The following is a 72089-nucleotide window of genomic DNA, read 5'->3' on the forward strand; positions in this document are numbered from 1 at the left end:
CTTTATCTGAGTATGAAGACAGCAAAATATTGCTGTTTGTCCCAGTTTAGTCTGTTTTTCAAAGATTTCAATAGGATGCACATGGGTGTTTAGTTGTGACATATTCAAGCCACAAGGTTTTGGTTCCTCTAAACTATGAGGCCACAAGCATGTGTTGCCACATTTTCACTGAGACTGAGGCCAAATAAAACTAAGATAAAACAATAAATGTAACTTGGAGAGAAATAGTCTGATCCTCGTCTTTCACTGTGGAAGTTCAGAATACCACATCCTGACAAATACTTTCCTTGGTGTAAGACAACATCTACTATCTCTCCATAAGTTACTTGTAAAACAATACTTTGCTTTTATTTGGAAGATAAATTCCGAATATCAAACTCTTTGTCCCAAACAAATTAATTCCCATCCTAACAAATCTACCATATAGGCAGTCTTTGACTTATGACCTCAATTGAGTCCAAAATTTCTGTTACTGAGACGTGAATTTTGCCCCATTTTACAACATTTCCTGCCACAATTAAGTGAATCACTAGTTAAGCTAGTAACAGTCATTAAGTGAAACTGACTTCCCCATTGACTTTGCTTGTCAGAAGGCGATCATGTGACCTCAGAACACTGCAACTGTCATAATGTAAGTCAATTGCCAAGCATCTGAATGTTGATCACGTGACTATGGGGATGCTCCAATGGTTTGAAAAATCAATAGAAGTTTCTTCATTACTTGATGCTAGTCTAAAATAGGGCTGTTCTGACTTTCATCACTATTCCCTTGTTTTGTTATTTCTCAGGACTCTTCACTGGCTCCCAGTTTAACTTACTGATCCTTAACTTTATTGCCTCTGGTCATAACAACTCCAGTACCTGTCCTTATTGTTTTCTACATCCCTACTAATTTTTCATATTCTTCTGGACAGGGTCTTCTGTTTCCTATGCCAGGATTGGGGTCTCTAGTTCTGGGCTTTTAGGGAGTTAGTCCTGTGATTTGGAATCAGTTTCCTCCTTCATTTCTGTGAAGGTCTGATTACCTTTAAAACAGTGGTTCCCAACCTAAGCATTTCTAAAATCCTTATGCCCCCCCGCCCCGTGACATATAGTTCTTACTATTCAAAAAGTGAACGGCTCCTCACGCGGAGGAAGCCTAAAAGGCCATTAACTTGGTTTAAACAAGGTTCCAAAGAACATGGCATCCATGAAAGAGAAAAATAAAAGCATGAAAGACAGTAGAAGTACTGAGGAACTTAAAAAATAATAGTATGAAGGGATATGAAAAAAACAGCAAATAATGTTTCAAAACATATAATAGAGAACTGAAATGCACACATATAAAATAATTTTAATGAAAGCTTTTTCTGTAATACTCTGATCACATTAATTACTATACATATTAAAACTTTTTTCTTGCTTGCACTACTCATTTTATGCATAGGATTTGTGACTAAAAGAAATGTGAGAAAAACTTACAAAATGATGCAAATTATTAAAAGAAACAACTATTAAAAGAAGATGGCGCGGAAAGAGGGAAATTTAAAAAACATTCTTAGCTTAATTTATGAATAAGATTGTCATGAATGAAAGGGGGGTTGTAACCTATGACCCACTCGGTTTGAACCTGCAGGTCAGTGGGAAATGCTTTGGTAGTTCAGTAGGTGGAGTTAATCACACAGGCCTGGTAAGGCCTACACATCGTGGTCCAGCCCCAGATTGCTCTGAGAGGAAAAGTCTTGTAAAACACGGCCTGGGAAAGCACAGACTAAAAATAACTGTAAATCTAACAATTTCTTTTTTAAACTTGGGTCCTGGTTCTGTATCCTCACTGCTGGGCTTCCCTCAGCAGCCATCCACTCTGTCTCCCCACAGAGCATCTATCTCTGCAAACCCCCGGCAGCAAAGCCCACAGGAAAGAGAGAGAGAGAGATTCTGCTACTCCCATGATTCTTTTCAGACCAGGCCCCAGGAAATGCACTTTAACAAAGACAACAATAGGTAAATGAAACGCAGCTGTTTCATCACAAATATATAAGAACAATTAGCGGGCTTTCAAAAATTCCATTAATAGCTCATTATTGAATTGCCCCCACTAAAAATCAAATTGCCCCCCTTTGGGGCATGGGCCCCATATTGGTAACCACTGCTTTAAAAGATGCTTCAAGGTGTTTTTGATTAGTAGCTGAGTGGAGGATTTGATTCTTTTATCCTATTATTGTAACATTAATTTTGTAGTTTTCAGATTGCATTTAATTTATATTAATTATGGTTGTACATGCATTCTACAAAATAAAGTGTTTTTGTAAATAGGCAAATGTAAACCATTTTCACAAAGTTAAAATACAACAGTACCTCAGGGAACAACCACAATACCAAACCATATCAAGAAACTTTCTCACCATCATGGTCTATTCTGAAGTCTCTCTAGAAAAGCCAGGTTTCAATGACTTTCAGAAAAACAAGCATGGAAGTGAATGTAATCTCAGATAGAATGTCAAGCACAGAAAAATCAGGAGTCCAGGCAGTTCAGATGAATAGATTTGTATGCTAAAGCTCTGTATAAGAATCTGAGCTACTAAACAGTTAACACAAATTGGTGGTAGGATAGTAAAGCAAATTGAAGGTGAGTTGAATTTAGATCTCTTTGTGGGCACATTTGACCCCTCTCTTGGGCTCAACCTGATCATATCCCATACTTTCCAAAGCAGGAGGCAGCAATAGAAAGGGTTTTCTCTTCCTTGAAGAGAAAGACATTTTGCACATCACTCTAAATGTTTCATTTCCTTTGGCTTCTCAATAATCCACTGACCATTCTCATGTCTGAGAGAAGTATATGGGGATAGGATTAGGTAGCAAGCATTCCCCATGGTACTCTCCACAACTAATTCCCACACTCTCAATCTATCTAGTAGAGCATTATTACTATTATCCTTCTCATACTTCCTATTCCCTATCTTTTTATGACAATAACTTTATTGCTTGTATCTTATGATTTATATTGTTTTATTTAGCATCCTAGTATGATTTATGTTGATTACTTATTTAATATCTTATGACTATCACTGAGTGTTGTACCTGATGACTTATGAATTTTATGATTATAATCATGATTTATCACTTGTTACTTGTATGTACACTGAGAGCTTATGCACTGGAGACAAATTCCTTGTATGTCTAATCATACTTGGCCAATAAAGAATTCTAATTCTAATTCTCTTTGCTCAGGGACCCTTGTTTGGTAGCCTTCTGTAAACAATTTCCTCTTTTGTTTCCTCAGGTGATTAAAATGTTTCTATCCATAAAATCACAAGTGCTACATTTTCATAATGTGCTACTTTATGAATATATCATATTACATCTTAATGTGATAGCATGGTTTATATATAAGACTAAGATTAGGTTTCCTACAACATAGTGAACTACAAACTACTCAATTCTATTTTATTCAGATCAAAAGCATTGAGCAAATGCTGCCAATGTTTCCTGTATTATGCCAAGCTACAAATTATTTAATTCCACTTGTTAACCATATTTAACCATATAACCCCCCCCCCCAAAGGACTCTGGGGGAAATTGCAAGTACAAAGATGAAATTAAAAAAATAGTAGAAAATTCCAAGTGAATACCCAAAATACAGTAAACACAGTATAGTATCTTGCGAGTTTTGTATTGGGCAGAGGTGCACATACTTTTCCTGTTTTATCTTGCCTACACATAAACTCCATAGCTCTCTGGATATTTTGTCATAGTCTTTGTACCAAGGCTGTTTCAGAGGATGTCACCAAATTTAAATACAAAAATTTGTTAGGGCCTGATAGAAATTCCATGTAGGAACTTTTTGATATAAAATGCAGAATGAGATATTAGAACAGAAGGGTTTTTAAGAGTTTTGTAGTAAAATAATTCAGGACCAACTTTGCTGGATGACACTACAGAAAAGCAGTAATTTGTGTAGCATGACTAAAAGTTCATAGCAACTCTCAATTTAGCCCTAAATGCAAGATACCCTGCAGTAGTGATAGATAACAAACTTCAAAGCATATATATTCTTATAAAAAGGTCCATTATATGCATAAGAACTTTTTCTATAATAGGAATTTAAAATTACAACTCTATTGCGCATCCATGAATAACCCGATTAAACTGAGTTAATTTATTTTTGTAAGGTGATACAGTAAACTGAATTAATTGATAATCTATTTTCTTCTGTTACTTATTTGGTATTAAACCAAAATATTCTGTTAAAAAAGTAATATCTAATATTACATACTAATATTTTCTTTTAAAATATTTTCATCTAATGTAATCATTATCATGGTTGTTAAAAGATGTCATATTCCAGTTCTACATCTTAAATACACTATATACTATTTTTAAAAAATGCTAATTTAACTGTTAAACCTACAACCAATCTTCCCAACAAAACCTATTATCTTTGGGGCAAAACAGTAAGAAGGTAAATATAATAAAATCACTTTAAAAGAAAAATACTAGATAATTCATCAGCCTGGCAACAGGTAGATCAATGCAATTTTTCTGAACAGTAATAAAAAGCTGCCGTTAATAGAAACAGGTTGGTACAACGAAGATTCCAAGGATAAATTAATGCAAAGTATTTTATTTCGCTTATTATTGTGTCGTTCACAAACAAGATTTAGAAAGTGGGGCAACCGAGGTCGCAGCAATAAAAGAGCGAAAATTGGAAGCTCAAAATGAGGTTGCCAGGATCAAATTCGATTGAAAGTAATGGGATTTACTTGTGATTGCGCCAAAAAAGAAAAAAGCCCCCTCGGCACTTTATCCGAGGCAACTACGGAAACGCCGCTAAACGAAGCCTTTTTCCTCGGGCAGCCAAGACGCGATGCCGCCCATGCGCGCGAGCGAAAGCTGAACACGCGGCTCCGGCGCCAAGATGGAGCCACGCCCACTTTTTGGCGCGCGGGAGGCGAGACCGCCCTTTTGCTGTGACAGTTACAGGGATTATATCCCGTTTGGAAAACGGAAGGTCGTTTTGCGCGGTAACTCCGAACTTCCGCTCTCCCGTTTCCGGTGTGGAGTGAGTTTTGTCTTTGACACGGTCAGGCGTGGTCGCGCTCTTCGCCTGGTGTGACCCTCTCGCCAGAGTCTTTTTGGCTGACGAGGTATGGCCCGAAACGCTCTCTCGCTGTGGACTCTGGAGCGGCGGAGGGGGGGGGGGGGTGAGAGCGAGAATTGCATCGCCTTTCCCCTGGGAAGAGAGCTTGGGAAGCCATGTGGTGCCTATTTTCTTTTGCCCAAAGGGGGATCTTATTGCTTTTACTTTCCTCCTACTAGTCCCTCTGTAGTCCGACTCTGCTGTTTGGCAGCCCTTTTCAGGAGCCGTTGTCCACAGAAACGCTTTACGTGTTTCTCTTTTTCCGCCCTTAGTTGTGCATGTCGGCGTAAAAACCAGCCAATTAGCAATATAATTGAGATATCTATATATACCGGTAGGTGAATTTTTCGGGATTTGGTGTGTCTTCCGTTGCTTTTTTTCCATTGGCTCCGCTCCATTGGACGGGCTGGATAAAGTCGATCCAGGACAGGAGATTTAGTTCAAACTGAAAGTACCTCCTCCTAAGCCTTAATTCAATTTGGCTAATAGTGAAAACTAGTACGAGATCCAGTGTTAACAGTTCGAAGGTCCAGTTTGGGAAAAACTGCTCCAAACATTTTGATTTCGTCCATTTTTATAAATGGTGATCTATTAAAATAAGGGGGGAGTAGCCTTTGGATGCTAAGGGCAAGGTGAAACATTTTGGGGTAAGTGAGTAGGTCTACAATGCAAGCTGAGCATTGGGGATGGTAATATCCCACCTGAGGTTAATGAAACTCCTCATTAGTTTTCAACAATCATACAGTAGTTTGAATTCTTAAAAACTGTTCAGGAGGCCTCTGTGACTAATTTCGTTGAAGTAAAATACAAGCCAACTTTTTCTCCTTTTTAGGTGGGGAGGTGGTATGTGCTCTGTTCAATGAAGTATCTTGGGTTTTGCAGAAGGGAGCTGACATAAACAACAGTTTGTGATGTATTAGAGAATGAAGGACATAAGTTTTGCATTTCACAATGTAGAAACAATGTGGTTGGAAACATGTAATAGAAACAGTTAATAGAAAGAAAACTAAATAAAAAGTGGGAGATAAGAAAAAAAATTGCAATAGCAATGGGGTTCATAGCCGTATTTTGGACCTGCTAAATAATTGTTAATTTAGTTATTACAAATGATGGTGATCATAAGTGTTTTTGGTACAATATATGACTAGTGATATTTAATATTAAGATTGCTATTGTTTGTTTACTCCTAAGCCTGCCTTTTGCTATTCAGGGTCTTAACATTTATCTTAAAAACCATCTGTTTTAACAACTAGGGCTCTGCTGATATCTCTTCCTAAAACATATGCAAGGAATTCAAGGAAGTTATAGTTGTAGGTTAAGAGTTTCTGGAAGTTACAGGATTGGTGAAAGCTGCACTAGGTCTTCAAATATTCCTATCCCTACCCAATATCTACCACATTTGCTGGTTTTTCCAGGGTTATTCATTTATCACTTGTATTATTTTTATAAATAACTCGAGGTGGAGAACATATCCAATACATCTTCTACCTCCTATTTTTCCCACCACAACAATCCTGTGAGGTGGGTTAGGCTACTTTCAAGTGATAGACAGTGGCCTGTAGAATATAATTTAAGCAGCTGTGACTTCAATTTGTATTTTTTCTTTGTTAAATTTATTTGTCTCTATCTTGCCACAGGGCTACTCCAGGTGGCTTACAACAATAAAAAGGAAGAATTGAAAAGAGTGTAAACAAAATAGAAGTAAAATAATAGAACAATAACATAAAATGAAAACACAAGAATGCATCAATATGTTAACAAAAAGTCTGGTAGAGAGCAAGGGGAGGGGGAATGTGGAAGTATGCCACATAGCATTCAAATATAAATTACCTAGTGTCATTGTGCTAATTTTGTAGTAAACAAAATAAGCAAAGAGGGAGGAATATAAGCTAATGGGAAAAGATGGGGTTCCACCTATTTTTCTGCTTTTTTATTAACTCTCTTAAGATTGATAAGTTTATGATATTTATGTATCAAATTAATGTCATTTCATCTAAATGATGCTACACTACGATAGGTATGTCTGTTTAAATATACAAATAAATGAATAAGGTGTGCAGTTTATTACATATTGTTTGTCACTTTCATCTGGCAGACTTAGCACCCTCTAGATTCCATTGATTAAAGAATAACACCTATCAAGGCCACAGAAGTACACCTTCCCTGTAGCAATGCTGTCCTGTGGAATGATGGTTTGAAAGGTTCCCACCCTGTTGGTATTTCAAAAGACCATAAAGACCTGACTCTTTTTCCAGGCCTTTGACAAGTACAATTGTTACTCCTTTCTTTTACTTGCTACCATCTAGGTTTGGTTCCTCTGCTCTATTGTTTTCTTTTTCTGTTCTTTTTCTGTTCCTTATTTTTAAATGCTTTTCACAATTTGTAAAGTGCTCAGAGTTGAGAATCAGGGAGCATATAAATTTAATACTTTAATATAATGTGCACAACAATGTGAAATCACAGCTGCCAGTTGTGTAGCTGGTGTTGGCCTTCATGCGCATCAAGTTCTTCCCAAAATGTACCTAGGATATAGTAATGGTGTAATATATATGAAAATGTAAGTAGTGTGGACTTTTGTATTTGGAAATTTTGTCAGTGCATACATTTTATATTATATTTTTTTACTTAGGGATAAATCTATCTTCATTAGGTCAAATGAGTACATTGCAAGACGGATTCTTTAACTGGTTTTCAATTTCACATGTGCAGTGCAAATAGTTACAGTTAACACCTTCAAATTGCATTACATTTGCCCAGCATTTCTTTGGATATTTTAATGTGTATTTTTATTGTTATCCTGTTCATTATGTAATATGGCTACCCACCGCATTTCTGAGGAAATTGTTTAAATGTGTATAGTGTCTGTGCTGACATAAGGTCATGAAACGTGGACATTAAATGCAAAAGTGATACAGAAATTGAAAGTTCCACAAAGAAGCATGGAATGGTAAATGCTTAACATAATGTAGTATTGTATGACAAAGTCTAAGCCAGGGGTCCCCAAACTTGGCAACTTTTAAGATTTGTGGACTTCAACTCCCAAAATTCCTCAGCCAGCTATGGCTAGCATTCTTGTAGCAAACAGCCTGGTCAACTTCAGCATGTTATTGCAGCCCCAGCACGTGGCTCGTCAGGGCTCTGCTCTGTTGTGCTCGCCACCGGTCAACTGAGCTGAGCTGCCACCACCGGGAACACTGGAGCCTTCACTGCCAAGCAGCTGATTGGTGGATCGGCATCCCGAAATACTGCTGATCAGCTGTTCTAGGTGGTGGGGATTGCCAATGCCATCTATCGCTGCCCGTTTGTCGCCCGATTGGGTGATGGTGGATCGGTGGCGAACGGGCGGTGATAGATGCCTGGAACAGCTGATCGGTGGTATTCTGGGAGGCTGATCCAACTGCCAATCAGCTGATCGGCAGTGAAGGCTCCAGCATTCCCAGTGGTGGCAGCACACCAACCCCCTCCCTCCCACTGCAACATTTGCTCTCTAAGATGCACAGACATTTCCACCCAATTTTTTTTAGGGGGAAGTGCGTTTTATAGTGCGAAAAATGTCATTTTTCATATTTGTCAGAGGTACGAGTATGAAAACTTATGCAATTTAGAAAGCAAGCCTCATCTGCCTGATTGCATATGATTGAACTGAGATTCATCTATGTTTTGGAAGAGTTGATGGCAATAGTAGGGGTAAAACTAATCACTGACTCTCAGTTTAAAAAGCCCAACTCAAAAATGGCAAAATAGAAGCAATGATGAGGGAAGATAGTTTTTGCTAATTTCCCATTAATTAAATGGCACATCAAAATAAAACTATTGTAAAAGAAGAGAATGATTAGTGAGATTTCTTTTTTCACTGATTGAAAAAAGAGAAAGTGGACACTACTTTTGTGCTGCACTTCTGTGACATATACCAAAAGATAGGTAAACTGTGGTCATCTAAGTATAGCTGAATGAGAATTTTCAGTAACCATAGTCAGAATGAATAATAATGTCATTTAGCAATATCTGGAAGGATACAAGCTGTCCATGTTAATAATGGTTCTGTAGATATGCCCATCTTTGAACTTTTACAGAAATGTAATTATTTGCTACACTATGAATGATAAGAGAAATTGGTAAGAATATACATTATTTTAAAAATGCAGAGCTGTTTTTATACCTTTATTAGAGGTGTGAGCATCATATAGGAAGTAAACAATACATTTTTGTATTTGTATTTTGATCAATTTGTCCTAGAAAAATTCAGTGCTAAAATCAGTTCCAGGATCAGAACTCGTTCTTCTGTTTTGCAGAACAGGATAGAAAAAGGCAATAAAGACCTTTTAGATCTAAAAATAAGTCAAATTTATCCTATTTCTAATTACTTTGTTTTATTTTAATTGTTTTTAGTGACTATGCCTAATATAAAAAAGTCGACAGGAAAAAGAGGCCCAAGAAAACGGAAACTTGCAGAAGAATTTCCTCCTGGAGAAGTTTTTACTGACCTTTTAAAGAAAAAATGGAAGCTTGGTCCAGTTATAGGCAAAGGTGGTTTTGGCTGTCTGTACCTTGGTAAGAATATTGCCAAGATTGCTAAAATATAGGCATTGGCAGCATATAATTATTTTAGAATGTGTGTTCTTAATACATTTCAGAAGCTCTGTGAACATTACAGAACAAGCATTTTTGTTGCGAAATACTCAACTAATAGAATTGCCCAGAGGAGAACTTCATCATTTTTTGCAGCTTCTCTCTTCCTGTAACAGTAGAAAAGCAGTGACCTTAGGGAAAAAAAGGGACAATAAGACTTTATCTTTTTCCCTTTAAACAATTCGTAGAAAGCTTGCTGTGTTGTTGTGTAGCACTCCTCAAGCCTCTCCAGCACTAGCCAGCTTGCCAATCAATTGACAAGTAGTTGCTGTAGAATGCATGGTTATCATGCTGCGGAAAGGATGTCCACAGGCCAAATAGTGTTCTTGGGATTCTGCCATTCAGCTGATTAGCAGATTGATGAGGGGACTGCAGGGTTGGTAGCAGCATCTGGTGAACTGAATAAAAAGTAGTTGGGTATGTGTGCCTGATTCTATTGCTTATTCTGATTTTCTTGCCTTCATGCTCCCCTTACAAGAAGGCCTTTGTCACAATACTTTTTGTTGGTATTTTATCCAGTGATGCTGCCAGTAGAACGGACTCTTCTGGCAGAATGGGTTCCCCCTCTTCTTCTATCTTCCCTAGCCTGTTCCAGCAGATAAATATAAGAACATGAAATCTTTTTGTAGGGCAAGGTGGCTATGGACTCAATACTAATTAAAATATCTGTTATGGTTGTTACTACCATGTTCCTATTAGGAGTTGGTGTTCATAATCTTGTTCTTTAGGAAAGGCTTTGTTGCTTCAATTCACCCACCAAAATCACTGAATGTTGCACTAATGGGAAAATTTAAATGGACTTATTTACATTTGGCAGCACCAGCTGGCTGCTCTTAAAGCAGAGTAGTATATTTGATTGACTGTAGTTAGATTTGGCAAGTTCATACAGTTTTTAAAAATGGAATGTACCATTCATTGTTTACATGCATAATTGAAATATTACATGCAAAATGTATCAGTTTATATTATTGTATGAGTGTTTGTGATATGGAGGTGGATTTGTGCAAAGAATGCATAAGGCTTCCCAATACAATATTGTTAAATATACTCTTGAATTTGTATTTGGTTTTCATCCAATTACTCTGATAGTTTTGTAAAAATTGCTGCTGAGATATTAAGATAGTTTTAAATCCTGTTGATAGAATCTACTTATATTTTAACAGCTGATGTTAATTCATCTGAATCAGTCACCAGTGATGCACCCTATGTTATAAAAGTGGTAAGTTTAGTTTAATTATTCACTCATTCATTTTTTGAGTGCCCGACGCCAGACTGACTCTGGAAATAATTTCTTTCTTTTGAAATAGTCTACATTTGAAGAATAAAATGGAAAAGACAAACTTTTCCACTTGTAGGTTTGTAAAATTCTTGAAAATCATTAAGCAGCCAGTGTTATATGGATTGTTTAAGTAGATTAAATTAAACTAGAATGTATTTTAAGCTTTGCTAATATATTTTAATTAAAATAAATGCTATTGTCAAATTGCTCAAATCTCTAATTTTATTATATTCCTTGGATTGAGTGTTGAATAGTGGAATGTCTCATGCTTTACACTGGTTTCCTTTGAGGTGTTCAGAAATTGCATAGGAAATAAAATTTATGTAAAGTTGGGACCAACAATCTGAAATCTGACTTGTAGCTTGTATGTATTTCTCTAGGGCAATCACTGTATATTTTATTTTTTAACTAATTGTAATTAAGAGCTATTCTACTTTAGAGATATGTGGTAAAGGAGTAGAATTTATTATTGTACTCTCATTAATTTTGTATTTGGAAAATTAGAGTTCTTAAGGAGGATAAACATATAAGGCATTTGCAGACGTGGTGTGCTGTGGAATCTATGAACTATTAAGGATCATTCTGATCATGAGTTCGTTAATAGTAGGAATTGGGATCACACAGTGATTTCCATATAACTAGTAATAGTGCATGCAGGATGCCTCAAAAAAGTTGAGCCTATTTTCCTCTCATCTGCCTTTGATTACCCCATTTATATTCCCACTAACCAATATGGGTGAGTGGATAGATAGGACTATGATTTCCTGGTCCTTTAGTTTTGACATTCTCAATATGTGGTGATATTGGAGAAGACTATTGATTAAAAAAGCCAAATTATAGCGTGCATTATAATGTTGCTGCAAATAATATTGCTTAATTGTAGCATCAGGTGGATTTGCCTTTTTCTTGCTACTTTTTATCTGCAGTATGGAATTATAGATGCTATTAATCAATTATAATTATGTAAAATAATGTATATGTCATATTTTTTACTGTTAAATATATTGAAAAGTATTAATGCATAGTGATTCATACTGGTGATGTATATGAGCTGCATGAGTAGAGGAGGTGGCTGATATAAATATTTATATGAATCTGTGCTTTGTGATATAATTTAGAATTTAAATGTAAGGTGATAAATTATATTTATGCATGAATAGATAGCTTGAAAAAAATACCTCTTGGAGATGGTGACATTTGACACTAGCTATAGATTTATAGAATAGAGTTAACTATAGTGTGTGTAGACATTGAAGTCTATTCTGCATTATGATAACAGTCACTTAAGTCAGGGTCATCTGGGAAAGGACTATCACAAGTAACACACTGTTCATGACCAAAACTCTTCTAATAGTTCTATAAAACAAAAATAATGTTTTTAATTGCTTTCTATTCTTTCTTCTTATTTTCTTCTCTTTCTTTCTTTTCTTTCATTTGTGTATGTGTTGTTGGTTTGTTTTAATTGTAAAATTAATAAAATTTATTTATAAAAATAAATAAATAAAACTAATGGTTTAGTCTTGTTATAATCATATTTTGATTTAGTTAAAAAATGACACCAATTTCAAAATGAGAAGGTCAGAAAAAATTGCATAAGCCATGTACAACAATTCAGTTCTCTGGTAGATTGCTTGATGCATACATTTGTTTCCATTAATGGCAAGGACATTATTCTTTTTTTAATAAGAAATGTTCTCATTAAAATATCTATAGGTATGGGAAGTACCATAACTAACTGTTATATCTCAAGTCATAATGTATAAGAACCCATGTTCAATCCCTATTTGGGAAGAACTCTTAAGATCCTGGAAAGGTGTTGATAGGCAGAATAGAATGCACAGTACTAGATAGGGTAGTAGCTTGACCTGATATGAGACAACTAGGTTAATATATGTCTTATTTTGGATACTGAAAATGAGAGTGCTTGATGAAGTATATTGACAGGAACAAAGCAGAAAGGCCACCTCATGCTCAATAAAGTTTTTTTTATTGCTGCTTCAAAGTCTTTCCCAAGTTGTCTCTTCCATTCACTGTACCTGCAGAAGTATGCGTACAACCCTGGAATGTTCATAGAACAATTTTGATAAGCATTCTGGAGGATGTAGATGCCTCCATTTTAGATGGGTTGCTTTGCTTGGATCCTTCAAATACTTACCTAGCTGTACTATATATTATTTAGGTTTTTAGATCCCATATTTATGTAAACATTTATATTGTGATATATGGAAATGCTTTACTTTAAAATTATCTCATTCCCAATTACATAACAATTATCAGTGAACTGAATTACAAGGAAGAAAATTAAATAGTTAAAAGAACAGTTTTTATAGGAAAATAGAAGAATGTGTTATATATTAGCAAAAACTTTGCTTGAAAAAAGCAAATAAATCAAATTTAAAACTTTGCATTTATTTATAAAATCATATTTAAAGGAGCCCAGGGACAATGGACCACTTTTCACTGAGTTAAGTTTCTACATGCGAGCTGCTAAACCTGAACTAAGTAAGTAAATCAATCCATTTTTCCAATAAAACAATGTAATCATTAAATATAAGAATACTATGGGAAATATATAGTATTAAGTTATTGTAATTCATATAGGATTCTAAATGGTTATTTTAAGAGTATGAATTATAACCATATAATGATAGAATGAGTATTTATTGGAAATATTTTTTTATAAATGGATCTAACACTTGTCCCTAAAAACTGCTTGAAAAGGGGAAGGAATAATAAACAACTATTTAAAAGATATGCTAAACACGCTAGCATGTTTGCTAGTTTTTTGCTCATGTGGTATACATTTATTATATTTAATTTGCTAAAACTATAGAAGGACTTGAAGACAAAATGTATAAACATTAAAAAAATGTGGTCCATCTACAGCAGGAGTGTCAAACTCAAGGCCCAGGAGCCGGAGCAGGCCTGTGGGGTGCTTAGATCTGGCCCAGGGGGCTGCCCTGGAAACAGCAAAGGACCCGTCTGTGGTGCCTTTGCCAGTGAAAATGGAGCTCGGGAGGGCTGCATGTGGTCCTCGCAAGCTCCATTTTCTCTGGCAGAAAGTTGCAGGAGGCCATCACAACTGAAAATGTGGATCAGGAGTCCGTTTTCGCTGGCAGAGTGCTTAGGCTACCACAGGTGCCCCCGATATGAGTGACGTCAAGCTGACCATGCCCACACTGGCCACACACACACCGGCCCCCCTGCCCCTGAGGTAAAAAAACAACCCTGATGTAGCCCTCAATGAAATTGAGTTTGACACCCTTGATCTACAGTTTAGATTCTAAACTTTTCAGTGCCATTAATTTCAGTGAAAGAGAGGTTCCCTGTTTTTAAAAAAAAACACCACCCTCTTCTGTTTCTATTAAGCTTTAATAGACAGTAATAATAGTTTTCAGCCTTATGTGGTAACAAAGGTATATTGAGTATCTGGTTTGTTTGTTTTTCAGTTAAAAAATGGATTTCTTCTCACAAACTGAAATATTTAGGCGTACCAAAATATTGGGGTTCTGGTTTGCATCAAAAGAATGGCAAAAGGTATAAACCATTTGTTATTTTAGAATATAAAAGATTTTTTTATAATGTAACTTCCCTTAATTTCAATTTCCAAACTCTACAATATTTCTTAAAATGAGTTATAACAATAATGTGAAGTGAGGTTCTTTGTCATTCTATTATCATGATCAACATATTGAGGAATTGGTACCGTTATGTGTATTTTTTTTAGATAACTTGGAAGTTTGCATTGTGGTCAGTATTAAGTGATCCTTAAGTAATTTTATGATATTCTATTAAATTTAATACATGTGCTTAGTAGTTCTCAGGAAGTATAAGATAGGATGTTTAAACTTTCCAAGTTAGCTTTATTCCATCAGAATAAAATTAAATATGTTTAAAGAATTCTGGCCAAATAGTAGGATTTCAATATTGGCTATTCTCTTGCTTTTCATCCCAAGGCCAGAACAGAGTAAACCGGCAATAGTCCATTTTGAGTATTTACCTAAATTACAGCAATATCTGTCCAAAGAGATAATTGAAAATACCTTGCTAGATATGTGAAATTAAAAAAGTAACAAAATTTGACTATCATTAAAATTAAACCATTGAGAATATATCAAACAGGAGATGTACTAATTGAAAGGGATGTTAATGAGATTAATTCTTCTCTTTGGCTTGTAGTTTAGTGACAGGCATTACAGATTTGTTTAAAGAAATTGAAAAGACCTTTCTTTTCTATTGATTTTTTTATAAGTTATTTAATGAGTGAAAACAGAACTGTGTTTTTATTGTTTCCTAAGGGGGGTATTTAAATGAAATCATGCTTCAGGTGCCACAGAATATGGTGCAGAAGTTTGGTTAATTAGAATAGCACAGATTCTTCATCTCGTTCAGGTGTCAGGAGACATACCTGATCTCTTCTCTGTTATACTTCAGAAATTTGCCTTTAGTATCAATTGAACTGTTATCCTGTTCTGATTTCATTTGTTCCTGCATGCTTTCTGGAAATCATAAAAAATATGGAAGGGGGTTGTTTATTAATTTTTAGTAGTTTTTAAACATTTCTTTCTTTTTTCTTTTTTTAATGCCACTGCATTGCCCAGGACTAGCATCTAGAACCTTTGTCATCATAAAAGCTAACCATGCTCTGTCCTGCTTAGTATGTAGATAGGAGACCATTAAGAAATACCAGGTCTGGAAATTAGACTGGGAAGTCAAAAAAGATCTGGAAGAAGTTAATGGCACACAATTGTTAATTGTTGCTAAGAAAATTTCATGTCTAGAGTCTTCATGATTGAATGTTATTTTTTTTGTACGATGTTTGTTTTCAATTTTCTTAAATGTATTTTTTGAAATCAGTTATAGATTTATGGTGATGGACAGATTAGGGAAAGATCTTCAGAAGATATTTGAAGAACAAGGAAAGCAGTTTTCACGCAAAACAGTGTTACAGTTGGGATTGAGAATAGTAAGTTAATGTTTTTCTATGTTAATGTAAGTAGAGACCTCATTGAAATCTATTTTGTTGAAGTTTTTTTTTTCTCTGACATTCTGTGCTTTTTTAGCTTAATGTTTTGGAATATATTCATGAACATGAATATGTACATGGAGACATCAAGGCCTCGAATCTTCTCCTGGGCCACGACATTCCAAATCAGGTAAGTTTCAATCTTTTCCTCCTTCAGTGTTTAACCTATTGTTTTAAAGAAAATGAAACTGCTGTGAACCTCAGCAGAAATCTTACCTTTATGAATGTGTACAGCGTTAATATTTCTGCTTGACATTTATATCTAGTTAATGTTGTACATTTTTTATTCACTTTGCTGGCAGTTGATCAAATTGGCTATTCTGCCCTGAATAATATTCAAGAGAATGCTTGCAATACAAAATGAATTTCAAATAGCTGTTTGGGGGTGGAAGTTTAAAATTATATGCTACACCAGTGAATTATGTTTGCTTGTCTGCTTTGTCAATTTTTTATTTCCTTTGTTCGAAGAATCCATCAAGCATAAATGTTCTGTTACTTGAAAACCTGATTTCTTAACATATTAGTTCAAATCAAATGGTTTACAGAAATATCTCTAGCTGTCTATTTATTATTATCATTTAGTTATAGTAGTCATCATTAGCAAATGAATAATTTCCAGGTTTAGATACTTTTCTTGAGATGACAATTTCATATTTCCATGTAAATTGATAGAAACATTGTGAGGGTTATTTTGTTCCTTGGCAAGAGGTCCAGGAGTAACTAGATGGTTGCATTGCTTTTATTCAAGCAGGGATGACAGTAAAAGATCTGCTCCTAGATTCATCTGGAAAAATAATTCTGTCAGTGCTCCAACAAATCCCCCTAATTCAAAGCAAAAGTCTCTAGCCACATCTCAGAAAAAATAAATTGGTTTATTAGAACTTGCCATGTTGGTGCGTTGCTAGGTGCAGCCGGTACTAAATCACATCATACATTTCCCCCTTGACCCTAGTCTTTTCCCCACCCCCTGGATGTGACTTCTCCAATAGGACACATCAGTCTCCAAGAATCATCCTTCATGCTGTCCAATAACCTGATCCTCCGACAACTTTAGGATGCTGAGTTGATATCTAGGCATTTCAAGAATGCTTTGTTTTCCCCCACTCCCTTTTTCTGGCAGCTAAAAAGACCAAATGAGTATCTTTTTAGTTGACAAGTTCACTTGTTCACATTATTTGAGGTATTATGAGATTGATCACCCCATCACTTTAGATTTGTTTTTGTTGTTTGTAAACCTGAGGTCAAAGTTATTGTCTTACAACCACAGTTTTTATCACCATTGTATGAATTGTTGATAAAGAATACTATTTTGGAAGATGAGAATTATCTTAAAATGAAAATAATTTCAAAAATTCAAGGGGAATTATTGATTGTGTTCTATAGTAGAATTTTTATAATAAAGTAACATATACACATACATATATTACATACACTAAAGACAAATTTTTAGTTGTTTAAATTGGCACTGTGCATTGTAATCAAGACAAATTTGTAGCACAGGAGCTCACTCTTCAAAGACACTTTTCCCATCTTAATGTTTGACGTATCTTCTTAGCTTGATACAGAATTACAGTATATCTGACAATGCAAATATTCTTAGGATTATTGGCTTATTTCTTATATAATACATTTCTGGGAAGGATTCATCTGACTTTTTTTACATTTTTCTAATGAAAGTAAAATGGGAGCTGGCATAGTGCAAAGCAGAGACATTGATACTGAGTCTTACAGTTATTCCCAGTGGGAACAAAATATAGTGTTTTGTTTAAAATGTGTCAATAGGCTCAGAACAGGCACATTAGAATTCTGGGGGAAATGGCTTCCTGGTTAATGGGTATTTTGTAGTTGGCTAATCTTACGTTGATGAAAAGATGACCCCTTCTTACATGGTAACTCTTTTGTGAGAACTCATGATATGCTCATCAAACCAGGAGTTTTAGCAGCCCCAGTCTAAGATTTTTCTGTAAGCACAGACTTTTTATAACCTATATTAATTTCCACTTACCCAGATTTGGAGCCAGGAAATGAATTTACATACTTATTTAATTTAGAAGCCACAAAATTCCAGAATGACTCCAGGAAGCTTATACTTTAAAATCAGAAAACGGTAAAGAAAACCTCCCATGGACTGGATAACCACACCCCATATATCAAAAAGCCATAACCAACAGGGTCCATAAGTACCCTAGCCGGTAGCCAGGGAGAAAGGCCATTTTTAAAAAACTTTTCACAAGATCATCAGAGTGGGAGCTACACAAATCTCAGAGGGCAGGGGCTGCAACAGAGAAGGCCTGGGTCTTAATAGATGCAGTTGTTTGAGGGAGGGAGCACCAATTCTGTCTATTACTGGAGGGTAGAAACCATGAGACTATCTACCTTGGTCCCTTCAATAACCTGATCCAATGCCCTAAAAAGCTTTGTATAGCCCAGCAGATTGAATTGGAAAAGAGAGAGGATAGGACTGGTGCTGACTTGTTTCTATAACAATTTGTGAGATGTAAATGAAATTGAGACTGGTGGTAAAAGCAGCATGAGACTTCAGGTGGGAATTGAAAGCATCCACTGGAAAAGTGAGCCTTGGTTATTAAAAATAATTCTGAATTAGGTTTGTGCTGGTAATATGATATTTAGAATCACCATCTACACCCCTGAGACAATTTGTTCTACATCAGTTCATTCAGGAGCTGGTTAATAAGGCAGGGGTGCAGATAATATTTTGCTTTTTGGTTCCTTTAACATCAATATTAGAATAATGTTACTGGATTGCAGGTAGGCTTATTTTAATTTGCTTGGGTGTCCTGTTAAACTTAATAATATAATGTTTTGCTTTTATTGAAGTATATAGGATAAGTATATAGACTTTTAATATTAGGAAGAATCTTGGTACAAAAAGAGAATACATACTTATATTTTGAATAACATTTCCTGACATTAATAATATAATGAGAACTTGTCAGTATTATATAAATAAAGTACATCTTCTGGTTGGCTGTTTTTAATTCTTGGATTGATTTTGTTGTGCTTGAAACCTGCACAGGTGTACTTGGTAGATTATGGCCTTGCTTTTCGATACTCTCCAGAAGGCAATCACAAGGATTACAAAGAAAACCCCAAACGATGTCATGATGGAACTCTTGAATTTACTAGTATTGATGCACACAAGGGAGCGAGTAAGATGGTTTTTATTTTTATGCATATTCATTTTTCTTACTCAAGCATTCATTTAGCAATAGTTTGAAGTTGCAACAGTGCTGAGCAAGTGCTACTTGCAACTGGGCCTCAAAGTTTGGGCCATTGCAGTGCCCCCACAGTCACTTGTGATAATTGCAGTTTCCCATGGACAGTTGCACTTTTTAATATTCCGATGCACCCTCCATCCCTTGACCTTGTATTCTGACTCTGCCATTCTCTTCATTCCCTGGCCTTCCTGCACTCACCACATTCCAGAAAGTACCAGAGCATGAGTGACCATAAGCAAGGCCTTTCAATTCAGACAACTGCACAATTGGCACATAAGATTTATCTGCGCAAAAGATCCATTGGTCACAGTTGCAACCTGCTCCTAAAGTAGGAAGTATAAATCTAGGAGGATCCCTGTGTCCAATGGAGTACCACCCCATCCAGAGTCAAATATGACACATTGTCAGACTCTGGTTGGCCCAAATACAGCCATTTCCTCTTGCCAGGGTGGAATTAGGGCCAGTTCCTTCCCATCCAGATCTTCATAACATTGAGGGGCCAGGCCAGCTCTGCAATAGCTTCATCTGCCTGTCCCATGGTGGGCATGTGTGACTGTTTTCATCAAGGTATTGATGACACCACACTAAATGCCATTGAATGACTATATCAGCGGTTTCATATAAATGTTAAAAAAAGCAATGAGAGACCTAAGTCACGGCATATTGCAGGGGTTTAGGGCTTGATCTCTCCATCCCACCACATGACTAGAACCAACCATGGAAAAAGATTGAGAACCTCAGTTAAATAATACCTCCCAATCCCCAAAGCCAGACCAAAAGGATACCCTGGGTTTGAAAACTGCTAAGAGATCCAGAAGAACTATAATGGTTGCATCACTTCTCACTCTCAAAAAGACATCCACAAGTGTAGCTCATGATTTTTTAGGAATAAACCCCAGTCTGAACCCAGATTGAAAAGTCCTAGTTAACCCAAGTTTCTCTGTGGCTGACCACAAACCATCCTCTCAACAACGTTCTATAAAAAGGGCAAGTTGAAGACTACAAAGTTGGTCAACATTGTTGAGTACCATGATAGTCTCTTAAGATAGCTTCTGATTCATGATACAGGATGGCCTTTCAAGAATATGTTTGATTCATGAGAGCTGTTTCAGAAGAAAAAATGTTGGCCAAAAACAATTACGCTCTTATATAATTTGAATAACTATTTCAGTCAAAGCCTCAATCATGTCTCATTCCATTAACATTTTCTCTTTTTATATACTGTACTACTTTTCCCTGTGGTCTTAAATTTGTCGTGGCAATCTGAAACTCTCCAACCAATGACTTCTTTTCAGTGTAACTGAGATAATCATCCATAGAGAGTGTTCTGCCTTTATAGGTTGTAACTAATATTGCAATGCAATAAACCTGACATCTTTTCCTAAAGGAGAACTTCTTAATCATCTTTAAAAGACATAGGGGTTTTAAGTTAATTATTCCTTTTGTTCTTTAATGATACTTTTTATAACTATTTTCATCTTCACTATGAATTTAGCACTTTTTTCTTTTTTAGCTCCATCAAGACGCGGTGACTTGGAAATTTTGGGTTATTGTATGATCTGCTGGCTTAGCGGTAGTCTGCCTTGGGAAGATAATCTGAAAAATCCAGATTATGTCAAAGAGTCGAAAATTAGGTAATTTTAACATACTTAACAATACTATTGGATATACTCAAACTGCTTGGTATAGATGTGTTTAGATGAAACTAAATATCATATTTTCATCTTAAAAATCCAGGTGAGACAGACTTGACAGGTTTAATTGAAATTGAATTATTGGGTGGAAGTTGGATGACATTCTTATTTCAGCTATGCAGTTAGATATTGCAGTGCGGTATTGCAACTTGAACACTGATTGATGGATTTATATACCACCTTTCTGAAACTGAAGGTGGTGTACATAGCACTGTCTCTTCCCATTGTCCCCATAATGAACAACTTAGAAAGCTTAGTTGACCTGAGAAGGAGCAATTGACCCGAAATCAGCCAATGAGTCTTTGGTTTGGGTTTGAGGGCAGAGCTGAATCTTACAGGAAGGGACAAAAATGCTTAATGTGAAAGAAGAATAAGGTAAACAAACAAAAGAGTGCATGTTGAATTAGTACAACAGATTTTTTTCATAAATGATACCACTTTTGATGTTGAAATTTAGAGATTTTATTACAGATACACATGCACATTTTGATTTTTGAACTGTTTTATCTGCACTCTAAGATAAAGCCAGAAACATTGAAACTAGAAATCCTGTAAAGTGTTAATGCTGAATGTTGTTATATTATTCTTAAGTGGTGCATGCTTTTTGTTGTCCTCCCTTCACAAAGCTTATTTAACATCAGCTTGCAACAGAATTCTAATATGATAGAATATTTATAACAGAATTATAAATGTTATAATATTTATAACAGAATTATAAATGTTTATTCATTAAATGCTATTTTTACTAGCTCTGCTGAATCCACATGGGTCCTAAATAAACACTATAGTATTCCTTTGACAGCTGAAAACATGAGACGTGAACATGGTCTTTGAAATGGACAGCTTGTCACGACCAACTTGCTACGGGACAATTTAACAATTCAATTTAATTATTTACAATAAATAATTATTTTAGTATTTATCATTCATTCACATTTCATTTTGTCCCTCATTTTGCATCCTTTCTTTAATGATTCTATTCCATTTCTTTTATATTAGTGTATCTCTTGCCCTGCAGTGAGTTGTCTTGTGGCGAGATGGCCGTGGTGAATTGTCATAGAGCCCATGGTCTATGGTCCCATGGTCCTAGCTTACTTATCCTGTTTTGCCATGTTCTACATATAATCTTCATAAAGCCAGATGCTAAAGTCATTTTAGTTTCACAATCATTGTTTTATTTGTAAAAATAAATGTTATAGATTCCTATTTCTCTTAACATTCTCATCAAAAACTTAATACAACAGGATTTCTATGTCAGAAAGTTTTCAGTCCTTACCCATGACAGCATGATTGTAACATATTATTCAATAACGGAATGTAATTTTAAAAAGCTAGAATAGCTTTATTACTCTTTATTATTATTATTGCTATCAGTGTATGTGTGTATTGCATGTACTGCATATATGTATTGCATATTTGACAGGAAAGAAAATCTAACAGATCAAAATTTAACTATTGATCTGTTAAACTCAATTTGACATCTTGTTTTTCCTCCCAGGTATACAGATAACATTTCAGACTTCATGTTGAAATGTTTCACTAAAGAAGACAAGCCGGGTAAGTGAGAGCCTGCTTAAATTATTTCATCAAACAAATGTAATTCTTTCATGTAAGGAAAAAAGATAAAGGAATTCTTTGAAACAAAATATTCCAGTGTCTCTTATTTGGGGAGTGAATAAATTGTCCCCCAAAGTCCTGACATGTAATTTACAGGCAGAATAAAAACACATGTCTAATATTTATGGATGATATAAGAGCAGCCTGGAAACAGACTTTTTCTCTCCTCCCTCATCATATACTTTATTTGAGGTTTCAGAGTAAGTTGAAAGGAAAAGCAACCCATTTTGCCAACAATATCTGTTTCACTAGCATTCTGATGCTATTGTGGTCTATATGTTTGCAGGCTTACTTACTGCACAGAAAAGAGTTATAAATGAAACTATATCTCATGAAATTGAATAAAGATAGTTTGCTAGGAAATATTTTTCTTTTCAGAAAAGATAGTAAAAAAAAATCTGACCAATGTTATTATAATTTCCCTGTTTAAATCTATTTGCTGATCTTAATTATTTTTAAAATCACGCTACTATTAAACATAGTTCTGTTTTAAGATTTACTGTGGTTATTTATTTTATAATTACATTTTCAAATGTCAAAAGATTAAGAAATAAATTATTAAAAGAGGGATCTGTTCATCTGTACTGTACATCCAGATTCTCCAGCATATTTGTGCCTGTAAACAAAGTTCATGTTATGTATACTATGAAATTTGATATTTCTACGAGACTTCAATATTCCTGAATAAAATGAATCTACAAAGATTAAATGACTGCCTCAGGTCTGCTTAGAACCTGACAAATATGGGAGAAGATGCCCTTCTTTATTCGACAAATCTATCCCCTCCAGAGTTATTTTTGAAGATGTGAAATTGTCAGGAAAGCTCTCCTTTTGACTCTTCTGTGATATTTATCTGGATCTAGCTATTACACTGATTATCCCAAGCAGAATTTTATGTATTTTATAGATTCTGTTTCCAAAAACAAAATACTTTCTGTGAGCAGAGAAGAAGAAAATATGTTTCTTAGCATGTTAGAAAATAGTTATGACTGTGTTGTATCTGAATTTTATACCTTATCACTATATTGCTACATGAAAATGTAATTGTTATATTGGGACTTTCCATTGCTTTCTTTAGATGAAATAGCCAGGTATATGGAAAAAGTGATGGCTCTGTCCTACACTGAAAAACCACCCTACCAGGAATTACGAGAAATATTTCTTCAAGGTCTGCAAGACATTGGTCACAAAGATGATGGCATACTGGATTTTGAAGTTTCATTGAATGGCGATGTTCCAGCAAAGCCTAAGGTCTTCTTAATTCAGATCTGTATTTAATGTATCTTGTTTTCAACTGAAATAAGAGTGAATGGTTTTATAAATGGTTAAATCAAGACAGTAAAGGGAAAGAAAAATTGTGCGTAGGAGACTTGACTGGGCCATTGGCTTATTTAAATTTCCTATAGCTACCTGCAATCCAAAGAATTAGTTCAAGTGTGGTTGAGAGTTGCACACACCTTTGAGGTGGTTCTTTGGTTCAAATATTTTAAAATTTGGGGCTACCAAATCAAAAATTGCCTTTGAAATCACACTCAGCATGAGTACTTGGGTGGCAAAAGCACTTGCCACAAAATTCTCTTAAGCAGATGTAGAAACATGCAATTTGTATGCAGTACTTAATTATGTGGGTAACCAGTTGTTCATTACTGAAAAATAGAAATTACAACAAAATCTTGAAATGAGTCATCATCCCCAATTGCATTCAAACTAAGCTTTCAAAGGATTTGATAGGGATCAAGTTATCTATGCATTTTGTATCCAGACATATTATCCATGCATTTGTATTGGATGTCAGGATTAATTGATCACCCTAATTATTAAATATATTATTCAAGGACAATGATAATTATGTAACTTTGGAGTTTGTAAATATGAGGCATTTTTGCAATGAAAATTTCTTTATGTAATATGTCTTTGGTCACATCAGATAGAAAAAAATACTGCTGCACATTTAATGTAGGTCATTCTTTTTAAAAGGAAGGCATTATTAACACTGACCTAAGTTAAATTTCATATATCTGTCTTTATCTCGCATACTGACTCCTAATATGTGGCCAATTTGTCTGAAACCAAGACTTGTTTTTATTCATGAAGAGGGAAATTTATAGTAAATATATTAACACAGATATTAAATGAAATTTATTATTTGGAATGAAAAAAGACTGTAAACTCACTAAGCAGCTTCCCTACTAGTAGTGTTTGTTAATGATACACATGGTAGAGGTCTCTGAAACCTCAAATAAGTTAGGAAATTGGCAAAGTACAGCTATAAAGTGATGGTAATCCCTATTTTTGCTAATGGCTGCTCAGTTATTTTGCATTAATTGCTTAATCCAAGCCATATTCAAGACCAGCATAATAAAAAATGCATTATAGGGTCCCTGTCCCACCATAAGATTTAGAGTGAATGGTTTGCTGGGACTAGGCCGCCAAGGTAGCATTCCTTCTAATATAGCCATTTCTAGATGAAAGAGCTGAATTGTCTCCACTTGAAGATGCCTATCGCAAATGAACAGGTGGTCCTTGATTTATGACCACAATTGTGAGCTGAGTTTCTGTCATAGGTGATCTGCTCATAAAGCATGACATTATGTGACCTCATCGCTTAGCAACAGCAATCCCAACACTCCCCATTGCTGTTAACTGAATTCCACTGATTATGTGAGGACCTACCCCAGTGTTGGCAAACCTTTTTGGCACTGAGTGCCAAAAAGCCCATGTGCCAGAAACCAGAAGAGTAGCTGGTTTCCAGGGCGTGCATGTGCACTGGCCACTTGTTCTTCCGGGTTCTGGCACGCATGTGCAGACCAGCTGGCCAGTGAGCATACACGTGTCAGAAACCACAAAAGTATTAATGAAGCACCCCCACCCCATCCTTCCCCCCCTGCCAAGGGAGCACAACCGCTTCCCAGCCGGCATGTCTGTTACCCCAGTGTTGGACAGACCTTCCTCCTGAAACAGACACATAAGGATAAGGCAGTTCTGCTGCCAGTGAACCCCTGGGCAGCAGAAGTGAGAGGACCAGGACGGCGAATCTGCCACCTCGGCTTCTATGGCTGCAGCCAACAGCGCCGCCTCTTCTTTCTCCTCTTCCACCGCCGGCATAGGAATCGGCCGCACTACCCATGCTTGGAAGAGCATGGCCTGCCAGTTTCTGCCTTTCATTTCAGCAGCGCCGCTGCCCTCCCACTGTTCGCCTGCAACTCCTTTCAATAGATAGTGGTACCTTCTTGATGGCCACTGAAAAACCCACCAGAAAATGTTCATTCTCGTTGTGAAAAGTGTTTGCCGGTCTCCTGCTTCCCCCCCACCCTCCCAAAAAAACCTTACTTTCTACTTAACTACTTAATGATACCTTGTTGTCCCATGGAGCTTGCATGCAAATGGGGTGAGACGGGGGGCTCTCCAAACTGTGTGTGTGTATGGGAGAGAGAGCGATCTTCAGCCAAGCTTCTGGCAGCGGTGCGGGCAGCAGGACCTTCCTGAGCAGCAAGGTGGGGGAGAGGCGTATAAAGCAAGGCAGGGAGGTGTGGAGTTGGCCCCCTGTGCCCCCCACTGGCTTTTCTGAGTGCCCTTCCAGCCAGGCACTGAAACGTGCAACTGCTGCTGCAGAGAGAGAGAGGAAGGGGACTTTCCAAACTGTGTGTTTGTGTGTGTGTGTGTGTTTGTATGAGAGTGCGAGCATGCAATCCCTGCTTTAGCTGGAGCATTTCAGCTAATGGCGATGGTGGCAGGGGAAGGGGACAGGAGCTGTTTTTCTCCGCATCTTCCCCACTGAAGCAGCGGCAGCCACCTAATGATTGCTCCCTCTCCAACCAGCCAGCCAGCACTGCCTGACCTGCACCCTGCCTTGCCAGCCAGCGCAAACCCTTGCTGTTCTCCTCGTCCTCCCTGCTCAAGCGGGAGCAGGCACCACGGGACAATGTCTCATTCCTGCCCCGGCGCAGCGAATTCTGGCTGGCTGGACACGGGTGTGAATGGCCTGGCCCCGCAGTGCTTCTCTGCTCCATTCAGCCTCCAAACAGTAAGGCTGGCTCACGTAAGCAAGCCGCGCACCAGGCCATAGACGGTGTTGGTTTCTGCATCCAGCCGATTCCAATCCCACGGCTGGCCTCGGAAGCCCCCACCCTGCCCCCACCCCTCTTATCCCGGCACCAGATAGCTGTTCTTCCCACATGGACTCAGTTCCTGTGCAGCCTCATCACCCTATAAAAAGGCAGCCGCAGGGTGATGGGCAGGAGCAACTGGCAGGCCCCCACAGCGTCTCCCACGGCAGCAAGCCAGGCCCTCAGTGGCGTATCCATGCGTGAGAAGTTGTGCTCTCCTCCGGCCCTCCTGGCGCAACTCACCTCCCCGATAGCGGCTCCTCCTCCAGCATCCTGGCCAGAAGCGGCACCGCGAGAACCGCTTCCAGCCCCTCACACTGCCGCTTCCAGCCGGGATGCTGGAGGAGGAAGTGGACTAGCCGTCATCAGGGAGATGAGCTGCCCCAGGAGGGCCGGAGGAGAGCACAGCTCCTGACACATGGAGACGCTGCTGAAAGCCCAGCTCGTCGGTGGGGGTGTGGCTGCGGGGGCTGGCCAGTCGCTCCTGCCCCTTGCTGCTGCTGCTTTTCTGTGGCATCCAAGCCGGCCAGGCGCACTGGACCATTGATGTGCATTGATGCTGCGGGCTGGAAGTCTGGGGCCACGCAAGAAGCCCACTTGGGAGGGGAGGGAGAGAAGCCCGGTCCGCCCGTCCTGGCCGACAGCTTGACTCCCCTAGGAAGTGATTGCTGGGATCCCCTCTCCATGTCTTTGGGCACGTGGAGCCATCGCTTGTTGCTCTTCCGGGTTCCAGTGTGCGCATGTGCATCAGCCAGCTGGTCTTCGCACACACATGCATGCCAGAAACCTGAAAACCAGGTGGCTGCCGCGCATGCATGCTCTGGAACCCGGCAGAGCAACAGGTGATGGCTCCGCATGCCTGAAGAGATGGCTCCGCTTACCACTTCTGGCACGCATGCCATAGGTTCGCCATCACAGACCTACCCCAATCCAAACCCTGAGGCTGCTCGTCACACTGCAGCTCAGAGGCTTCTTCATGTGCTGCAGCTCTGGGACTACAAGAAGCCCCTGAGCTGCTGTGTGAAGCCCAGTCCCAATCACAGCCCCCTCGCTCTCTTGCGTTCTGAGGCCCTTTTACTCTGTGTGATCTCTGCCATCTTCTTGCTTTCGCTGCTGGCAAAGTACTCCCAGCCTGACCCTTTATGAGGCAGCTGCTGACCATATGAGGCCATCCCATCCTCCCAAGTCCCGTAAGAAAACCACCAAGAGCAACTTGGTCAGCAAAGCCTTATGTGGCCAATGAGAACAAGATGGCAAAAGTCACCTAGGGCGGCAGAGGCTGCAGAGTTCAGGGGGCAAAAGAGCAGAGATAGGCAGGTTGGGGAGTTGAAGCACCCCTGTGTAAGTATGGCAGGCTGCCAAGTGATTGAATTTTGATCATGTGGCCACAGGGACTTTGCAACAGCCATAACTTTGGGAACCAGTTCTCAGTCCCTGCGTTCAGCATTGCTGTAACTTTGAACAGTCACTGAACAAAATGTTCGTAAGTTGAGGACTACTGTTTGTAGGTGTTACAAAGCAAGGAGCACCTAATGGGATTGCAGCTCTGCAGCCAAATGAATAGAATGTTTTTCAGTTGAAAATTTGATTTACAAAGGAGCTAACTGGAAACATGAATCCTTTTAAATATTTCAAGGAACTTGCAGCTTGCTTCCTATTACTCTATGCTTTGGGCTTTCTTTATTTTTGATTAGCATGTGAAATGAAAAAAAAAATAGAAATGGTTGTCTTAATATAATTCCAAGGTTTAACTAGATAGATTTTGTGTACTGAGATTTTCAATTCTACTGTGTCAGTTTAATTGTACTTTGTAGAAGAAAAATCCTAAAAGCATTTATTTAGTTTATAATTGGACAAGAGACTTGATTTATAAAAATAGAGTAGAATTCTTTAGAGTAAGTTCCTAATGCATAAAATGTAACTCTCTTTACAATGATGCTGTATTGGTAAAAACCTGCTTTATGTGTCATGAATCTTTTCAAATGAGGCAGGCTATTATAAAGGTAGGTAGATAAGCCTTGTAGCATTTCATTAGAAATAATTATTTTGATTATTCTGATGATTCCAAGGATTTACTTCTTAAATCTGTTGTAATCCCATAAAGACTTGCATAACAATTCTCTGGTTTGTTCGCATACACTTTTTCCCACCTGAACAAAGGTCTCTTCCCTTCTGGTTTTGGAGAAGCTCTTGTATAAAGTTTTATATATATATATGCCATCATTTTTCAAGCTAGTTAGTTCTCAAACAAACAATGGCTAGATCTGAAAGAAAGAGTAGGAGTGTACAAGCTTAAGGATGCTCAGGCTCCTAACTCAGTATGCCATATTCCTTAGCTCTCAGACAAGTATAAGATGAACTACTCTTTTCTCTCCCACCATTCCCCCCCCCCCTCCCACCAAATGAGCTGCTGTAGAACATTATGTTTTTAACTGGTGTACAGCTGTATACCTGCTAAGGAACAAACTCCAGTAACGACATACTTTTGATTATGGATAGGACTGCACGATACATTTTTCAATTTCAATATTAGCTAGGAATCTATTCCAAGTTGAACCTCAAAACTGCATTCTGTTGGGTACATATGATGATGCCATATCATAATGGCTAGTAAATTGAGAAATAGTAGAGTTGCTGCCCAGCTAATTGAAATTGGTTACAGAGGGAGTTATTCATCTTCTCTATTGTGCATTTTAAGTGATTCTGGTTCTGGGATTTATTAATGAGAGAGCATTCCCTACTAGGCTTAAATTTAATTCACTTTCATATGAACTGGATGATGTTGCTGTAACAGTTACATTTGTTCAGTTAACTTCTGCCAAAAGAGAAGTTTCCTTCAATTTCATGCAGTGAAATTACAATTATTGAGCTTGTAAACTACTCAAGTCATGGAATATGCTTAGTGATGAGTCCATTGATGACATTTGATAATAGCTAGAAAACATTTGAACTGAAATAAATATGAATTAGTAATTCATAGTTCACTGTGCACTCTGCATCAGACTTGAGTGTTGCCTCTGACAGACTTTCCTTGATATCTAGCTGGCCTGAATCAAAATTAAGAATGTGCTTTTCACTGTATAATCTGGAAAGCTAGTTTAGTATGTGGAAAGTACTGAATAGCTGCTTTAACAGTAAGTCTTAAAAAAGCACAGCTCTATTCCAGTTGGACAAGAAGGATGCATTTATATCCTGTATATAAAAGCAATACAATGCTGAAAGATTCCTTCTTAATTTTGGTCAGAATGAGAAAAAATGTCTCTTTATTCCTGCCTAATGCATCACAAATCTGCTGACATGCTAACCTTGGAGTTTGAGTTGGTGTTAATCAGGCCTATGCACCGGCAAGAAAGATGTACCTAATGCACTCCATCAGTGCTATTTGCATATGGAAGTTCTCCCAGGGGAGCTGCCCTGTGCCAGCTGAGGGTTACCTGCCCACTGCAGTTATTGTATGTAATTATCGAACCAATCTGTTCAGCCCAGCGGGGTTTAGATGGTAATCGTGAAAGATGGAAAGATGTAATGCAGTCTCCCCTTTTCGCATCGGCTATATAAGCTTGTAGCCACTTCAGCTCTTTCACTATGGATATACTTTGATCAAAGTTACCAAAAAAGTGAGTGGAAGCTTAGTAGTACTTTTTATGCTGATAGGCTAAGAACATTGAAAAACATTTTGGTTTCTTAACATTCATAGTAAAACAGGGGAAATATATGCACAGTTCCAGTTTCTTTTGAAGCATATTGTCCTCTCTGCACCATTTATAAGGGATCTAACCGGATGCATTTCTGGTTGAGAAGCAGTTCTCGCTGTGGAGGGTAAGGGAATAACAAACAACATTTTAACCAAATAAGTCTGAAAGCTTTTAGAAATCTCTTTTACGTTAAAAAATGAATCCCAGGAAGAGCCAGAACTTTATTTATTTATGTTGTTTTCTAATTGGAATGTTTTCAAACTATTAAAAATCAGTATGGAAAGGAGGCTGTCAATGGTGGCTGCTTGAAATTTTACTTTTGGGGTTCACTGACTATAATTTAAATTTTGATCTTAAATAATAAATGAATGTTTCTAATTCATGATCTATAATTCTACACTATATAGTAATTGGTATTCTTTTAAAAATAATTTAAAAATAATATTGGAATATGTATTTTTCTCATTGTTTTAGCACTATATTTCATTATTCTGAAAATATGAAATATAGTGAATATCTGAATTCTTACCTAAATGTGTGTAAAGCCTGAATTTCTTAGCAGAGAAGTGTCTGCAATTTGTACAAGACAAGAATCCCTCCAATCACTTAAAATAAAATTTCAATATAAAGGAAGCTGCTTAGGCAGTGCAAGAAGCAAATTTTGTATGCATAAGAAGTCTTGTTGTATGGAAGGCCCACACTCAATGTGCTGTTGTAATTGTACCTGATTACTGTAAACTACACTCTTGTTGTGGAATAGACTAAAATAGGTTCATGCCAGAACCTGTATAAAATATTAAAAATCATAGCATGATTCCTAAGATAACATGCCTTTTCTGTTAAAAGGTTTTTGAGTTAATTACTCAGAGGATAGAAAACTTTGAGAAATATGGTTAGCAATTTTATATATGGTGTTATCATTTGTTTAATTTGCCTGTGTGCACTTTTTCTGTTTTGATTTGGACGATAGACAAAAAGAAAATTAGTTGCTGCATCAGGGACAGCTACTGCTGAGGAGGACAATGCTGAAATAGCTGTTGACAGTGTGAAAAATGCCAAAAAAAGAAAGCCTGCATCACCGAGTAAGTCAAACATTCTTATTAGTGTTTGTCACAGATTTATCGCTATAGAAAAATTCAAAGATGTTTAAATTCTACAATAAATGTTAACCATTTTGTTGGGTAACATGGAAAAAGAAAGATTGTCAGCTATCTGCGAGTAGCAAATGTGAAATATATTTATTGCTCATCATATAAAACTGATGACAGTTAGTTAATGAAAGTTGTTGGCGGTGGCTCCCTACCCCTTTTCCCACCATTTATTTTCCTCTCTGTTTTCATTTTTATCCTCACCTATCTTGTCCAATTCACTGTCAGGAAGTGCTGACTCCCCACAACCAAGTCATCACAGCAGGTTGCAGCCAGAGGCTACCAACAGCAGCAGCAGCAGCAGCAGCAGTAGTAGTCACTTGCAACAGTGAGTGCAGTTACTTAAGAAAAGGGAGTTATGCAGATAGACTATAAAATCTTGGTAGTATTTTGGCATATACTATAGTTTATGACCGGCAGATGCACATCAGCAGGACGACTGAAAGGAAGGCTTGCCAATTCTTTTAGCAGGAAATGCCAGGAATTAGTTTGGACCTCACACATTCGCTGCTTGTGAGTTATAGCCCGTCTCTAAAAGGCACTGTGGCAGATGGTATCATTTCCAAGTTAGGACTGTGCAAAGCATCAAAGGATTGCTTCCCTTTGAAAGAAACCTCAATCAAGGCGCACTTTTGAGGCAGTTCTGTGAAATGTAGTGGCACCTGGTATACATCAAAAAATCACTTCAAAGGCTTGCAACGGTTTTCATGCCCAGAAGACACTTGGATCGGCGGTTCCAACCCACCTCAATGTTGCTATTAAAAATGTTGAAGCAGAGCGTCCTACTTTCTTGAGTTAAAGCTTGTCTTGAATTATATTCCTCCTTTGATCTTTTGAGTTGGCTCCACAAAATGAAGCTGTATTGCTTTGGACAGCAAATATTTTTGGCATTTTTTAATTTTTATTTGTTTAAAACATTTATAGCCAACCTATTATTCAGAGCATCAATCTACAATCTATAAGAAAGCAAGAAAAAATAGTAAAACAAGTTAAATATAACTACAGCCAAGTTAAGACACGGCCACAACAACCAAAACAAAGATACAGCTAAAGGCCAGAAGGCATAAACAGGCTGTGACAGTAATGGCAACTCAAATTCATCTTCATTTAACGACCCCATAATCCCTTGCAGGGTGGAGCCTGGCAACTGAATGGAGCTAGCAGAGTATTTTAATGGCTGGATGCCTTTCCTGTCACCAATGCGGAGTTTCATTCAGCACATATATTCTCAATGTGCCCAGAGAGAAATATCTATCTCTACCTAGGATCGAACTCACAGCCTTTTGATGGCTCTAGGCCACCACATCACTCGTATTGAAAGGCAGAAAATGTCAGCACAAACCTGGAAATGACATTACATACCTGCAGCCATATTGTCAGGATTCCGGCAGTTACCCCAATTAAATCATGAGTCTCGAGCCAAGCTTCCAAAACTTCAAAGGATTTTTTGGGAGTTAACATGTCCGGCACTGCCTGGGTGTAGCCAACTCTGAGACACATAATTTCTTGTCACCCTTAACCCTGTTTTTCCCCCACCCTCTGGATGTATCATAATTCATATTCTCCAATGAGACACATCCATAGCCAAGAGTTATCAATCATGTTCTCCAGTTAGAATTTTGCGCAGCAGAAACTTCAGACATCAAGTTACTATCTCTGAAAAACTATGTAAGGAATGCACTTTCAATTTCCAAGATGCCGCACTGCTCTTTCAAACGCCTTCCCCACTCCCTTTTGGTTGGCAAATATTACTATAAATATTACTATTACTATATTACTATAGCTCATCCAGGTCTTAACATTTGAGTATTTAGATACTGGGAGATATGCTCTTTCAAGTATTAGTACTTGACACTTAAAGCAGCAATCCCCAATCTTTCCGGTTTTGCGGACTGCTGGCGGCTTGGGTGGGGAAGACAGGATGGTTCTGTGCTCACTCATCGCTCGTGCGGCCTGGTTCTGAACAGGCTGCAGCCTGCTATCAGGTCCAGGCGTTTGGGACCCCTGACTGGATATCATTACAAGTGGTCCTCACTTAACAACTATTTGTTTAATAATCATTTGTAGTTAGTAGTGCTGAATGACTGGTATAAGACCAGTCCCTAAAGTTATGACTGTTGTATTCTCCCCCCCCCCCCCAATGGTCAGGTAGTCAAAATTTGGGTGCTTGGCAGCCCACCTGCACTTAAAATTACAGGATAGGTGCTCCCCCTACCCTGATTCCGCATTTCTGCCCTTCTGATCACTAAACACAACACTGTCTCTGCCAGGCCTGCTGGCTTATGTTTTGTCTGTGCCAGCCTAGCTGACCATTGCTGTGTTTTTCTTTCTGCTGCTAATGCACCCAGCCTGGCTTGGACCTATCACTGCCATCGTTAACTAAATCCCGCCCAATTTCTAGGCAGGACCCACCTCCATCCAAGCCATTTCCAGCTTGATCTCTCCCAACCTCAAGCCTCAGTAAGATAAGGTACTGCCTTCTCCAACTTTATTGCATCTGAACCACTACACCAGCAGGCCCCAACCTTTCTGGCGGGGATGGGGGGGGGGGAGAGAAGTGATGGTTCTCTGTGAGTGGTAGGCTTGTGTGTGAGCGCTTGCGCAAGTGGAGCTGCACGTGATCGCCCGCTGCTTCCGCAGTCTGGAGGTTGGGGAACCCTCTGCACGACATCAAATTGGTTCTCATTAGGCAGGCAGTGTAGTTATTTTAGGTTCAGCATTATATAATTTCTGAAGAATGTACCAGCTGTGTTCTGCACTAGTATAGCAGAACTGCATACATGCTTTTCCAGGGAGAGTAATCTTATTCAGAATCTGAGAGCAGATTCCTGCTCCTAGTCAATTCACAATGTCTTATTCATAGGAACATCTTCAATTTATTGGCAATCAGCAGGTTCTAATGGATATTCAACACCTATATTGTTTCACTTGACTGGATGTTAAAATACTGATGGCACTTAACCCCAGACTCCAATGAACTCAATGAGTTGTTGCATAAAAATGTTGAACAACAAGGATGATGGAATGGATCCCTGTGGTATCTGACAGTTGAACAGCCATGAGGCCAAGTAGAAACTCCTGAAAGCCATCCTCAAGAGTTGATCATACATATGAGTGCAACCAGTGAAGAAAAGCACCTTCTACTCCGATCGCAGTCAGTCAGTTTAGCAGTCAGATCCACCATATTTGTGTAGTTAGATTATCATTCTAAAATACTTTCCGATACAAATTCTCTTTAGGAGTTATAGCATCATTTCTTTCAACAGAGGGAAATTTCTCCTAGTGTAATAAGAAATTTATCACACTCTAGATGCACCCCATCAGTGCATCTATTATATTCTACATCAGGGGTCTTCAAACTTGACAGCTTTAAGACTTGTGGACTTCAACTCCTTAGAATTCCTCCTCCTGTCATGTTAGCCCAGGAATTCTGAGAGTTGAAGTCCACAAGTCTTAAATTTGCCAAGTTTGAAGACCCTTGCTCTAGATGCACCCCATTTTCATTGACCTTAATAGTCAATCTTGGGAAATATATTATTAAGGCATTATTACATCCCAAAACCCATATAATTAACTGTCCAACGCTTTAGTCACAAGTTATACGGAAACTACAGAGATGTTATTTGAATTGGATTCTAATTTAGAACTCCGATTATGGTCTGGAATTACATGTGAAACTCGTAACAGGCATCATGAAAGGCCTGTGAATTTTTGTGATTATTAAAGTAATTTAGATATTGAGGTAATGCAAGTGTTATTGAAGTGCATTATGTTAAAATCAGATTTAAGAAACTACAAGTAAAATGTATGTTTTTCTGTATTTATGCTCATGCTAATAACATGGAAAACTGGACACTTTTGATTAGATGCAAAGTTCATTTAAGGATAAAGAGCTAAACTGAAGTATTTCAATATTGCTTCAGGATGGATTATACTTTTTCAGTAAGTGTATCTTCCCCTCAATTTCAAGGCTGGTAGTTTATGTGGATGCATGGGAAGCACACATTTGTTGTTGTGGCTATAGACAAATGTTCCCTATGCTTCCATTTGAGCAATCAAACTGAAAGCACAGCTGTTTACTTCATTTTCCACATCAGTTGCTGGAGTAAGACTTAAAACTTGAATATAAACAATGTAAGTCAGACTAAGCAACTCCACTATTGCTTCTGTCTTCAAAATCATTTTTTCCTTGACATTTTTTGTTCCTTTAGGAAATTTATTTTGCTGGAGCCAGAGAAAGTTGGCTAGATATTTACTCTTGATGGGTTGCCAGTTCCTTGTTCCAATCAAATATCCAATTCAATTCAATATATTTATATTTTTGATCACCAGCCATGCCAAATAAGTTAAAACCTACATGAAAGTATCCATACTTTAATAATATACATCATAATGTGCAAAAATCATTAAGAATATTAAAACTTTATTATAGCAGATAAAATGGAGAAATATTGGAAACTTAATAAAACCATATCTGTTAGCAGCAGCCTGTGCAAAGCTTGCTGGCCTCGGTAGTGATAGCTCCTTGTCTAAATTCATTAAATATTCAATTTGATGTGACTCGGGTCAAAATGATTTTTTTTTTTTATCAAGAGGGTCTCCAAAAATTTTCTGCATGCTGAAAGCAGAAATAGTACAGTATAATAAATATTGTGTAAAATCTTCTATAATTTCCTGGGAACATGGGCAGAGGGACATATTATATGGAATATTAAGAAATTGGCCCTCTTTAATTGATGATGCCATTTGCTGGAACTCTACACTCATGAGTGACTCAGGAGGATAGCATTGTAACATGCCCTAAATGTTTGCATTCAGTTTTAGTTTTTTTAAGTGTATACCCTTAGGCGATTTTATTTTGTAATGGTTTCAGAAAATGTCTTTAGGCAAAGACATGTAAAGCCCAGTTTCAAATTTTTCATTTGTGTTATTTAAATTTTAAAATAATTATGGAGAAAACCCAAAGGTATGTATGTGATTGGATACGAATAAACCAATTGGTACAAGAAGGAATGAAGTAACTCCTGTGCTCCAATCAAATATAATTTGTGTAGCTAGGTATATCATTTTTAGAGTTATTAATATCCTGAATTTGATGTGGATTGTAAAGTATTAGTAAGTAAAAAAAAAAGTATTTGATTAAATTCAGAATTTCTATGAACTGCCTTTTTAATAATGAAATTGTCTTTATTCATAATAACTCTAGAGATTGGAGCCACCAAACCCAAATTACAGAAGATGTCACCCAAACCCAAGACAAACTTGAAACCAAGGAAGAGAGTTCAGAAGTTAAAAAGCCCAGAATGAGTTTCCTACTTGCACTGAGTAGTGGGTTATTGGTTTTTTTCTTTTGTTTTAATTTTACCTTATTACAGTACCATTTAGCTTTTTCATCTTTTGTATATTTGTTTAAACAAACATCTATAGTGCTAGCTTGAAAAAGTTTTTAAATCTTATATGTAGAATGTACGGTTTAGTATGATTTTACAAAAGTTTCAGTGTTTTGGCATTTCTTTGCACATTCTTGCATTCAGCTATTTTGTATAAACTTGAATAAAAAGGAAATAATGTCTGTGTAAAATAAATATTAAAAATTTAATTATAAGTTCTTGGTTGCATATGTGTGCATGTGTGTGTAATCACAGTCTGGCTCAAACCTATACTTACAATTTTATTGTCTAAAAAAGTAATAAAAAGGAACAACCAGGTTAAAAAAATCAAATGGAGGCAGAGGAACAGGAAGAATGTACTGATAGTTCAAAGATACATATTTTGGTTTAATTGGAATAGGACATCAGTTTTCCCAATGCTTCCTTGAAAATGTGAGATTTGAGCAGTGGGTTGGTAGGAGAGAAATAGAGGTACTTCTAAACGTATGGATTAACAAGGGACAAATCTCTAAATCGTTTCAAGGAACAGAAGACCACTGGATGGGAAAATATATTACAACTGGATAAATGGAAATTATCAGAAAGGGAATGTTGGGATAGAAGCTAGATCCAGGCAGGAAATGTGATTTTGAAGATAAAGACCAGGAAGTTTGTCTATCAGTAGAGCAGCTTCAAGAACAAACACATATGTTTCCTGGGAGCTCTGATGCTTTAAAAAGCAACGAGAGAATGGAAAAGCATTTGACAATGTTAAAAATATTGCAATAACCTGTGTTTTTGAGGGCGGGGTGGAAAGGGGGTGGCAGCTCTTGGGAGTCCTGATTTGAATGCAAAGTCCCTTACACAAAGAAAGTAAGCTTCCCTTATAGCCTGCATTTACTGCTCTTGATGACTCCAGTTGTGTGTAAATATTAGAAAACAGCAGGGTCCTGCATTCCAAGAATTACTTGAGCACTGCCATGAAGACGAGAGTCCTTACCGGTATTGTAGTCATATTCCCAAGCTCTCCTGCTGTTTCTAATCTGTGCACGCAGCCATGAAAAAACCGGACTGACATTTACAGGCACAGCAGGGAGACACTTGAGTCAGGGAATATTAAAGACAACGCCACATACTTGGGATTTTTCCCCCTTGTCCCTTTTCATAGTGGTCACCATACATGAGACCTTTTCACAGGAGAGCTAGTTTGCTCTTCAGCTGATGGTGTAATGAGAGTATTGATAATGAATCGTTCAACAGTTCTTTTAGTGGTAAACATTCAGCAGATCCTTGTTTACTTTCCTACCTTCTAATTTAAAATATCTGCAGAAGAGAATCCAATTTAATTGTAAGCATAGTTTAATTTATTTTATTTTAACCATGTGCAAACCTGCCTGCTTTATAATTGTATTTTCTTTATTTGTATTGAGTCTTAACTATTATTAAAACAGATAAATACAGCTATATACTCATACGAACAGTAATTTTGCATATATACAGACTACACATATACAATTAAGTGTATTTATAAATTCATATTCAGTTTGCTATTTTGATACGCTAAAATTCAAGTTGGAATGAGCTGTCAGGTTTGACATGCCATAACACCATTAATACAATTAGAACTGGTGGAGGGTGGGTGGTGAGGGAGAAGGTTGTGTATTGTGTGGTTGACTTCTCAGTTAAAAGTTTTATCTCCTCTTGAGAATAAGACTAGACAGACTGTCATTTGCTATTACTTACTCTGCTTAGCATTATCACCAGAGCTCGCTCACTCTTCCTCTTATTTTTTGTAATTAGCTAAGTTGGCTCTTAAATTTTAATAGCCAATTGAAGCTACGTTTTAGCCAAGTTCTATATCTAAATTGTATTCAGTCCATTAAGAAAGTTGGTTAAAAGGCTATTAAAGCAAAAAGCCAATACATAGTAGTTAGCAGTTATGTTTGCAACACTAGCAATGGTAGCCTTCAGTGGTGTTTTTAAAAAGATCATGTTCCATGTTACTTTGAGAATGTTCGAGGAATTACCAAACCAGGGCTGCAATTTTATCTATGTTCATTTGAAAAAAGCGACTGAATATAAAATTGCATGTTAGTTTAGGAAACCCAATAAGTACATGTGATCCTAGCTAAAACCAAAGTATTTCCTCTAGTTCAACGGTCGCCAACTGGTGGGCCGTGGCCCACTGGTGAACCGTGGAAAAACTTTGGTGGGCCGCAGAAGAAATGGCCCCTAAAAGCAATTAATCTGGGCCACACAGTTCTTGCGGTTCTCCAAGGGACCCCGGAGTCAGGTCCCTGAGATGCACAGCCAACCAGCTCCTACACCTGGCAGCGGCAACAGCAGTGCCCTCCCCCAGCACCTGCTATCAGCTCTTCCCCATTAGTTGTCTAGCTTTGAATTGCTCCCAGCTCTCACTCTTTCCTCCCCCCCCTCCCCCCACGTGCAGGCAGGAAAAGAAAAGAAGACGGAGCCATGCACAGTTCTCCCCCTTTCCAGCCCTTGCTTCCTCTCCCAACATCGAAGCCTCGGAAACGCAGTGGTAGCGTCCTGAGTTGCCTTAGAATGCTCGGTTAGTGAAGAATCGCCCTACCCAGAGAAGGAGGTGGTGCTGGAGGAGGAGAAGACAGTAGTTGAAAAGCAAGCAACTGAGGGTGCTACCGCTGTGGCGGCTTTGCCTGCATTTCTGAGGCTTCGATGTTGGAAGAGGCAGCAAGGGCTGGAAAAGGGGAGAGAGCTGTGCACGGCTCCATCTCCCTTTCCTTTCCTGCCTGCACGGGGGGGAAGAGAGAGAGCCGGGAGCAATTCAAAGCTAGAAAACTAATGGGGAGAGCTGACAGCGGGCACTGGGGGGAGGGGACTGTTGTTGCCACCACCAGCCATGTGTGGGAGCGTGCATCTCAGGGATCTGAGCCAGGAGGCATGGGAACTGCAAGTGGGAGCATTGAATGATTTCGAAAAACTCCTGGAACACGGTAGATTGGCGTTTTGTAGGTCTCAGTGAAAGAGTGAGCTTTGTTTCGTCTCCTTTCCTCCCCTGGTAATGCGAGAGATGCTTTCTCTCCCCCACCCCCCACCCCAAATAATCACTGGCTGTGCCTGGGTTTGGCAGCGAAGTGCCCCCAGGGACACCTTTCCTTGCCTGTCTCCAGGTGACACTTTTCCTCAGCTGCAGATCTGAGCCTCTCAATCCTCCACCCGGGATCTGAAAGGAGCTCCCACTTTGTCCCACTCCCCTCCCCCAATTAATCACCAAGAGTGGCAGTCCTTCTGCAGGCACATGCCTGCTGAGAAGCCCCTGGAGTGGCAGCCAAGGGGCGCTGCCCCCCAAGGAGAGCAAAGCCCCCTTTCTGCCTCTGCTTCTCCCAGCGGCAGTGGCCCCAGGCCCCTCAGCTCAGACACACACACACACACACACCCCGCCCGCTCTTCTGTCTCTTTGGAAGGTGCCAGCCCTGAAGTTTTATTTTGTTATCATTAAGCATTTACATTTTTGTTATAATTAAATAAGTGTGTGTGTGTGTGTGTGTGTGTGTGTGTGTATTTAACATAAAAAATTATATTAAATATATTAGATTTAAAAAAAAAATCGTATTAGTGGTCCTCGGGATTTGAAAGTATGAGTTTGGTGGTCTAGTTTATCTATGTAAATTAAATCATTAGCAAAAACAACCAAAGTGCCATCTGATGGAATTGTAATCTTGCAGTGGTTAGTTTATAAATTGTCTTGCTATTTTAAGGTGAGAAGGGAAACATATAATGTCAACATGTGGGTAGTGAATACCACTTCTAATTGAAGGCTTTAGTCACACACATATACTTCCTTGCCATGACCTTTCTGTTTGGATTTAGTTCAGTGGGAAATAAAGCTGAACTATATATAAAGTTGTTCCACACATGGATCTCACTTCTTTGACTGCTGTGCTGAAACTCAATTCTTTTAAAAGAAGTGGAAGTGGACCCTTTAGCTCTCTGAATGTCAAGTCCAATTACTCCAAGCCAGCAGAGCAAAGTCAAGCAATATGTAAAGGACCAAAAATATATGAAATATTTCTAAATGATGGTTCATTACAAAAGACTCATTAAGAAAGAATTACTAATTCAGTTGTGTTAGCTAGTACAAGTGCAGCAACTCTGGGAAAATGGTCTGTATGCACATTTTTTCTTTACATTTGTAATGACTTTATGATGATGCTTCCTATCAACTCTTATAATTTAATAGGCCTGTTTTCTATTAATGTGTGATTCTGTTTAATTCCTGGAATGTTGGAAATCACGTTTTTTGCACGTGGCCAAATTATATCACATGTTCCCATCACTTTGAAATTGCACCAGTAAAAACGCACTTTGTAAAGTAGGTCACATTAGTCAACAACAGCTGAAATAAAATCATTGCAGACTAAGAGAAGACCAGCAAATGACAAAGCTGCAATTAACTAAATTTCCATCGCATTGCTTGCCTGCTGCTGGTGGTTAAGATGAACACCATTTGAAATAGACCGTATTCTGGCCTGACATTAGCATATTGCTTTGTTGCTCCTTGTGCCACCGATTGTGAAGTGCCAGGAATCATTTGGGAATGTCTATTCCTGATAGCTTTAAATTCTGCAATCAAGCTTTAAACTGTGCAATTGGCTTCAAGTGTGATATACTGATAGGAGTAATTCCCTGAACTGCCAATAGATGCATCTGAAAACTCCAGGGACTTCTCATTTGAATTAAAATTTCCGCTAGAGTTCATACATGATATATGAGAGGACTGTACAAAAAAGAAGTATAGGAATTGCAAATCTGAAATAGTTGTCCCAAACCACCATTTTAAAATCTGGCGCCCTCCAGATAATTGGAAATACAAGTTTTACAATTTCCAATCACTAACAGCTATACTGGCTAACTAACAACTACTGGCAGATGGATCATCTTAAATATCTGTAGGACAATATGTTCACCCTTGCATGATAGGAAGCAGTTGAATCAAAGGTTAGAGATTGGGTAAACTGAAAGAAGATAATTAGTTATTCTTCATTGGGTATCTTATGTAAAGATGAGAATCTCATAGCTTTTTAATAATGAATTAAAACTTCCAATAGCATTGGCCAGATGGACAATGAGAAACAACTAGCAACTTAAACATATAGCTCTATATGCTGACAAATGTTATTAGACACTGAGATCTTGGATCAACTGGAGTGGAAGGGATGATCCATACCCTTCTTTGGGCTCTCTCTCTTTCAGGTTTGGAATCAACCACCTCTTTAGAGTTCGGAAAGATTGAAGGCAAAAGGAAAAAGAGATGGCAGAGGATGAGATAGTTAGATACAGAGGTGGTATTCAGCAGGTTCTAACCAGTTCTGGAGAACCGGTAGCGGAAATTAATAATAATAATAATAATAATAATAATAATAATAATAATAATAATAATAATAATAATAATAATAATGGATAGAAGCATTCCTGTCAAACAGACAACAAATGGTCAAAATTGGGAGCGTCCTATCAAATTCTGTACCTGTCAACAGTGGGGTCCCCTAAGGCAGTGTTCTAGGACCAACTCTTTTCATACTCTACATAAATGATCTCTGTGATCATATTAAGAGCAACTAAGTTCTCTTCGCTGATGATGTAAAGCTATTCAACACCACAGACAATACTGCTATCCTTCAAAAGACCTCGACTATGTATCAGAATGGTCAAACAAATGGCAACTTCAAATCTCAACAAATAAATGCTCTGTCTTACATATTGGTAAAAAATATATATCAGAAAATAAAATACAAGCTGAATAGTCAAGACCTTGTTGATGATCCAAACTCTGTCAAGGACCTTGGATTACTCATCTCTAATGATCTAAGTGCTAGAGCCCACTGTAACTACATAGCCAAAAAGGCATTAAGAGTTGTTAACTTAATCCTACGTAGCTTTTTCTCTGGTAATATCACACTACTAATGAGAGCATACAAAACATTTGCTAGACCAATACTTGAATACAGATCATCAGTCTGGAACCCACATTACGTATCTGATATTAACACAGTCGAGAAAGTCCAGAAATATTTCACAAGAAGAGTTCTCCACTCTTCTACTCATTGCAGAATACCTTATGCCACCAGACGTGAAATTCTAGACCTAGAAAACTAGAACTACACCGCCTTCGGTCCAATCTAAGTATAGTATATAAAATTATATATTGCAATGTCCTACCTGTCAAAGAATACTTCAGCTTCAACCATAACAATACAAGAGCACACAATAGATACAAACTTAAGGTAAACTGAACCAAACTTGATTGCAGGAAATATGACTTCAGTAACAGAGTGGTAAATGTCTGGAATACTCTACGTGACTCTGTGGTTTCTTCCCCAAACCTCAGAAACTTTAACCTTAGATTGTCTACTATTGACCTCACCCCTTTCCTAAGAGGTCTGTAGGGGGCATGCATAAGCGCACCAACATGCCTACCATCCCTGTCCTATTGTTTCTTTTTAATTTTTATTTCTTTTATTTTTCTTATATGTATCCATTTCATGTATCCATAACTATGTTTATACTTATACCTGTTTTATAATTGCTTGACAAAATAAATAAATAAAATAAATGAATTTTGAGTAGTTCACAGAACCGACAAATACCACCTCTGACTGGAGATTTTACAGTATCCTTCCCCTGCCACGCCCACAGAACCAGTAGTAAAAAAAATTGAATCCCACCACTTGTTAGATAGTGTCAGTGATGCAGTGAACATGAATTTAAGCAAACTCTGGGAGACAGTGGAGGACAGGGGGCTGGAAATGGCATCCATGGATTCACAAAGAGTTGGACATAGCTTAGTGATTGAACAGTAACAAACCTTTTTAGAGATGTCTGCAAGGAGTTTTTCTTTTAAACCATTTTCCGATACCTCGATCAAGTTAGGATTTTCCGATTTAAGCTTCTGATTTTCAGATTTATGCTTATGATTTTCATAAAGAAAATTATGGTGAAGGGAGAGGTTTTCCATGAATCCTACACATTTCTATAAATGATCTGGGATTGATTGGTTGCATGGTTGGTTTTGGTTTTGCAAGACTTTACAGCTTAATTCTAGGCATGTTCTATGGGAAATAAGTCCTACTGAATTAAATAGGAATTACTCTCAGCTCAGTGTGCAAAAGCTTGCACACTAAAAACCACATTTATTCCAACCCCATTCTGGTGCTTTTGGGGTGCAGATTAATCTAACTTGGGATATTTTGGGTATAAAAACTGCCTCAGGTGTTCTGAAAAGTCTGAAAAATTGCATGCTGGGAAATATCGCTACAGAAATTTTGAAGTGCCACCTTGCAATTCAAAGAACCAATTTTTAATATTCCCTTCATAGTAGAAAAAGTGTGTGAGGGGGCATTGGGAATACTTATTTACTTCAAATAGGAACCAAAGAAAGAACTATTCATGATAAATGTGTGTGTATGTGTGTGTGTATACATACCCATACATTATAAAGTATAAATTCATGTTTAAATGGAAACAGAAATTGCCACACTATGATATTCTTTGGACAGAAAAATACGTTGTTAAATTTCTATACTTTCAGCCATTTGGTTTATTCTTCAATATGACCGTGGTTTGGTAAGTTCATTTGTTTGGGCAAAAATAAAATAAAAATATCGACAAGATAACTCAATGTATTACAAAGAATATAAACTATTAACGAACAATATTGAGCATAATAGCAGGAAAAGGCACAATGGTCTCTAGTTGTTTATACAAGTTAGGTTTCAAATGGAAAGTGCTTTGTTCATAATGCTAATAAAAGAGCTGCGTTTCATTTTCTTTCTTTTTGAGAAATAAATATTATGCTACATTTCTTCAAATTGCAGGGAAAAAATTAGATTGCTGGCAAATAGCTTCCACTAGATGCAGCTGGAAAGGGAACAGCAATACCCTGCATTTCTAGATCTATCAACGTTGAATGTAACCTCTGCAAGTGTATATTCGGTGCCGCTGGGCAGGAGGTAATCAAACCGAATAATTGCTATGCAAGGCAAAGTGTTCCATCTTTACCTTTCCATTGCTTTTCATGGCAGAGGAGAATAATGAAGTCGACCTTGTTGTCATTGGCCTGTCTTTTATTATGTGATTTTTTTTCTTAATCTTAAATATTGTTTTGTATGAAAACATGCTGTGTTTTGTTGCAGAAGCAAATGCTGGTGCACATCATAGAAATCTGCAAGGTTCAAGAAATTTGGAACAAGGCCAATAACAGTTTTAGATAACTACTAAACAACCTGTGCCCTGTTGGGTCATCATTTCAGAGATATTTCTTTGCCTAAACAGAGAAGCAGAATGACCACGGGTTGGCAGAAAGCAGTGGGAACAGAAGTAACTTTTGCCTTTCTGCCAGCTTCCCCATTTTCCTTCCTTCCTTCCTTCCTTCCTTCCTTCCTTCCTTCCTTCCTTCCTTCCTTCCTTCCTTCCTTCCTTCCTTCCTTCCTTCCTTCCATAGCTTCTGCTGGGTGGGGACAGAGCAAGAGATTGCAAGACTGGCTGGGAAACTGTCATGGAATATTCAGAATGAACAACAGCAGCAGCCGGTAGCATTGAAGTAGACACAACAGCCTCAAATTTCATTGAGCAGTTTTCCTTGGAAGCCATGCGTCCCAGATTTTGTATATATTTCCTAAATTAGTGCGTTTGATAAACCTTGGTTTAAAAATTGTTGCCCTATGATGCACTGTTTCACATTTAAAGATCACGTCAACAAAAGCTTTAGTAGTATATAAGTAGCACAAGTGATGTAGCACTATCCTAAAAAAAAATTAGCTAGTGCAAGAAATTGCTCTCCAATGACCAATAGTACTAGACCTGAGATTTTTTTTTTGCCTAATCTGTACCAGTTGTTTGTTTTTGGGTTCTGTTTTGAGCTATAAATACCATGAGATACTTTAAAGACCTTATAATTAGTTTCATTTAGTAACCTGGCAGTTGCATTTGGGATTAATTTAACTTTTTGATCTATTCTTCAAAGGCAGCCTATACCTAGACAATTGCTATAGAATTTACCAGAGCACCTACCCAGCTGAAATTGGAACATCCTTGGCTTCTGGGCCACATTCCTTGGGACAGGGATGCGCAAGCTGCTAAGGGCTGGAGCTACAGGGATATCACTGCAGTGGGACTTCACAGATTTGTTAAATGTGAATGTCTTGTGAGAGGAAAATTGCTTCCATTCCTACCCAAAATATGAGAATCGTGCTATTCATATGGTCAATTTTTCATAATTTCATGGAGAGGTTTCAAGGGTGGGAATGAAAACATGGGTTTGCTTTCTATTTTGGGATTTGAGCGGGGAAATCACAGGTAGATTGAAATATACAATCTTGCTGCTAACGTTTCACAAAATAACCTACAGGTGGGCTATCAGTAGTCCATCCAAGCAGTGGTGGGCTATCAGTTGTCCCAACCTTAGGAACAGATTGTCTATGGAGATTCTCAGTCATCCAGGTCACGATTGTCCCGAAGGTGCTCTTTGAAGAGGCAACTGAACTTTCTGTTTTTTCTTTGAAAAAGTTTCACTTCTCATCCAAGAAGCTTCTTCAGCTCTGACTGGATGGTGGATTCTCCCATTCCCTACCATCCGATCAGAGCTGAAGAAGCTTCTTGGGTGAGAAGTGAAACGACTTCAAGGAAAAACAAAGAAAGTCCAGTTGCCTCTTGAAAAAGCATTGTTGGGACTTGGAAACAGATTGTATATTCTCTGATGAACCACCAGACAGGAGGCAGTAGTACTTTTGATTCTAGAGCTACTTTTATAAAACTGGTGGAGTTGCATATCAGTCTGATAACTTGGAGACTGGGTATTTTTAAACAGTTCTTCCAACTGTTCAGTTTACAAATGGAGGAAGGAGCAGAGAAATTTCCTGAGGGCTTTTCTTCTTTTCTTTTCCAGAAAGACAGAAAAAGAAACCTCTCCTAATAGTTTTATTTTAAATGACATAAAAGTTACCATATAAAAGAAATTAGCCTGTATTTGGAAATGCTTACAACAAATCAAATGCTACATTGACAGGTAAAATGCATAGCTTGCTTCAGTTTATAAATGCCTGTGGAAATGACAAAATGCTAAAAAATCAGAAAAAGTAGAAATTATTAAGATTTATGGTTCAAAAATTGAGACTGATTACAGTGTTTCAGGTGGCATAAAGTACATTCTGAATCTTGTTTTCTTTCTTGTTCCAACCTGCTTTTCTCAGCTTTGTTAAGAAAAGAAGAGAAGAGAAAAGTAACAGTGCTTTTTGTATCTTGTTAATAAATGGAATACAAAAGTCACAGATAAAATCTTTATTTAACTACAATGGATTATTTTTCACATTTAATTAGTATTTTTTCCCCTGCTTTCAGTATTAGGTTTCATAATAAGCAGATAAAAATAACACTGTTGTATTATTTAGAATTCATCTGTAACAAAAATTAAACAATTTTTAATTTAAATTCATTCAATCCACAAAATAATATTGTCTAAATCAAATTTAGACAATAATGGCAGATAGAATATTTTTGTAAAGAAACAAATAACTTTGTGTAACAACTATTTAAAATTAAATATGTCATATATTTCATATTCCACCACATTAAGTAGGTATATGTACGGTTTTTATTTTCTTTTTTCTTTCATGTTTTACTTAACTGGTTAAAAAAGAAGACATGTTAAAAATGCAATAGATTTTTTTTTAGATTACATCTTTTTCCAGCAAGAAATAATATCTTAGAATTGATTTTATTACAATTACATTGTAAATGTAAGCTACAGTTAATATTAAAGTTAATATTAAATTTCATTTTTAAATTAAATTAGAAAACAATTACCTGCATTAACTCAACTTTGGGATTCAATATTTTCAGTTTTGGACAAACAAAATGGACTTACACATCAAAATGCAAAAACAAATATATAGGTCCATTTTCAGAATTGATTATGAACTATTGCAGTGAATTACGGCTTCAATTTATTGATGTCTCTAAATATATATTTTGTATATTTTTGTTTCTTTCAGTTTTTCCTCCTTTTTTATATTGGGTTTTCATATGCTATGTTTTTATGTATGTAGTTAATATAAAAACAAGACAGGCGCTCCATGAAGTTGCTATATTTGATAATTTATATTTCTTCTGAATAATCAAAAGACTGTTGGCATGGATATGACTTAGAGGAGAGGAGACTAAGGTTAGGACTAGTAGAGCCATCTTTCTAACAGTAACCAGACCCAACCTCAAACAATTAACCTAAACATAAATACTGAAGCTCTAAATAGAGATCAATATATTGTCCCCTGGTGAGTTTGAAAGCCATCTAAACTTTGATTATTACATCTGGTAACCCTAAATTTAATTTAGCAGTGTAATAATGTGGTGGTCTGGAAAATACAGTTAGTGTAGAAGAAAGAGGGGGCAAAGATGAAAATGTTGTGAAGCAGTTACATAAATATGGGAAAACTTTTTCCAATTCAAAGATGTAAAACAATGTAAAATCAACATCACATCAAAATACTTTCAGCCAGGGCATCTTCATGGAGGCAGCACCTGAATTTATTCCCATTATTCCAGGAGTTAATATTATGTTTTAAGCCTTATTTGGGGCTCCTTGACATGTATTAATTTTTTGTGATCCAATCTATGCCCCAGTCACTTTTGCTTTGACTTTTCACTGGACACAACAAGAGCATGGTTGGACTGTCTTTCCCTTTTCTATTTCTCCTAAGACATCCAGATGAAGCAACAAAGTGGAATAAGCCCTACTCCTCCATCTGTTGGTAGGAAATTAAATACAGACTTTTACTTTTATGCAAGTAGGAGCGGATATAGCCTCTACATCAAGGCCAAGCTTTTTTGCTATAAAATGTACTCTTTAAAGTCCTTCACTGGGCTGACCAATGACAGATGGTAAACTAGTACCACTTAATCCTGATTTAGGTCAAATGGAAGTTCAAGTTTAAAGGTAACAAGAAGCTCCATTCATCTGTCAAAAGAGGCATTCTATATGCTGAATATCCTCTAGTCATCTTTAGTATAGCAGGTTGAAAAGGACATTTCACTGGGTTTATTTGTTAACTTTTCGATTTGGAGCTCCTGAATCTGAAAATAAGTAAAACATTTTGATGAAATCCTCCAAAAAAGAACGCTTTTGATCCTAATGCTTACATTTGTATCACTTTTTGTCTTCATATACTGGTGTGATTGTAAACAAATCATATACATTGTACTGTAAGCCTTTAGCCAAAAATATTCCTTTTGCTTTAGTACAATGTATTTGATTCATTGTAGTGGATAAGAAGATGCTCCAGAGAGTTATAAACACAGCACAAAAAATCATCGGTTGCTCTCTTTCTTCTTTGGAAGAGATTGCAAAGACCAGACTCCTCTCTAGAGCACTAAAAATCTCCACAGACCATTCTCATCCTGTTCATATTTCGAACTGTTACCATCAGGGAGACACTATAGGTGTCTTAAAATGAGGACTAATAGACTGAGAAACAGTTTCTTTTCCAAGGCAATAATTGTCTTGAATCAAACAATGCATATATGATTTAGTCCTATGTATATAGTGGCATTTTAAAACTATCTAACTTACTATATGTTTTAGATAGGTTTTAGACTAGGTACTATTATTATTATTATTATTATTATTATTATTATTATTATTATTATTATTATTATTATTATTATTATTAAATACTCTGTAGTGTGATTGTGATGTGGTGTTTGGGACACTGTGCTGGAGTAGCTTTCAAATTTCATTGTATTTGTAGAATGCAATGACAATAAAGGTATTCTATTCTATTCTATTCTATTCTATTCTATTCTATTCTATTCTATTCTATTCTATTCTATTCTATTCAATAATGTATTCCCATCAGAAAAAAAAAATCATCTGATAGAAAAATCAATTATTTTGGAAGGTTTTTTTTTATATGAGTAGAAAAATTTAGTACAATTATATGAGCTTGTGTGAACTTCAGTGGATTGGAAGGGAAAATCCCATGATTGGATGGATGAAAATTTACCCTCTTAACACCAAATGTGGGTCTATCTTGACATTGTCAATCTCATTAACAAAAGTGGTCTTTTTTCCTGCACTAGAATATTTAACTGAATTTGAAAGGGCTTTTTTCAACAATAATAAGATCTGCAAATAGAAATAAAACAATTCTGTCAAAAGAAAGCAAAGGTAGAATCTATAGCAATAGGCATGCTGGTACAATCCCAAAACAACTGGAGCACCAACTGAATGTTATTTTATTTATTTTATTTGTTTGTCAAACATGTACAAGATAACACGTATAGGTATGAACGTAAACATAACAAAGGAAGTAAATACAGATAAATGGGGACAGTAATACAGGGACGGTAGGCATGCTAGTATATTTATGCACGCCCCTTTTAAGGATCTCTTAAGAATGGGGTGAGGTCCATGGTAGACAGTTTGGAATTGAAGCTGTGAGGGTTTGAGGCTGTAACAACGGAGTTGGGTAGGGCATTCCAGGCATTGACCACTCTACTGCTGAAGTCATATTTTTTGCAATTGAGTTTGTAGTGGTTTACCTTGAGTTTGTATCGATTTTTTGCCTGTTTTTTTGTTATTGTGGTTGAAGCTGAAGAAGTCGTTCACAGGCAAGACATTGTAGCAGACAATTTTGTGTACTATGCCTAGATTGGACTGCAGGCGGCTCAGTTCCAGATTGTCCAAGCCCCAGATTTCAAGCCTGGAGGCATAGGGAATTCTATTGTGAGTAGTGGAGTGAAGTACTCTTCTTGAGAAATACCTCTGAACCCGCTCAATTGTGTTAATGTCCAATATACAGTGTGGGTTCCTGGTGGATGAGCTATATTCAAGAATTGGTCTGGCAAAGGTTTTGTATGCCCTAGTTAGCAATTCAATGTTACTGGAGAAAAAGCTTTGCAAAATAAGGTTAACAGTTCTTAATGCCTTTTTAGCAATGCTGTTACAGTGAGCTCTGGGGCTTAGATCTTCTGAGATGAGTACTCCTAAGTCCTTGACAGAGTAAGGGTCATCTATGAAATCGTTTCTGTCCAACTTGTATTTGGTGTTCTGATTTTTATTGCCAATGTGTAGGACAGAGCATTTATTAGTTGAAATTTGGAGTTGCCAATTACACAACCATTTTGACACATAGTCAAGGTTGCTTTGTAGGGCAGCAGCATTGTCAATGGTGTTAAATAATTTTACACCATTGGTGAAGAGGATGCAGCTGCTTTTAATATGATCGCATAGGTTATTGATGTAAAGCAGAAAAAGTGTGGATCCTAAAACACTGCCTTTGGCAACACCGCTGTTAACTGGTGCTGGATTTGATAGGGCCCTCCCTATTTTAACTATTTGTTGCCTGTTTGACTTTGACAGGAATGCAGCTATCCATTTGTGCAGGGATCCGGAGATGCTGTAAGAACTTAGTTTCAACAGTAGTTTGTCATGCATCACTGAATCAAAGGCTTTGCAGACGTCGATGTAAATTGTGTCTATTGCTTTACCGTAGTCCAAATGTTTCTGCAGTGTAGGAGTTGCAGATTACAGGACAATTTTTTCCTGAAACCAAACTGTTTGTTAAAAAGCAGGTTGTTTGTTTCTAAGTGGAGGTGATGGATTGGTTTATAATTGATTCCATGACTTTACAGGTAACGCAACAGTGAGATTGGTCTGTAATTTTCTACTAGACTAGGGTTACCCTTTTTAAAAATAGGTATGACCGTGGCTAATGACCATACATCGGGCAAGGAGCTGGTTCTGAAAGATACCTCAAAGATTGTGCATAGAGGTTCAGCTAGGGCAGTGGAAAGCTTTTTCAAAAAGTAGGCACATCAGGGCCAATAGATAGAGATGGCTTTAGGTTACGTAGTGCCGTTTCAATGTTCTCTACTGTAAAATCAATATGTAGTAAATTGTTACAATTTATTGCGGTACTAGGAAATAGGGAAAAGCAGCCATTGCTGTCGACAAAGACTGAACTGAAGAACTGAAGAGGTTGGCTTAACAGTGTTAGGAATATAAGTCACTTAACAGGTATTTGGGTTGGAAATATATAAACCAGGATAGACATTTTAAAACTGTATCTTTAAGAAAATGCAAAATTGTAATTAGGTGTGGTTTCTCAAATGGCCATAAGATGGAGCCAGAAACCTGGGTTGTTTAGTCTTAGTCTCAGAAGAGAGTGTGAGTGAGTCTCCTTTTCCTTCTGTTGGAGAGTTTTGTCGTTCCTCCATTTTTTCCTAAATTGACTGATATTCCTGGATTTGATGTAAGTCTGTTACTGAACTGTTTTTGGCACTGGACTTTGTTATTGGATTATCCCTGGACTGAAAACTGACTGATTTTACCTGTGAATGACTTTGGACTGCTTATTTTGAACTTTGCTTAAAAGTTTCTGGAAGTAAAAACCTATATTTACTGTACAGTGTATCTGTGTGCTGTGTGTGTATTATTCAAACACTTATCTCACTACATCTCCTTGTATGCACTCCTTCTCCTAACAGGGAATTACCTCAACAAACAACTTCATCATTACAGTCTTCCCCATTAGGCCCTTTTAGGGGTGGGATAATTTTTGAGTCTTTACGTTTGGCATTTACAAAATTATAGAAGGCTTGGGAGGAGTTTGAGTTTAACAGCTCTTCCTTCTGTTTGCAATGGTGATTGGTACATTCGGCCTTTATCTGTCAGCATAAGGTTTTGTAGTGGTTTTTAAAGTTAGCTACATAGCCTGTTTTGTTTTCTCGCCAAGTTGTTGGCATTGACAAAATCACCATCAATCAATTGCAAAAGGCAGCTTTATTTGGAACAGCTTGTATCCTGCATTGATAGCTTTAACAGTATCAAAGATCAATAGATGCCTATCCCAGGTCCTTGGGAAGGATTTGATGGGTGGATAAAAATGCCAAATCCAGATCTGACTTTCTGTGCAATGAACCATATCTATCATATCACAAGGATATCAAAGCCTAAAATGTGTTTTACAAGGAATACCATTGCATAATCTTTTGCAGCCCTCTTTAAGCGGTTTACAGAGTCAGCATATTGCCTCCGACAATCTGAGTCCTCATTTTACCAACCTTGAAAGAATGAGTCAACTTTGAGCCATTCTGAATTGAACTCCTAGAGTGAGCAGTGAGTTAGCCAGCAGTAGTGCATTCTAAGTACTGTGCCACCATGGCTCTTAAAGGAAGAAGCAATGCAGAATAAATTCTAGTGCTTCATGTTTTTGACTAATACGTTTAATTCTCATTATACTATTATCAGCTTTCCTTTGTTCTGTTCATTGTTCCTTGATTTCTTTACTGTAGTCCTTTCTTGTCAGTCTATTCTTCCAGGTTGACTGAGACTTTTCCCAATTCTACAATGTTCTTTTAGTGTTGCTCCTATGAAAGCAGCAGAGCCATGAAAAATCGTTCTTCTAGCGGCTTCCAAGATCCCCAGCCAGAGATAACAGAGGATAAGAGAAGTTGGTTAGTTCCTTTATTTGCAGCATTTATATTGCTGTCCAACTCAAACAAAGTGACTCTGAGTAGCACACTGAACATCAACTAGAAATACAACCCCCCAAAAATGTAACACAACACATTTTTCAAAAGTATTTTGCAGATGTCCTTGGCATGTTAGGAGTGCATAATGCTGTCCAGCTTGTAATTTTAATTTTCTCCAAATGTCACTAACTCTTTGCATGACTCATTTGGAAAAAAATAATCCAGCATAGGGAAACTTAAATTAGATCATGACCAGAGAAAAAGGTTTTTTTTTTTTTAGTTCTTTGCTTCTTCCATCATTGCAGCTTAGACTGAGGAGCAAGTTACTGATATTATTGCAAGCAAGAATTTCTTCTCCCAAATTGGAAGGCTTTTGTCACCATCACCCATTCCAAGAGCACTTACATGTGGACTATTGCAATGCCCTCTACCAGCAGCTGCCTTTGTAAACCACTCAGAAGCCACAGCTGGTTCCAAATGTAGCAGTCTGCTCAGTAATAGGTATGTATGCCCATGTAACATCTTTGCTATGTGAGTTCTGCTAGTTACCAAACAACTTCAGAGTACAATTCACAATGCTAGTCACACCTTCAAAGCCCCACCTGGCATTGGGCCTGGATATTTGAGGAACTGCCTCTCTCCAATTTTTGCTTTGGTTGGTATGCCATAAATCCCATTTCTTAAGCAGCACCAACTTGTGGGATCCAGAAGCAACCATTTCTGTCCTGAGGCCTGCCCTTTGGAATAGCATTTCCCCCTAACTCATAGAATAGAATAGAATAGAATAGAATAGAATAGAATAGAATAGAATAGAATAGAATAGAATAGAATAGAATAGAATAGAATAGAATGGAACAGAATAGCAGAGTTGGAAGGGACCTTGGAGGTCTTCTAGTCCAACTACCTGCTCAAGCAGGAAACCCTATACCATTTCAAACAAATGGTTGCCCAATCTCTTCTTTAAAACTTCCAGTGTTGGAGCATTCACAACTTCTGAAGGCATGCTGTTTCACTGATTAATTATTCTAACTGTCAGGCAATTTCTCCTTAGTTCTGGGTTGCTTCTCTCCTTGATTAGTTTCCATTCATTGCTTCTTATCCTGTCGTCAGGTGCTTTGGAGAATAGCTTGACTCCTTCTTCTTTGTGGTAGTCCCTGTGAGGCAGTGCTTATCCTGCTGTCCCTCAAGAAAGCCTTGAAGGCCTGGCTTTTTATCCAGGTTCTTGATTAGTATGAGATATGTAACCATTATGAAGATAAGGATATGAACATCTTTTATTTGGAATTTTAAAATGTTGTTTAAGTATTATGTAAATCCATTATACCCAATGGGCATTTTTTATTGGAAATTGGAAGTAAACACTGGAAACTAGCAAAAAAAAAAAAAGTCAAAAATTGTGGTCGTGAGTATGGGACATTGCAAATGGCTATAAAGGTAAATTGGTTGCCAAATGCCCAAAATGCAATCGTGTGACTTTGGGAGTGGGGTACAACTATAATAACTTTGAAATCAGATTGTAAGTGTCTTTGGTGGGTTCATTTTAACTATCTGAATTAACAAGGGAGGGAAATTTCACATTAGTGCCAGTGAGGATTCTTTTTCCATTGCAAATAGCTGATTTCATATCTCTTATTTGAACGAATTTTTATGCTTTAAGGAACATCTCTGCTTTGTGGCATCTATCTTTTATCTGCTACATAGCTTATTTAAAAAAGAAAAAAAAAAACATCCAGCACAGAACAGCAGATATCAGATCCCTTCTGACTTCCAGCCTTTTCTCTCAAATCGGAAAACTCTTGCCTGAAAAGTCCCCAGAGAAGAGATGTCACAGGATAGGCTGGGCTAGGTTGGATCTGTTGCACATCCCTTTTCTGCCTTGGAGGGGGAATCAAGACATGTGGTTAAATGTTTAGATATTTTCTCACATTTCATGCAGTTGGAGGAGTAGAAAATACACTGATTTTTGTATAATTGCAATTGTTCACTCCATCTTCCCAGTCAGTCACTTTAGTCTTTCTACACTTAATTTTTAACCGCTTCTTTGTCTTTTTCCCTTCTGAAAAGGCATGATTTCTATTGACAAAGAATACTTAATAACCCAGTGCTTCTATCACACGTAGATTTCTCCTTTCAATATGGTCTCCTAGTTATTTTGGCTCCCATATTCCTATTATTATTATTAAATTTATTTGCCTCCCATCTCATGGTTTGAAGCTACTCTGAACGGCTTACAATGAGATAAAATATAGAAATATCCAAAAATTATAAATATAAAAAGAGATTAAAATTTATGGGTGGGGTGCCTTCTCTGTTAGTGTACCTATCATCTCCAGCCAGCAACTTCTCTTCAGGATCTCATGCCAGCTGACATAGCTACATTTTAAGAGTTTCCTTGAAGACTAAAAGAGGGGGTGAATCTTACCTCCTGCAGCAAGACATCCCAAAGGGCAGAAGTCTTGGCAGAAAAGAGTCTTTTCCTAGATCCTACCAGCCAAAATTCCTTGGTTGATGGGATCTGCAGTAGACCCCTTCTACCAGCACAAGTGAAGATGGTTACGCGGGTGTCCTAGGCTGTGCCATAAAGGCCTTTAAAGGTAATAACCAACACCTTGAATTGCACCTGGAAGCAGATCAGCAGTCAGTGATGTAATAGTGATGTTATACCCTAGAGCGTCCAAAACTGTCTCATGACCACAAATATCCATCACTGCTGCAAATATTCATATCCTAAAGAACATCTACTGCATAGCCAAAGAATGATTTTTGTAAACTCATGTTTATAATCCAATGAATTTCAGATTAAAATGCAACCATAATAGAACAAGCCTAGATACTTTGATTTAGCCTAAGTTAATCATGAGTAACTTAAAAATAATTTATTTAACTGGTTCTATTCTTAAATAAGACTAAATCTGAATTCTATACTCAAAGTTTAAATGTGTGGAAAAGTTCAGAAACAAAGATCTATCGACCACAAAGTAGTTAAGCGCTAGAAGAACCTATTTGAGAACAGCGCTCTTCAATTGGGCTGCTACTACCTGAAAGAAATTTTCTACCATTAATTACTAATAATTGCATTTTTCTGGGAAGAGACATGTTAAGAAGGATGTCCAAAGTGAGTATAATAATTTGTTATTTCTCTCTTATGTACCAAACTCTTAAACCAGGACTGGACCATAACCTCACATATATCAGTAAGACATAAACTCTAATAATTTAAATAGGTTAAAGTGAAGAAGGAGCAATTTCATTTTAATTCCAGAACAATAGGAATAGGGAAATGTTTCCTTTCAAATACCAGAAGGTCTGGTAAGTACTCTTCCAAATGAACATTTTTATTTAAAGTCAAAGACTATCACAAACTCTATTGCTTCATCACTACATCTGATGAAATAAGCTATAGTTCACAAAAACTTACGTCCCTTAATATAATTTGTTGGATTGAAAAGATGCTAGCAAACTCCTCCTGATTTTTGGCCCAAGACTAGCACAATTTTCCCCCTACAATGCTTTCAAATACCTTTTTTATGGGCTTGCTTGTGAACATCTTTCAAGTTCCAGCACCCTCAAATGCTTTCCATACTAAATTAGCTTTTTCTAACATTTTTGAAGGGTTGGATGATGCAGTTCACTTCAATGAAATTTATTTAAATGCCCTCAAATCCATAATATAACCATTCCTTAAACTGTAAGTAATAGATGCACGTAAGAATTAAGAAACCCATTGTGCTTCAGATAAATTACATTCAAATTAGCTCTTATTATAAATGGGCTAGAAAATGGATTTTTTTTTTTAACTCTGGCTGGCCGAAGAGCCAACATTTGTCTCTAGTTCATTTGTTTAAATATATTCAGGCCAGATTGAAATCCATATTGCTTGACATTAATTGAGTACTGAAGCATCAGTGTACTCAAGTTTCACAAACCACTGATGAGTGAGTTTTTACAAGATTGATTTAAAAATATACCATCCCTTTTGTAAAAGAATAATGTTCAATTTATAAAGCCATTTCCAGGCCCCACCATTAAATGCCATACATCTTAATAGAATGAATTTAAATATGACATTTGTACTATTGCAGTGACATCTTGTTTGTTAAGAAATTATATTTTTCTCCATTTGATAATGTATTTTTACAGAGCCTTCTGTGCTATCCTAAGTAAACATGCTTCTCTTTTCCAAGAAGACTTGAACTAAAAAATAAGCCAACTGCAACATTCAGACAAAAAAAAAATTATTGAAGTTTTCCACTACAGATATAGAAAAATAGTTTGCCGTTGTATAGCAAAACAAGAGACTAGTGCAGAACAGAAACTTCCATAATCATTTTTAAAAACATTTTAATGGGTAGGTTGACCTAAACATTGGCTGATTTTGGTTGGCTGTCTATTCAGTAGTTATACTCTGAAACTTAACTCAGAGGCAACAGAAATCTTTTTCAAAGCAGGATAATAATATTGCCTAAGGATTGTTCCCCTCCCTTCTCTCTGTAAAGGAGAAAAGTACACACACAGGTTGTTTAGAATAAGCCTACCTTTGTTTCTTCCTCTATGGCAGGGCTGTCAAACTCCCGGACCATGGATGGATATGTCATGTCATGTCATGGCCATGCCCATGCCTGGTTTAGCAAAGGGGAGGGGGGGGGAAAGTCCCGATATGTCACATGACATCACAGTGACAACGTGAGTTTGATACCCCTGCTCCAGAGGTCGTATTCAGCAAGTTCTAACTAGTTCTGGAGAACCGATAGCGGAAATTTTGAGTAGTTTGGAGAACCAGCAAATGCCACCTCTGACTGGCCCTGCTCCCATCTATTCTCTGCCTCCTGAGTCCCAGCTGATTGGCTGGGTCTTCTTTTGTTGCCCTGCACAGGAGAACGGAGCTGGAAAGCAGGTTAATGGGGTGGGGAGGGAATGGGAGTTTGCAGTAACCTTCCCCCAAGAATGGGGAGGGAATGGAGATTTTATGGTATCCTTCCCCTGCCACGCCCACCAAGCCAAGCCATGCCTACCAAGCCACACCTACAGAACCGATAGTAAAAATTTTGGGATCCCACCGCTGCCCTGCACTATGGAGTTTGTTTGGTCTCCAAATAGCACCACAGCTGCAGCCCTTTGCTTCCTCTTGTCATTTAGGCCTTGGCCTCTGACCACTCAGTTTACTTATTTTCCTGGAATTCTAGATAATTTCTGTATAGCATACTTTTTCCACACTCTGCACTTTATGAGGCACTTGTGTTTTCCAGCCTGCCAACAAGAATCTGGCCCAATTGACAACTGACAGCAAGAAAGAAGACATCCAATCTTCTTCAGCATGCCTGCCCTTGTGATGACTTGGAGCGTGGCACAAAAGCAACAAAGTCACAAAAATAGGTAAAGTCCCTTTAATACCTCAAACTTGGCCCCCAATGTCCAGTTATACTCTCTGGAGATCAAACTCTTCCAAAAACAGTCTACGAAGGAAAGAAATGCAGTCTGAACCCAAAGTACAGTTAAATTAGAAATTTAAAAAAACCAACACAAACCATGCTGAAGTAATTAACACAACAAGCCAGGATAATAAATTGCAGACTTCCAAACAATAATGAAGCACAGATTGTTGGGAGGATGGCAAAACCCAGATAAGCCTTGACAAAGATAATGCACACTTTGCTTCCAACAAGGTACTGTGTGCAAATGCCCTTCTTATATCCTGTTCTTCCAGCTGCAATTAATGAAAGGGATCAGGGCCGTTTTCTCTTCTGTAAGCCATGTTGCTCCCTTCTCGGTTCCTCCCTGCGTGCCCTAGGATGAAGAGGGGGTGGCCCTGGGTCTTCCTCTGAATGCCCAGCTGGACTGTGCCCTTCCCCCATTTCTTCCACAGCCACCGGAGCCACACTCCCACTCTCTGTCAGCTCCTCAATCTCCCCCTCAGAATCAGAGTCCAACTAGACAGCCCTCATCCCTGTAAAGATCCTCTCAGAGCTGAAACATTTCCTTTTTAAGTCTGTAATGGGAGGTTGAATTATTTTGTTACAGCTTCATCCATTGTTTTCCTATGATAAATTCACTTATTTGTGTCATATGAAGAATATTCTTTCAGTGTTTGTCTTAACAGAAGGGAGGCCTGATATTACCATATTCTCATTATATTCTGATCCAGATCAATACTGAACACAGTCTCTATTACCTTCTTCAAAAAGTGAACTTGCAATATATTATAATGTAATGTTATGCACATATATGTATAGAGAATTGTGTGCTGTTAGTATGATTTATTTGGTTAGGGGTTTTCTTTCTTTCACTGTGAGTTATTGATATGTATTTATGTTGGGGGGGAGTGCACTAAGGGAGGCTTAGCCAATCTCATTGTACACATGTTGTACATTGACAATAAAGGTTGAATTGAACTTAGAAACTGACAGTTATCAAATACGAGAGTTACAAAGGTGACGTCCTAAGGATTGCTGGCACCACCAGCCTAGGATACTATCTCCAGGTTCCTTAGGAGGCATGAAGGGCAGGAATCCAACTTACAGGGGGTCAGAGAGAAGTAAAACAGAAGTAGTAAGAGAGTAGTACTCTATTCTACATACTGCCCATCTAGAAGAGTTCCAGATGGCATGTTGCCCCAATCATCTGAATTTAGGGGGCGGTGCTCATCTCTGTTTCAAAGCTGAAGAGCCAGCGCTGTCCGAAGACATCTCTGCGGTCATGTGGCCAGCATGACTAAACACTGAAGGAGCAATGGAACATTGTACTTTCCCACCAAGTGGTCCCTATTTTTCTACTTGCATTTTTACATGCTTTCGAACTGCTAGGTTGGTAGAAGCTGGGACAAGTGACATCCAGTCTCAACTATACCAAAAAATTATTTGACCATGGCCAAAGGCTGGTGGAAATGTACCCAGTATCCAGAATATAGCAGATTTGCTCTGAGACCAATATAAGATCTAAGATATGTGTGTCTACATGTATTGCATCTGAGATTAATTAGATTTATATCCTGCCTTTATTTTTGTACAAGTCAAAGTGCGTACATGTTGCTCTGTCCTATTTTCCTTATAACAATTGCTATAACATGGGTTGAGTGAGAGAATGACTGTTCCAAAGTCACTCAGCCAATTTCCATAACTAAGAGAGGGCTAGAAATCACAGCCTTCCAATTTCTAGTTCCACAATTTAACCACTATTTGCATTGAGCCCATGAATTCAGGACATTTGCCCGTGAATCAAACCCAAGAGCATCCTGACTGAAGTTATCCAACAATAAAAAGCAATGAAATTCCAATGTTGGCCTTGAAATTTAATGAAAGGGGAGAACCTACTGGCAGCCCATGTACTAGCAGCTACTATACCCACTGAGCAGCTCATGTACTAGCAGAATACTCAATCCATCCCTATAGCTCAATCTTATCTAGGGACAGACTCAGAAGTAACATTAATTATCCAATGGTGAGAAGCATCACCTTCACCTACTACATGCCAGGTCTATAAACTCATTCACTATTAAATAATAGGTGAGTGTGGTTTTACTTCAAACAGGCATTACCATCAATAACTTGAGGCCCAGGGGTAATTTGGTATAAATTGTGCAGAATGCAGCAGTCCTCATAGTTATTGGCGTGAACAAAATCAGCAATATAATGACTATAATGTAAGTACTGTACCACTTTCCAGATGATTGATGAGTACAATTCAAATAGCATTTTTCACCTAAAATCCCTACAGGGTATGGGCCCTGGATATCTACAGGATTAGCTCCTTCAAGGTAACTCTAAATGGCTTGAGCTTCTCTGTGTGCTCATTGTCTAGAAGATAAGGAGACAGATCATGGACGCATACAAGATAAGCTCCCCACCCCCAAGAGTTGGTTAGTCTCTACTTTAGTCATCTTTGTAATTGCTGTTTTAACAAGCCTTTGGAGATTAATATCTACACTTCGGCTGCCATCTGTTTGGCAGTATGGTATCTTAATTTTGTATTCTTTTTAATGAGTGTTATGATGTGATTTTATGGTTTTATTGTTTTATGACTTAAATTTGTGAACTGCCTAGAGATGTGCAATTGTGGCAGCATACAAGAAACAATAAATAAATAAATAAATAAATAAATAAATAAATAAATAAATAGATAAGTAAGTAAGTAAGTAAGTAAGTAAGTGAATGGTACTGGCCAATGTCAGCATACGTTGAGGTCTGATGTAGAATCGATCAATTTTAATTTGCAATATTTTCCTTAGTGTCACCTAGAAGTTTCTAAGATCAGAGCTAATTAATTCCACCTGAACAGGTGGAACAAGAATATTAGAATTCTTAGTTTTCTATAAATGCTCTTGAGAGTTCTGAAACAGGAGCTGGTATTAGAGATGTGTTTGGTGTTATGGAGAGTAGGGGATTATTGTAAGTGAAAATAAAGGACCATGGTAAAAAGATTAGGGATGGAGTGTGATATACAGGAAATCAAACTCATTATCAGAAAACAAGTACTTTATGCTGAAGGAAAGTATGTGTCTTAAATTTTGAAGTGAAATTTGGAAGATCACTTTGGGACAAGTTGAAGACATAATCAAAAGGACAAAAGAGAGGATGAAGTGAACTATTGAATGTTTTCAGCCAAATTGAAAAAAGAGAGTGAAGTGCAAAGTGAAGATGGTTTATAGGGCTCAGACTGAAATGGAGTAGAAGAAGTGTGGCATTTTTGTTGGAAGATTAGATGAAACTATAATTAATGGTTTTTGGACATGACTTGGTTATTCTGATGGACAATTTGTTGAGTGCAACTGAGGGAATGTATCTCTCCTTATGATCCTATATCTCTCAGCAGTTTTGATACCATTAATCATGATATTTTCCTGGACCTCCTGAGGATTATAATCATAGCTTCAACTTGGTTCTATCCTAATTAAATGGCAGGTCTGGTTAGGAAATCAATGCCTTCTCCCTGCAAATTTTAGCTGCTCCTTCATGCTTCTCAATATCTATATGAAGCTGTGGGGTGTGATTATTAGAGAGTGGGGAGCTGGATGCCAATTATATGTACATACAGGCACATTTATATTTGTGCCTGTGAATCACTCTTAATTCCTAACAAAGATCTGTAGTTTTATTGGGAGAAAAAATCAGAAATGTTTAGCCATTGTCTTCTTCCTACCACTTAGAGATAACAACTGGGCCAAGGTCACTCAGCTGATTTTGTGTCTAAGATGATTACAACTCACAATCACCCAGTTTTCAACCCAGTGCCTTAGCCAGTACACCAAACACAGGTGTATAGTTGTAAACGAACAAACAAACAAACAAATCTATCTTTCCAACTTATTAATAAAATTTCTCTCGCTTTGTTGAATTTGTTGCTGTTGACTGAAGAGCCCCATAACCAAATTCATTATGCTGTTTCCTAATACCTTACAAATGATGTTCTCTTAATATAGAAAGATCTCTGTTGCTTAGCCACAGAGGTAGAGATATCCATTCCATTATCATTAAGCATAAACTGGTCTTTGCATATGGACATAGTTGCACAAAGGGACAATTATACTGTATCTCTTTAAGCAAAAGACCTTCCTAAAGAGAAAGACCTTAAAGCTTTCATGCCACTTTGTTTTATAAGCACTGGGTTAATTGAGGAAAGCTGTATATTTAATACCGTGGGAGCCTTTGGGATAAAGCTACAAGGAACTGAAGATGTTCAACTGTCCATTAGGCAGGCCAAAATGGCCACAATGCTCCCAGTGGGCCAAATCATTAATGGGACACTAAGCTCCAATTAAGGGCATGGCCCAAAAGACCCAAGTGAAAAACATGGTTCTTAGTGCTTCTCCCAGAGGATCTCTTTCATCTTGCTGCTTGGTTTTATTTGCAGCACAATAGCACCAGACAGCTTATTTACTTGAAGTAACCAGACATTTTTGTCTGGGATTTAAATGGAATACATTAAAGTCATATAAAATTGGAACAGGCACCCTAATGCATAAATTAAGCAAAAGAAACAAGATGATAGTGAAGAAAATAATTCTTTATCTAGTTTCCACTACATTTCCTCATAGCTCAAGAGTAACCTCAACATTTGGAATTGAGTTTTAAATGCAGTGTTCTGTAAGACAAGCCTTGACTTTCCTCAATAATAATTTGGATTCCGATCAGTGAAAGACATTTCAGGCATTTCAAGTTGCAGTAGATACCATAGACTGGAATATTTGGGATACGGGGAACATAAATATGTGCCATCCCAGCTCTACAGTTCAGTGATGCCTGTATTTTAGTCACATGTACCAGTGGCTGAGGACAAAAGTCTTCCCCTATCTACAACTTGATCAAGCCATAATCTATTTCTTTGGAGGGAGAATGAAAATACTCTAAGTATGCTTTAAAATGCTCAGAGGTGTCACTTAGTGACTCTAGCCTTGCAAGCAAGAAATACAATTTGATGCTGGAGATAGAAGATAGATGGACTTGATTTTCTGAACATGTCCAGTTGCTGACTGATTATAACTGCCCAATAAATTTCTCTGCAATTGGCTATCAGTGGTGACAACCTCTTGTCTCTTCCTTCCTTTGCTTTTTACTATCCCTCTGGTTGCCATCAAAACGATCATATCTTTAGCTAGATGGCAAGTCTCTAATGGTGAGAATGGTGGAAGGAAAAAGAAGAAGACAATGAGCAGCAAGGTGGATGGAGTTAGTTATAGTGGCACTGAGTTCAGGATAGGAAGACTTAAAAGAATAGATTAAGGATAAACTGTCATAGAGAAAATCTATGTGATTGTTAGGAGTAAAAAAAATAGAATAACCAATCAATTAAAAAAAAGCAGTTCTAAATTCGTAATATTTTGATACCTGAAGAATTCTCAACATCAGTCATTGTCCCTGGATCAGAAATTCAGAACCACTGGATCATGTTATGCATTTGTGATACGTGTACAAAAGAAAAGTTTTATGCCTTGGCTCAGAACTTGCAGTTTCATTATTTTGACCCTTAGATCCTGTGTCAGGAACCTGATTCTATTTTAGCTTTGAGTTTGATCAGATCTTCCTTATTTTTAAGTCTTGGCTATCACTCAAAGTTAAGATCATGATATTACAAAATGTACTCAGGGTAAGCTCACGGAAGAACTCTGTCAAAGCAAAATTGTTTTCTTGTCATTGTTTCAGTTGGCCGGCCACTTCTTGTTTCATTTAAGAAGATAGAGATGTAGATGGCAGTTCAGTTTGGTGGGATATCCAATCTGTAGTAAATCCATGCCCTTACTTTAGAAAAAGTGCATGTAGCTAGAACAACAGCCTGCTGATCCATTTCGTTTGTATTTCTCCACCATCATCCTGTAGTGTAGCGGGATACTTCTGTCCTACTGCAGTACTAAAACTTCAGATATAGATATTTCTGTTACCACAGGATATGCATTTTTATGCAATGCCTTGTTTTTCAGCTGGTTTCAATAATCAATCAACCAATTAATTTTTTTAAAAAACAATATAAGCCATTAAAGAATCCTTCACTTAGTTTAGTTTTTTTTTTTTTTTAAATTTTAGGGATCATGTTCAGCAAAGCTTATCTATCCTATGTTGTTTGTTCTTTTAAAAAAACGCAAAAATCTTTTGGGTTCCAGGCCTGTTTTGCTTCTGTCCTCCTCTAAAAAGGAGTTTGATGAACATTTACAGCCAACATTCAGGCTGTTTCATTATGTATGTTTCCAAATGCAGGATTCCCATATTCCCACCTGAGGTCATTAGCCCAAAGTAGGTTAAAAAACAAAGTATTTGCCTCCATCCTTCCACAGTGCCCCAAACCTTATTAAGTCCTCATTACCATCAAGCTAATTATTTTGAAAGCTAGCATATGACTCTGTTAAACAATGTTTGGATTAGCTGAATTCTGTAGTAACTTGGCTAGAACTTTTAAGTAAAAAAGAAGGGAAATTTGCTTGGGTGATAAGGTGAATCCTTTCGATGAGAATAAATCACAGCACTCTTTCATGAACAATATAGATTGTGTACTTTCTAAAGACAAAGCTTTCCTCACTACATGCACAGTGGATGTTTGATAATTTAATATTTCAAAATGAGGAGGAAGTCATTTTCAAAATAACAATTCCAAGGACTATCAACCAATTAAAATTGTTTTTGTTGAATAATCACCTGCTTTTGAAGCAATTAATCAATCCATTCATCAGTAATATTTAAATGCATATATACTTCTCTGAGATGAAGAAAAATACCGGATAAATTAGAGTTTAATAATGAAAAGCTAGTATTCACTGATGGCAACACCCTATTATCTATTCCCTACATTTCATGGATGGAATAAATGCTCTTATGACAATGTTCACTATCTGAAAATCCCCCTCCCCATTTACTCTGAAAACTCCGTGTGTTTACTGTATTCAAAAGCCAAATGATGTTTATTGATTTTGCTTACCTATAATACATGTAGATGCATCAGCACAGATTTACCTGACAACATACTACAGTATGCTATTAGAAGCAAGGCATTCCAGTCTTTTAATAACCTTGTTTGTGTGTGGGTTAAGGCCATCTATACTTACATTATATATGGCTGTATCTGTTTAAGAGTAGAAGCAGCCATATGTATTAACAGAGGGCTGGGACAACCTCGATCTCTTACACTCATTTCCAAAAACTATTAAAAAGCTGTGTTCAGTCTCTAACAATAGTGATTTGATGCCCCAATTGTCAAGCCCTTTTTGTCCATAATTTCAAGGCTGGGGACTGGTATTGTCCCCTTTTAAGGAAAGTGATTCCCCCAGGTTTTTTTTTTTTTTTACTTTTCCCATTAAATGCCTGAAGATGGAAAGTAATAATGACCAATGACCTACCTAATGTGGAATAGGTAGATAAATCAAAGGAATTGTCATAAAGAAAATTGGTTTTCTGGGCATGTTCATATTACAATGAGGTGGAAAGTGCAGATGAGCCCAGAATCGCAAACTAGTCTCAAGTTTAAACTGATATTCCCTATCTTCCTTCCTTCCTTCCTTCCTTCCTTCCTTCCTTCCTTCCTTCCTTCCTTCCTTCCTTCCTTCCTTCCTTCCTTCCTTCCTTCCTTCCTTCCTCAATGTTTCACAGGGTGGCATCAGTTCAAGTGAAGTCTTTTGGGAAAATATGGCCACTGTCAGAGGTGGGCTGCACATACTGTAACAAATGGTTTGCCTAGTGCAGAACCAAAAATATGAGCATGCGCGCAAATGCCCACTTCGCACGCGGCTGCAAAAACAGAGGGATTTTTGTGTGCAGCAGCCACAGTGAGTAGAGCGGGTGAGGTGTGAAAATCAGCTAGGCTGCGTGGGCGTCAGAAGTGGTATTCAGCAGGTTCTGACCAGTTCTGGAGAACCGGGAGCAGAAATTTTGAGTAGTCGGAGAACCGGCAAATCCCACCTCTGACTAGAGATTTTATAGTATCCTTCCCCTGCCATGCCCACCAAGCCACACCCTTAGAACTGGTAGTAAAAAAAATTGAATCCCACCACTGGTGGATGGGGCAAGTGAGTTGGATATATAGGACAGGATAGCACCAGGGCAGGTAGACAGTCCCAGCTGGTGGTCAGAACTACCGATATGGGCGAGCTGGTCCAAACCAGCAGCAGCCCACCACTGGCCACTGTCTACTGAGTTGGGGAAACTATGTTTAAAAGAGGAATTAAAAGAAAATGCTGCTGCTGCAGTTTACAGAAATAAGACCTCTGCTCTTGGTAGTAATTAAATTTATCTTGAGTGCTCTCCCAAACTTAGTGGGTTTCTTCTTTCATCCCTTTGTTCATACCAATCAACTGCATCAATTTTTGCAAATAAAAATTTATCATGGAACTTTCATCTCAGCATGGAAGTTAAACAATGAGAAACACAGCCAGAGAAATTGAAAAAGCTGAAAGAACCCTTCTTAAAAACCCATTCTCATAAGTGTCATAGAACTTTACATGTAGTAACAGCTGAACTCTAAAAAGAAAGAACTCTGTTTTACCAGGGTCCATCTTAGAACTTCATATTTTTACTCTTCTTTTTCCAGGAGCCACTAAAGTTATATGAAGAAAAGGACACCTTTGGCTCTTGATTCCCAATTAGTTAAACTTTCCCACAGTGATTAAAATTGGTGCTCTTGTCATAATGGTGCCCTGTGTATGTGTAAACAAAGCTGGGATTTCACATGATCATAGAAACTGTGATCTACTTAATTGAACCTTCTTCAACCTGGCACCCTTCAGCTATTTTGGGACTTTACATGCTATTCTGGATAATAGAGCTGTGAAAACCTGAAAGTAACAGGATCCCTAAGGGTTGGAAACATAAAACATAGCACTGGGGACCGGTCTAGTGTGTATCCTCATACCCTATCTTCTATTGTGCTTAAAAAACTCATCTGAGATGCAGAGAGGAGATCTGTTTGCTTTCATAAAAGACAAAAAAAATTGAATTATAAGGGTAGAAGAAAAGTTGTTTCTCAATGACTGAGCTGGCACACTTAGGTGTTCTTTATATCACAGATTTAACTATGTTGCTTTTAAAATTTAATTCTTTTTAAACAGTAAGATGGGTTCACAAAATATGGTCTCTACCTTGTCTATAGGTGGTCCTCGACTTATCACCACAATTGAGCCCAACATTTCTTTCACTAAACTGGACAATTGTTAAGCAAATTTTGTTCCATTTTATGACCAGTCTTGCCACAGTTGTTAAGTGAATCACTGGAGTTGTTAAATTAGTAACATGGTTATTAAGTGAAAACTCTTAAAAACATCACTTGCTTCAGCAAACCTCCTTCCCAGGCAGAAGGAAATCAACAACTAGCAGATGACCTGAATGTGTTTTACTGCAGGTTTGAAAAGAAACTACAGCCACCTATCTCCACAACCCACATCTCAAACACACCAACAACAGCCAAGCCTCCTACAACTGGCCCCGATCCATTGGGCTCACAACCTCTGGTGATCACAGAAAAAGAAGTGCAAGATCTATTACACAGACAGAAGCCAGGAAAAGCACCAGGGCCAGACAAGATAACTCCTTCTTGCTTAAAAGTCTGTGCTGACCAATTGGTCCCCATCTTCACCCAAATCTTCAATAGATCACTAGAGATGTGCTATGTTCTTTCCTGCTTCAAACGTTCTACCATCATCCCAGTGCCAAAGAAGCCCTCCATCAAGGAACTGAATGACTACAGACCAGTTGCTCTAACATCTGTAGTTATGAAAATGTTTGAAAGGCTTGTGCTGTCCCACCTGAAAACCATCACGGATCCGCTGTTAGATCCCATGCAGTTTGCATACCGAGCAAATAGATCAACAGATGATGCTGCTAACATGGCTCTGCATTACATCCTACAATACCTTGAATCTCCAAATACCTACGCAAGGGTCCTCTTTGTAGACTTCAGTTCAGCATTCAATACCATCATTCCAGACACTCTTCTAAGTAAATTAAACCAACTAGCGGTACCTGAACACACTTGTAAGTGGATCATAAGCTTCCTAACAGACAGGAAGCAGCAGGTGAAGCTAGGCAGAATCACATCCAATACCTGTACAATCAGCACAGCCCCCCCCCCCCCAAGGCTGTGTGCTATCTCCACTTCTCTTTTCCCTATATACCAATGACTGCATCTCAAATGATCCATCTGTTAAAATACTGAAGTCTGCTGATGACACAACAGTGATTGGTCTCATTTGAGACAACGATGAATCTGCATACAGACAGGAGGTTATACAACTTGCCTCGTGGTGTAACCGGAACAATCTGGAACTGAACACACTCAAAACCATAGAAATGGTGGTAGACTTTAGAAGAAACCCTCCTATACTACCACCTCTTACAATACTAGACAACACAGTATCAACAGTAGAGACCTTCAAATTTCTAGGTTCTACCATATCACATGACCTAAAATGGACACCTAACATCAAAAACATCATCAAAAAAGCACAACAATGTTCTTTCTGTGCCAACTCAGAAAGCTCAAACTGCCCAAGGAGCTGCTGATACAGTTCTACAGAGGAATTACTGAATCTATCATCTGCACCTCTATAACTGTCTGGTTTGGTTCTGCAACCCAACAGGACAGACACAGACTTCAGAGGATAATTAGGATTGCAGAAAAAACAATTACTACCCACCTGCCTTCAATCAAGGACCTGTATACTGTACAGTCAAAAAGAGGGCCATGAAAATATTTACAGACCCCTCACATCCCGGACATAAACTGTTTCAAGTCCTTCCCTCAAAACGATGCTATAGAACAGCACACAGAACAACTAGACACAAGAACAGTTTTTTCTGCACACCAGAACAACTAGACACAAGAACAGTTTTTTCTCAAAAGCTATCACTCTGCTAAACAAATAATTCCGTCAACATTGTTCAACTATTTACAAAGTGTACACTACTATTACTGTTAATCTTCTTACCACTCCTCATCACCCATCCCCTCCCACTTGACTGTTTCCTAGTATGATTTGATTGTTGATTGTACCTTATGACTATCATTAAGTGTTGTACGTTATGATTCTTGATTCTTAACAAATGTAGCTTTTCTTTATGTATATTGAGAGTATTTACACCAAGACAAATTCCTTGTGTGTCGAATCACACTTGGCCAATAAAGTATTCTATTCTATTCCATGAATCTTGCTTCCCAATTAACATTGCTTGTTAGAAGGTCATAAAAGGTGATCACATGACCTGGAACACTGCAACTATCATAAATACATGCCAGTTTGTTAAGTGTCCAAATCAGTGGTGGGTTTAAAATATTTTTCCTACTGGTTCGGAGAGCTCACTTAGCATGCGCATGTACAGCACTCAAACACCGCCATCTGTATCAACGATGGTGAGCTGTGCAAGCATGCCTAACATGCATGCATGCCAAACAGGTGTGCAAAAAGGGCTCAGAGATTGCTTTCTTTATCAACAATGGTGAGCTGTGCTGATTTTTCGATCAGCTGAAGTGTGGCAATCCGCTCTGCCATGTGATACATAGATAGATAGACGATAGATAGATAGATAGATAGATAGATAGATAGATAGATAGATAGATAGAATTCTTTATTGGCTAAGTGTGATTGGACACACAAGGAATTTGTCTTTGTGCAAATACTCTCAGTGTACATAAAAGAAAAGATACATTCGTCAAGAATCATAAGGTGCAACACTTAATGATAGTCATAGGGTAGAATAAGCAATCAAATCATACTAGGAAACAGTCAGTATAGATCATAAGGATACGAAATTACGATCTATACAGTCACAAGTGGGAGGGGATGGGTGATAAGGAGTGATGAGAAGATTAACAGTAATAGTAGTGCAGACTTTGTAAATAGTTGAACAGTGTTGAGGGAATTATTTGTTTAGCAGAGTGATGGCTTTGGGGAAAAACCTGTTCTTGTGTCTAGTTGTTCTGGTGTGCAGTGCTCTATGAGGTGTTTTGAGGGAAGGAGTTGAAACAGTTTATGTCCGGGATGTGAGGCATCTGTAAATATTTTCACAGCCCTCTTTTTGACTCATGCAATATACAGGTTCTCGATGGAAGGCAGGTTGGTAGTAATTGTTTTTTCTGCAATCCTAATTATTCTCTGAAGTCTTTGTCTGTCCTGTTGGGTTGCAGAACCAAACCAGACAGTTATAGAGGTCAGCTGAATCAGCTGAGCTAATAAAAAACAGAATATAGGAGAGGTAAGGGGTAAGAGCAGGGGCGGGTGGGTGGGGCCATCCAGAGGTGGTATTTGCTGGTTGAACCAGTCAAAATTTTTGATACCGGTACTCCAGAACTGGCTGCATACCACCTCTGGTCCAAATTTCGATCTTGTGATCATGGGGATGCTATAATGATCATAAATGTGAAAAACAGTCATAAGTTTCCAGTGCTGTTGTAACTTTGAACGGTCCCTAAATGAATAATTGGAAGTCAAGGGCTACCTACATTTTGCTGATTGGTGTTTGAACTTCTATCCCACAGTCTGTCTCTGATGGGATCACTGTTGGAGAACAGATTGTTCCTCTACCTTGAATGTTACAGAGCAGAATCCCTTCAGACCTTCAGATTTCATTGCCTGAGGTGGAACTATCAATGGCATCAGGATATTTTATACGGAAAGCTGTTAGTACCTGAGGCAAAGCAAAATCTCCCATGCAATTTCCTCTTGCCTTATTTGTAATATAAAATAAATGAGCAACAATGGTTACATAAACTAATTTTTCCCACTATCACCTTAAGATAAGGGCCAACCCCAAATTCTTTGGGTACTACTCATTTCTCCAATATTTGTGGATGAACAATGTTTCTGTTGGAGTAAGAGTCCCTGTTGCTTTTGCCATTTCTTTTATGTGTGCTGTGGTTTGCCTGCAATTTTTATGCATTTGTATACATTCAAGGTAGCCTATAAAACTTCAAAACAAGTAGAGCAATGACAGGCAAACTTTTAGACAAACGAGTAGAAAGCACTATTAAATCACTATTTAAAAATACTTTTTAAGAGAAAAAAGAATATTTTGGAATGTCAGCATGACTAGAGAAAGTATCTGCTTGATAGAAAACAGGAAAGTTAACATTGTGTATAGTGGGGCCAGTCAAGGCTTTGAGGGGGTACAACACACCAACAAAGACTTGACTGAGCATCCTCTTAAAGTTGCTTTGGAAATGATGTAGCCACAGTCTTGGGCAAAATGAAGTGGCTA

At 37.7% G+C, this 72089-nt stretch overlaps 1 protein-coding gene across 4 annotated transcripts; it reads left to right on the forward strand.

Moving 5' to 3' along the window:
- Positions 1–4932: 4932 nt before the first annotated feature.
- On the forward strand, positions 4933–37151 carry VRK1 (VRK serine/threonine kinase 1). 4 transcript variants are annotated; one of them, XM_087952141.1, is made up of 14 exons: positions 4943–5126; positions 7215–7331; positions 9509–9670; positions 10912–10967; positions 13460–13529; positions 14477–14564; positions 15885–15993; positions 16091–16183; positions 19091–19223; positions 20806–20926; positions 22485–22543; positions 23682–23854; positions 31375–31486; positions 36759–37151. In XM_087952141.1, the coding sequence occupies exons 3-14, from the start codon at positions 9514–9516 to the stop codon at positions 36857–36859; spliced, it is 1272 nt and encodes a 423-aa protein (XP_087808267.1). In that variant the 5' UTR covers positions 4943–5126; positions 7215–7331; positions 9509–9513; the 3' UTR covers positions 36860–37151. The 4 variants fall into 4 exon arrangements, with proteins under 4 accessions (XP_026535175.1, XP_087808267.1, XP_087808269.1 ...); XM_026679390.2 differs by lacking the exon at positions 7215–7331 and having other exon boundaries at positions 4933–5126; XM_087952143.1 differs by lacking the exons at positions 4943–5126; positions 7215–7331 and adding an exon at positions 5273–5453.
- Positions 37152–72089: the final 34938 nt, after the last annotated feature.

The sequence above is a fragment of the Notechis scutatus genome, chromosome 1 (assembly GCF_049901735.1).
Source record: "Notechis scutatus isolate UNSWTSFEM ecotype Mainland chromosome 1, rNotScu1.2, whole genome shotgun sequence".
In the NCBI taxonomy this organism is placed as follows: domain Eukaryota; kingdom Metazoa; phylum Chordata; class Lepidosauria; order Squamata; family Elapidae; genus Notechis; species Notechis scutatus.

Bases quoted from the DNA above. Each gene is read 5' to 3' on its own strand.
- VRK1 (XM_087952140.1), top strand. The intron at 23,855-31,374 runs GTCTTCTTAATT...TTTGGACGATAG, and splicing joins ATGTTCCAGCAAAGCCTAAG to ACAAAAAGAAAATTAGTTGC. The intron at 31,487-36,758 runs GTAAGTCAAACA...TAATAACTCTAG, and splicing joins AAGAAAGCCTGCATCACCGA to AGATTGGAGCCACCAAACCC.